This window comes from Phacochoerus africanus, chromosome 4, assembly GCF_016906955.1.
Source record: "Phacochoerus africanus isolate WHEZ1 chromosome 4, ROS_Pafr_v1, whole genome shotgun sequence".
Taxonomy (NCBI): Eukaryota; Metazoa; Chordata; class Mammalia; order Artiodactyla; family Suidae; genus Phacochoerus; species Phacochoerus africanus.
Genome location: NC_062547.1, coordinates 51,582,656 through 51,654,744, shown reverse-complemented (window position 1 = coordinate 51,654,744; position 72,089 = coordinate 51,582,656). Strand labels below are relative to the sequence as shown.

The following is a 72,089-nucleotide window of genomic DNA, read 5'->3' as shown; positions in this document are numbered from 1 at the left end:
TAAATACTATATGATATCACTGTTATGTGGAATCAAAAAAATTATAGAAATGAATTTATTTACAAAACAGAAATAGACTCACAGACTCAGAAACCAAATTTATGGTTTCCAAGGGGAAATGTGTGTGGGGAGGGATAAATTAGGACTTTGGGATTAATATATATACACTACTATGTATAAAGTAGATAACCAGTGAAGACCTACAGTATATTACTGGATGGTACAGGGAACTCTACTCAATAACTTTTAATAACCTATGATTGAAGAAACTGTTGAAAAATAATATGTATATATTTATATATATATGTATAAATGATCACTTTGCTGTACACCTGAAACTAACACATTTTAAATCAACTATATTTCAATAATAAATTAGACATTTTTTAAAAAATTAAAAAAATAAAAAGTAAATTCACAAATTTGCTAGATTTATGTATATCTTTACTTACCTGAATATTTTTGAAAATTGATTTCCTGACATCATAAGTACCTACAGTCATCTTTATATAAGGTTGTTATTATATTGAATTCAATTTAATTTTATATATTTAAATATTCTAACTTATGCAAACACACTAATTATAAATTTTCCAGTTGGTTAGACATTGGATACATGTTTGCATCAATATTTAATAAAAAACAGAAAAATAATGTAAAGGAAAAAAGAGAAAAGATAAAAATAAAATAGATTAACAATCTGGAAATTATCAGTATACTATTGAGAAATACTTAACACCAAATAATAATAAACATTATAAAAATGATAATAGGTATTAGAAGTAATTATGATAATGGCAAATTCAAAAGAAAAAATATTTTCCATGTAGACAAAAATAAAACTCATTTGCTGATAAGCAAATCATACTAAATTAGGCACCAACCTAATGATTGGACAGGAATTTCAAAAGAGTACTTTAAAGTACTCATTCATTAATATTCCTGTGGTGGCAGGGGCTATGTTTAAAGTCATATACAGGAAAGTTGCAGTTAATAAATTCACAAGGTTTACAAGAAGCAGGAAGATAGTGTATACATATCAATTCATGTACTGAAAATATCTGAATAATTGTAAAAAACAGAGTTTTATAACTATTCATGCAGTGTGGCATGCTTTTAAGTCTTCAATGGCAAGTTAACGTGTCACAGCTTCCTTGGTAGAATGTTTCTTAGGTATCCTAATTTTCCACCTGTGTAGTTCCTATATGCTATAAGCACTTGTTGATAACTGATTCTTCCTGACACAATCTAACACATCCTGTAAGGGACTACACCACTTCACACAGTTTTGGCAATATCTTGGAGGGGAGAAATTAGATTAGACTTTATTGTGGATTACAGATTTTCGAAACCTCAGGAAGGGAAACTTGATTACAATTGTATAAGGATCACCATATAAGGTTCAGGAATGGTAGAAATAGCAAGATGGGGATTTTCAGATAAGAATCAAAAGAATCTTAGGAAATAAAATGTATGTTGATTGCTTTCACTGGAAAGTTGATGAGCCTCACAAAATTCATGTTAAAAAAAATAAACACAGCAGTTCCCGTCATGGCTCCCTGGAAACAAATCTGACTAGCATCCATGAGGATGCAGGTTCAATCCCTGGCCTCACTCAGCGGGTTAAGCATCTGGCATTGCCATGAGCTGTGGTGTAGGTCAGAGCCACTTCTCAGATCCCACATTGCTGTGGCTGTGGTGTAGGCTGGCAGCTACAGCTCTGATTCGACCCCTAGCCTGGGAACTACCATATGCCCTGGGTATAGCCCTAAAAAAAGACAAAAAACAAACAAACAAACAAAACAATTACATAAGCAGAAGAATCCTGGAGAAATAAGATGGTGTGAAAGAAAACAGACCCACATTACAAATAAATTCCAGACAATAGGGGTAGTTTTTGTTCTTAATGCCAAGGCTGAATATGTGCTCAGGCAGTTTTGGTTCTCACTATCGAACTAAATGATGTTATTTTTCCAATATTTCTAAAAGGTTAACTTTAAAATAATATATCTTTTTATTCAAACTCATAATCTGTTACCATTATATCTAATAAGTTGATATTGTCATATATTTCATGTCCAACTACATTTTTCATAAATATAGTTTTGAATAAAGAATAATCGGGTATTATATTTTCCTTTTTTTGTATTTTTTTTAAGGGCTGCACCTGCGGCACTATGGAAGTTCCAGGCTAGGGGTTAAATTGGAGCTACAGCTGCCAGCCTATGCCACAGCCACAGCAATGCTGGATCTGAGCTGCAACTGTAACCTACACCACAGCTCACAGCAATGATGGATCCTTAACCCAGTGAGTGAGCCTGGGGATTGAACCTGTATCCTCATGGATACTAGTCAGTTTTGGTACCAATGAGCCACAATGGAACTCCAGGTATTATATTTTCTAAATGTAACATATGAACAAATGCCCAGTTTCTACTAAATTTTTATATAATATTGGGTCATTGCATTATTCAACTACGTGGACCAGATTTATTCTGCCTTCAAAAATGTAAGAATTAATTTCAATGATTCACGTGATACCAAAAATTGTATTCTAATTAAAAATAATTTGAATTCCCGGAAGCAAATAATGCCCTACACTTCATTTTCCTTCTACCTTCTTTGTCTCTAAATATTACTCCAGAATAGAGGCAGTCCCTGAGGAAGTCTCTTTCCACAAAGGACCAGTATAATCAACATAATATTGGCTTTGACTCCTCAAATTCTGTTCATATTGAGGTGGTGTGTAGAGGATGAGCTTGGAATGTGCCTCCTGTTTTAGGTAAAAATAATCCATTTCTTAAGGGTATTTTTGATCCTTAAAATGCTACCTAAAAAGCCATTATTTAATAAAGTATTATATACTTAACTCTCAGGCTATAAATTATTTCTGGATATTCTTTCTGAAGATTGTAATTGTAGAGACTTTTTGCAGTCAGAGACTGCAATCTTCCTTTCAGGAAGAACTTTATAGAGTCTATTTATAAATCTCACCCCTCTCTGCATACCTTTCCTGGGCTTCTCTTTAATTTTCTGTTTCATAATATTTTCAGCAACAGCAAAATAACAGTTAATGTAAGTTCGAACCCAAAAGTCAAAACTGTAATTTTAAAAATTTGACCTAAATTAAGATTGTATACAAGATTATATCCAAGTGTGTGCTTCTTTTTCCAAGCTTTTCTGAATTGGAAAATGTTTAGGTACCTAGTAACTTTCAAGTCAGTTTTGGTACTTTTTGTTGCACTTTTTCAAGTTGCTTTGTGTACATAGTTCTTTACAGCAACAACTAGAATAGGAATTACTTCCTTTACATTCATTGGTTATATTAAATCAATTATTAAAAGGGCTGCTTAAGCATTTGTATTCCTTATAGCATGGTCAAAAAAATGCACGTGTCTCAATTTTTGTTATATTCAAATGTGAGGCCATATGAGCATATATAATATATATGCTCATATGACCATATATATATATATATATATACACACACACACACACACACACACACACACAATATATATATAATTTAGTCCCACCAAAAACTGTTAAACTACAAAACTGTATGCTTTGTTGATTTCTATCTCTTCTGGCTATAACTGATGATTTGGGAGCAATTTCATTGTTACTGTTGCATATTGGTAGTGTTTTCTGATTCTCTTCATTTAATTACTCTCTTGTACATGGTAGAGTGGAAGAATCACATGTATATAAGTGGCAATTTAGAATGCTGAAAAGTAGAGCTCACCATTTTTGTTTGATGGGTAGAAATGGCTAGTTCTTTGTAGAATTGTGAAGATTCTCAAAACTCTTAAATTGCACTTTTTAAATCTGCTGCTGTCTGTGCCCTTTGTAATTATTAATCACACAATAATTTCTGAAAATCTCCTGTGTTTTTGATGTTTCTCTTGTGAGTGTGCTCTTAGATAAATAGATCAACTTCTGCCCTTTTCAACCCTCCCCAGAGAGTGAATAGTGTAATGGGTGATCACCCAGGCTTTAGAAAAGTCTTGGAAGTATCCTAACCTGCCTCCATTATTCAATTATTTTCTGACAATAGGCAAATTAACAACCCATTATGCAAATATTTCTTCCTGTAAAAAAGACATAATTCTCGCTTTCTTAGGGGAGTTTTGAATACTGATCAAGTTGATGCACATAAGGTGCTTTAAATTGTACCTAGAAAAGTATAAGTGTTTATTCAGAATCTTAAATAAATGTTTGAAAATAGTAACTCAGACTACTTTCTATGTCTATGGTTCAGACAATCTAATACATGGACTCACCAAAATTTTGTAGATCTTATTATATATCTCCAAATAAAAACTATATCTCCATTCTGAAATGTTTTGTGATATGGGAGCATGCCTTGGAAATCAAAGAGAGAGATTTGTTCATTTTTATCTGTCCAACAATTTTGTTTTATTAAATTGAAATGAAATGTTACTTTCAAACTATGGAGCCATGTAATATTCAGCTCAAAACAAGGACTCTAATGGTGTTTTCCTTCTGTCAAACCCCAGGGAGAGTATTACCATGGCCAATCTCACCATGTCTGTGACTGAATTCACCCTCATGGGATTTTCAGACATCTGGGAGCAGCAAGTCCTCCATGCTGTGCTGTTCTTACTTATCTACCTGACAGCTTTGGTGGACAACTTTCTCATTGTTCTTCTTACCACCTTGGATCAGCATCTCCACAGTCCTATGCACTTCTTCCTGAGGACACTGTCATTGTTAGATATCTGCTTCATCTCTGTCACTGTTCCCAAGGCCATCATTCAATCTTTGACCCAGAATAGTTCCATATCATTTCTTGGGTGTGTGGCACAAGTCTTTCTGGTTGTTTCCTTTGCTTGTGCAGAGTTGGCTTTGCTCACAGTGATGTCTTATGACCGTTATGTGGCCATTTGTCAGCCCCTACATTATCAGGTCATCATGAAGAAAGCACACTGTGAGCAAATGGTGTTTGCTTCATGGCTCAGTGGGATTATCTCAGGGTTCTTGAATACATCTGTGACCTTCTCATTACCATTTTGTAGGTCAAATTTTGTCCATCAGTTCTTCTGTGAGATTCCTTCATTGCTCAAACTTTCCTGCTCAGAGAAGTACCTTGCTGAGATTGGAGCCATAATTGTCACAACATCATTGGGTATCATATGTTTTATTTCAATTCTGGTTTCTTATAAGCAAATCTTCTCTACAGTTATGAGGATCCCATCAGTGAAAAGCAGGTCAAAAGCCTTCTCAACATGCATTCCTCATCTTGTGGTTGTTACTGTTTTCCTCAACACAGGGTCCATTGCCTATCTAAAACCAGTGTCAGAGTCTCCTTCTGTTTGTGATCTGATGGTGTCTGTTTTCTACACTGTGGTGCCACCAACACTTAATCCCATCATTTACAGCCTGAAGAACAAGGACATGAAAGCTGCCTTCTCTAAAATGCTGAAGAGACTATCTTCATACATAATGACAAGAAAAACCACAACAAAAACACATACTGTTCCTTCAGACAAACACGAGGCCACTTCAGTTAACAGCAATAGGCTTCCTGCTATTTAAATAAGGTAAATACTTTTACTTTCTGTATACAAAAAAATTCACATTTTTTCAATATTACTTTATAAAATTTAAAAAAAGTAACATAATATTTCCCCAAAGCAAGAGGTTTACACAAGACAAACTCTAACTGGAGAAATTTCTTTATACTTACACAAGGGAAATGTATATGCAATTCTGCAGTTTGATCTTTCATTTAGAATTATGTATTTGAGATCTATCCATGTTATGTATATTTTATGATGAACATTACAACATATCCAGCATTTTTTGGAGTTACAGATTTTTAAATAAATACTTTTCTTAGCCACCTATGCACAAATAAGTAAAACTGATTAGCATGCACTATTTTCAAGTTTATAAGATGATCTATTTATTATTCATAATTGATATACTGATTTTTCATTCCAAAGAGTAGTGGATGAAGTATATTTTTTATATACATTCAAATATTTCATATACTCAAAGTATTTTTAAGATGATTTTCCCTTTTAATGGCAAGAAAAGTAACATTAATTTGCATTATAATAGATTTCTAATTAACATGTATCTATTGATCAATCTATCTTTCTATTTATTTATCTATCAATTTATAACATTCTGTTCATTTCTTCTACACATTCATTCTATATACTATTTGCCCAGCTTTTGATTGCTTTACTTTTTAAAATATTTGTTTTCTTAATACTCCTTTGCAGTAGCCATCATTCAAAAAGCTCTCAAAACATTATTTGCTTTCATCTTTTTTATATTATATTTAGAAAATTTAGGATTTTCTAATATGGCTTATTTTAAATTATTCATATTTTCGATATGGCCTTGCTCTGCCTTCTCTTTAATATTTTATTTGTTTCAAATTTGTTATCCAATAATTTTTTTTGTCAATATTGGATCTTTTCAAATATATTGTCCTATCCCAATTTACCTCAAGTTAGCATAGACACATTTGCAATTTAATGAAATTGCAGTAAAAAAAAAACATTTCAATGAAAAAGACCATACACAGAGGAACCATGTAGCATTTCACCAAGATAGAAAAATTTAGAATTATTGTGGAAATTTGGAGAAGGATGAAGGTGAAACTTAAATGAAGCTATGTTGTGATATTCTAAAATCTAATAAAGGCTATAAAGGGGTCAACATGAGGTCTACATTACAAAGTTGACCAGAAACTCATTTCCTTATAAACAAAAAATTAAAATAGAAGTGGTTGTATTTAGACACCACTGAGTTGAAAACGAAAGCTACTTCTCTAAGTGACCAAATCCCAACAGCAAAAATGCCTGATATACAAAAATTTAGAGATCTGTTACTGGTTAGTAAGAAATAAGAAAGTTGGTATGAAATTTTACAGCCCCTGAGTGTCTTTGGAGAGAAACAATGTTTCCTGTGAACTCTTTAGTTGGCTTTAGCTTATCTGTTAACTTCCTGAGTGGTCAGGCTGATTTTCACTTCTTCAGTACTTAGGGTTTTGATTTACCTGAATTGTGGCAGTAGGAAATATTTATATATGCCAATCTTAAATGAGAAAGTGCTATGTCATCTTTTATCATTACTCTCATTCATAAAGAGCTTGTGACACTAATCTTATTACAGGTTTCTGCAGAAGTACACACAACACACAGAGCATATATACATATTCATACATAATCCTGTATACTATTGCTATTACTATTTAAAACAAAATGTTAGCCATTGAAGCAATTACTACAAAAAAAAATAAAAATAAAGTGTTATTTCACCTTCAAATTTAGCATTATTTGATATATTGTTTCTATCATAACTTGAACATACTGCTTAGAGTTGAAGTAATTAATACTAAGACAAGTAAAATTATGCCTTCTCTTACACTTTCTTTGGTGCCCTTTCTCTGTGTAGATTCAAGTTTTTGACATTTTATTTTTTCCTAAATAACTTATTTTGACATTTCCATCAAGGCAGTTATAGTGACAACAAATTCTCTCTCTCTCTCTCTTTTTTTTTGTTTGAGAAAAATCTATTTCTCCTTCACTTCTGAAAGACAATTTTATTTAATTTATTTATTTTATTATTTACAATTGCATCTATGGTATTATGGAAATTCCTGGGTTAGGGGTCAAATTGGAGCTGCAGCTATGGGCCTATACCACAGCCATGCAATGCTGGATCCGAGCTGCATCTGTGACCTACACCACAGCTTGGGGCAATACCAGATCCTGGACCCATTGATCTAGGACAGGGATTTAACTCACATCCTTATAGGCACTATGTCAGGTTCTTAACCCACTGAGCCACAAATGGAAACTCCTGAAGGATAATTTTTTAAAGTACAGAATTTGAGGTTGGTAAGCATTTCTTTCAATATTTTCAGTATTTCACTCAATGCACTTGTTGCTTTGAATGGTTTCTGAAGAACAGTCAGATATATTTCTTGTCTTTTTTTCTCTAAAAGTTAAAATTTATAGTTTGCTTCTGCTTCTTTCAAGATTTTAAAATTTGAGATTTAATTGACATATAACATTGTGTTGATTTATGGTGTAAAAATATTGACTTGATACACATATATTGCAAGATCATTACCAACATAGTGATGACTAACACCTCTATCTTATCATATAATTATCATTCTATTCCATTCTCAAGAAACTGTGAAACAATAAGGATAAAATAGTGTAAACTAAAAGGTAACATTTTCCCTGGGGTTTTCTATCATATCTTTGAATAAAAAATAAACATGAATCTAAAAAAGACTCCCCCATAAACAGGTTTTTTTTTTTTTGAAGTTTAGTAGATTTACAAAGTCACATTATCCTCAAGTGTACAATATATAAAATCAATATTTTAATGTATTATACTCTATTTAAAGTTATTATAAAATATTTGTTATACTCCCTATGTTATACATTGTGTCTTTGTATATTATTTATTTTATACAAAGTAGTTTGTAGCTCTTAATCCTCTTCCCATATCTTGTCCCCTACTCTTGTCCCCATTGGTAGCTGCTAATTTGGGCTCTGTATTTATGGTTTTTTTTATTGTTATATTCTTTTATTTGTTTTATTTTTTAGATTTTGCAGCTAAGTCAAAAAATACAATATCTGTCTCTACCTATCTGATTTACTTCACTAAGCATAAAATTCCCTAGTCCACCCATTTTTTCACAAATGGAAAATTTTCATTCATTTTTGTACTCAGTCACAAAAATAGAACAATATTCTAGTATATACATATACCAAATCTTATTTTTCTATTCACCTGTTGATGGAGACTTCTTTTTCTTCCATATCTTGGTTACTATAATACTTCTATGAACATTAGGGTGCATATATCTTTTCAAATGACTGTTTTCATTTTCTTTATATATAAACCCAGGAGTAGAATTGCTGGATCAAATAGTAATTCTATTTTTAGTTTTTTGAGGATTATCCATACTGTATTCCATAGTGGCTTTACTGGTTTATGTTCTTACAATCACTGAACTAGAGTTTCTTTTTCTCCACATCTTGGCAGAACTTATTAGGTATCTTTTTGTCACTGGCCATTCTGATAGGATTTGATTTGTATTCTAAAAAATGGGAAAAAGACAGTCTTTTCAGCAAGTACTACAGGGAAACCTGAACAGCTGCATGCAGATCAATGAAACTAGAACCCACCCTCACACCATGCACAAAAATAAACTCAAAATGGCTGAAATACTTAAGTGTTAGACAGGACACCATCAAACCCCTGGAAGAGAACATAGGGAAAACATTCTCTGACATCAACCTTATGAATATTATCTCAGTTCAGTCTTCCAAAGCAACAGAAACAAGAGCAAAAATAAACCAATGGGACCTAATCAAACTGACAAGCTTTTGCACAGCAAGGGAAACCAAAAATAAACCTAAAAGACAATTTACAGAATGGGAGAAGATAGTTTCCAATGATACAATGGACAAGGGCTTAATCTCTAGAATATACAAGCAACTTATACACCTCAACAGCAAAAAAGCCAACCACCCAATGGAAAAATGGGAAAAAATCTGAATAGACAATGCTCCAAGGAAGATGTACAGATGGTCAACAAGCACAAGAAAAAAATGTTCAACATCCCTGATTGTTAGAGAAATGCAAAAAAAAAAAAAAAACTACCAAGAGTTACCATATCAAACCAGTCAGAATGGCCATCATTAATGAGTCCACAAATAACAAATGCTGGATGGGGTGTGGAGAAAAGGGAACCCTCCTTCACTGTTGGTGGGAATGTAAACTGTTAAAGCCACTATGGAGAACAGTATGGAGACACCTTAGAAATCAATACATAGAACTACCATATAACCCAGCAATCCCAAGCTTGGGCATCTATCCAGAAAAAACTTTCCTTAAAAAAGACACATGCACTACATGTTCATTGCAGCTCTATTCACAACAGCCAAGACATGGAAGCAACCCAAATGTCTTTGGACAGATGGTTGGATTAGGAAGAAGTTGTATATATACACAATGGCATACTGCTCAGCCATAAAAAGAATGACATAATGCCATTTGCAGCAAGATGATTGGAAGTAGAGACTCCCATCCTGAGTGAAATAAGTCAGAAAGAGAAACAGAGATGCCATATGATATCACTCATATCTGGTATTTAATATACAGCACAAATGAACCTTTCCACAGAAAAGAAAATCATGGATTTTGAGAAAAGACTTGTGGTTGCTTGGAGTGGAGAGGGAGGGTATGGGAGGGATGGTCAGCTTGGGGTTAATGGTTGCAAACTATTGCACATGGAATGAATTTACAATGAGATCCTGCTGTGTGGCACTGAGGACTATGTCTAAATACTTACATCACAACACAACAATGGGAGGAAAAGTTATATATACATGTATGTGTAACTTGGTCTCCATGCTGTGACAGTGGAAAAAATTAATTAAAAAAATAAATAGGGAGTTCCCGTCGTGGTGCAGTGGTTAACGAATCCGACTAGGAACCATGAGGTTGCGGGTTCGGTCCCCTGGCCTTGCTCAGGGGGTTAACGATCCGGCGTTGCCGTGAGCTGTGGTGTAGGTTGCAGACGTGGCTCGGATCCCACATTGCTGTGGCTCTGGCATAGGCCGGTGGCTACAGCTCTGATTCAACCCCTAGCCTGGGAACCTCCGTATGCCGCGGGAGCAGCCCAAGAAATAGCAACAACAACAACAACAACAACAACAACAACAATAACAACAACAAAAAAAGACAAAAAAAATAGAATATGTAAAAATAGTGAATAATTATGTAGCATATTTGAAACTAACATATAACACAAATGAAATATTCTTCAATAAAAATAAACCCAAAAGTGACAGAGGCAAAGACCTGAAGTAGACATGCTAAATTTTTAAAATTTAATTTAAGTGTAATATAATTGATTTACAATGTTGTATTAGTTTCAGGTGTACAGCAAAGTGAATAAGTCATACAAGTAGATATATCCATTCTTTATTCCCATATAGAACAACTTCAATTTTAATCTCTTCCACATTTTTTCTTGACTTTATCATTGATACTTTAATTTATCTAAGAGTTTAAGATGATAGGTCTTTAAAAGACATAAAGATAAAGGAAAACAATAATTATCAAAGTTTCTTGAATAGTGAGTCTCTATATATCATATATATGAAAATATATTTTGTTTAATGAAAAGGCTACATACAATCTAACTCACATTTTACATATAAGAATTAAGAATCTGAGATTTGAGAATATTTTAAATATTTTTAATATTTTGATAGATTTTGCATTTAATGATAAATGGAGATTTTTACAAAGCATGAGAAGAAAACCAGAATAGTTCAAGTGAAATATTGATTAGCTTTTTTAGCTCTGTTAACTGCATGTTTCTTCAAAGTCCCAAGGAGATTTATCAAAGGAAACTTTTTCCACTCATTTAATGGGCATCATAAACAGGGATGATGTCACTTTTCTGCTTCTCTTCATACACTTAACCTGGTCACATTCCACTTGCCCATCTAGGTGATGCTCACATCTTCTTCTGATGGTGTGTTCAACCAGACAGATAGAAGTAAAAGATCAAAAGGGTAATTATTGTTCTTGACTGCTTTTTTTATAACCATTCTTCACATTATGTCCACAGATATTCTGCTTATCATTTATTTTTAGTGAGAAAAGCAAATACACTTTTCCTTTTGAAACTAAATATTTACTCTAAAACATCTAGAAGTGGTTTTTCTATGTCCAATTACTGATGGAATAAATAATATATATGATTTCTGTATTATTGCATTATATATTTCATTTTCCTGAGACTAAAATTTGCAGAAGAGTGAAAAGTTTTAATATTTAATTTTAGGGGCATTATTTCTGGCATTTAGAACACTGAGATAAATGTCTTAATCATATTTTTTTCTCTTAAAAATATCAATGAGTAACCTTGTAAGGGAGGACAATGTACCCTATAGATCTGAGGGAGAGTTACAAACTGAACTCTGGCAGAGACAAAATTCTACCTCAAGTCAGTTTATGTTAGACACTTACCACTGGAACTTAATTTTTTAAAAATCTGTTAAAAGATAAAGTAAATACCTCATAGATTCTTAGAAAAGATTAAATGGCATATCATTAAACATTTACTGGTACACTTCAAATAAAGTTTCAGTATTATTCTACCACCACTATCAATGATTCCCCAAGTTAAATAAGCACTAAGCTGTTCACACTAACCTCAAGAAATTGGATACAGAAAAGAGTAAGAAGAAACAGGGAGGCCATTTTCCTTGAGTGGTACCTTCCCTTGTCTGTCAGGTGCCCCAGGGATGTTTTTCAGTGTATAGTCACCCCCATTTATCAAAGTGCATGAGCAGTTTTCTCATTGCTTCCCAAGAACCCTTTTGCTATCCCTCCATTTACTCAGAAAATGGCTTCAAGGTCTTCAGTGTGCTGATAACTGCACTGATCTTTAATTTACTTTGAACATAAATACAGATTAAGTTGGTAGGTGTGTTTTGAGGTTTATCAGACTATTGTACATAGCTGTTTCCATCTGCCAGTGAAGGCAGTGTTTGATATAAAAATTATCTTTTTTGTATTGCATTCCAGACATGTTGGGGATATATACATTAAGGTGTAAAAATAATTTTCAGTATTGTTTATTTTTTCAGAACCCTAGAACATGGGGCATAAGCAGAATAAGTTGAATATCATAGTTTCAGAATTACTACAAGAATGTAAAATATATTGAAACTTGGAGTTCCCATTGTGGCTCAGTGGTATGAACCCCACTAGTATCCATAAGGACATAGGTATGATCCCTGGCCTCACTCAGTAGGTTAAGGGTCAAGCATTGCCATGAGCTGTGATATAGGTCATAGACATGGCTTGGATCTGGCATTGCTGTGGCTCTGGAGTAGGCCATCAGCTACAGTTCTAATTCTATCCCTAGTCTGGGAAATTCTATATGCCACAGGTGCCACCCTCCCCATAAAAAAGCCAAAAAAAGTATTTGAAACTTGGAAATTCTGAATGTCCTGAAATACATCTGTATCATAATTACTTCTAGAGACTACCTAGAAGAAGAACTAGTATTTACTTCCTGATGGTATATGATTTTGAAATTTAACATTTAATTTGTTAGAAATTGAAAAGTTACAACGGTTTATTCTCCATAAGGAAAAATGTGGAAGAAGCTATATCTAATTTTCTTCAAAAAGGACAGATATATTTTATATCTATTATTCTTTAAAAACTTATTTTGTAGCTATTTTAAAATTTAATTTTAGGTCACATTTATGTAATATTTGTCCCAGAATAGATGACTATTGAGCATAAGCAAGTTTTACTTGACTTTGATTTATCATTATGTTCTAACACAAAGGCATCCTGTATTAAATGGTTTAACAGTTTATAGGAGTCAACATCATGGTATTACTCAGTTTTCCTCTCTGCATCTCAGTTTTTATTAAAAATTAACTGCTATCTGGATTAAAACAGATGATGTCTGGTAAAATTACTAAAGCCTTATCTGCTAAACTGTAGTGACTATCTAAATCCAAGTTTCTGAAATTTAGAGTTATAAGGGAACAAATTTTAACATGGAGAAGCATGTATTAGACATAACAAAGATGAAATTTTTCCATAGAGCTCCCAGCTAGGATTAAAATAAAATATGTTTATGTTAATATGTACATATTTATATATAAATTACATATTTATTTAATATAAGTATATAAATATGTATATGCAATTTGAGACTATAAACATTATCAAGTTCAAATACTTAAATGTACGAATCGATACTGAACTTGGAAATTTGAAGTAATTAATCATAATAAAATAATAGTAACAGACATCTCTTACATAGATTCTACACCAAAATTCTGTATATATTAATTCTTAAAATGAATAGTCCATATACCTATCTTTCTGTAGCTGGTAATGTTCTAATCACTTTAATTATTTATCCATATTTAATCCTCACCACTTGATGTCAAAAAATAAAATTTTTATGTAAGGTGAATAATGGTGTAGTAGACAGAGGAAAATGCTGGTCCATGACTGTGGTCAGCTGAGATTCTGAACTCCTCACCCCAAGTCCTTCTGTTCTCTAACAGATCAGATACATATCAGGACCCTGACTCTCTACTGGGAGTGTGTGGCTTGCTTCACGCAATAATGAAACCTCATTGAGTAGCCTTATCTTACCGGAAAGAAGGTTCAAATATTTGGTACAGATTTCCCCAAAATATCTTTCAGTTACTTTTAAAATCCCTCTTACATGGAACACACATCCAGGATTTTTGAAAGTTTCCAGTTAGATTATCAAAGTAGAATGGAAAATTACCTTCAAACTTGTATAACAAAAACCCTAGAAATGTAATTTTATTTCTAGTTTTAATAATTTACTTCTTAATGTTTGTCATTATCTATACAAATTTTCTATATGTTTTCATGAATGACAAACATTAAAAAGTAAATTATGATAGTGATGAATGACATTTCATAAGGAAACCTCATGCCCTGGACTGTGGCAATTTCAGTGTAAGTTACCAAAACTTTTGACCTACAGTTGTAAATTCTTCATTCTCTGATAAGCTCAAAGCATAAATAACTAATAATCCTGATTTCTACATGCCCCTGTAACTGCGTCTGGTTATCACAATCATATTGGTGTACTCAAGACACACAAACATTCATAAATATACTCTCAGTAAATATTTATTCATTAATTTCAGGTGGAAAAGTCCCATCACTGATCATTAATCCCAGTGCTCTCCTTGGTGGTCTAGGAGAATGTTTCTAATGGAAAATGTTAACTGGGAGACAAATCACTCTGGACAATCTGGTTTCATCCTGGTGGGAATCTTCAGTCAATCAAAACATCCAACTCTACTGTGTGTGGTGATTTTTATAGTTCTCCTGATGGCTTTGATTGGGAACACTGTCTTGATTTTTCTGATACACTCTGATACCCACCTCCACACCCCCATGTACTTTTTCATCAGCCAGTTGTCTCTCATGGATGTGATGTATATTTCCGTCACTGTGCCCAAGATGCTCATAGACCAGGCCATGGGTGTGAATAAGATCTCAGCCCCTGAGTGTGCTGTGCAGATGTTCCTTTATGTGACTCTAGCAGGGTCAGAGTTTTTCTTTCTAGCTGCCATGGCCTATGACCGCTATGTAGCCATTTGCCATCCTCTCCATTACTCTGTTCTTATGAACCACAGGGTGTGTCTCCTACTGGCATCTGGCTGCTGGTTTCTGGGCTCAGTGGATGGCTTTATGCTCACACCTATCACCATGACCTTCCCCTTCTGCAGATCCCGGGAGATCCATCATTTCTTCTGTGAGGTCCCTGCTGTAATGAAGCTTTCCTGTTCAGACACCTCCCTCTATGAGACACTCATGTACCTGTGTTGTGTCCTCATGCTCCTCATCCCTGTGACAGTCATTTCAAGCTCTTATTTTTTCATTCTGCTTACCATCCACAGAATGAACTCAGCAGAGGTCAGGAAGAAGGCTTTTGCCACTTGTTCTTCCCATATGACTGTGGTCATCCTGTTTTATGGTGCTGCTGTTTACACCTACATGCTTCCCAACTCCTACCACACCCCTGAGAAAGACATGGTGGTGTCTGTCTTTTATACCATACTCACTCCAGTGCTAAACCCTTTAATCTATAGTTTCAGGAATAAGGATGTCATGGGGGCTTTGAAGAAAATGTTGAATGTGGGACCTGTCCATCAAGAAACTATAAAGTAGAAAAATATTATACTAATGTTATTTTCCTCTCTAACTATTAGAATTTTATAATCTTATGTCAATGCTATTTCTTAGACTTTTGTACCAGGATATTTCATTGCATTTCTACATATTTTTTTAGTAATTGCTTCTGTGCACTACAAAACTGGTTTCGAGTCATACTTTCTTTATTCAAAATGTGTTTTATTCTTATATTTTACTGATGGCACTTTTACAATGATAACTATACTCTTATTCTGTAGAAGAATGTTTATACTCTTAGGGAACATATTATGAAATTATTTAGAGATAAAATCCATTAAACAATATGAAATTGTCTCTAAAATGAGAGAGAGGTTGACAGCAAAATTATGAAACAAATAGGTACCATTTTAATAATAGATAAAGAGTATATGAGTGTTTTTGGACCTTCTTATTCATGCTATTTTTTTTTTTTTTTACAAATTAGCTCCAAATAAAGGTAAACCTATCATTCACCTTCCACTTTTTTTTGTTTTGTTTTGTTTTGTACTTTTTTTTTGCGGCTGTGTAAGTTACAAAATATCTCATAGAAAACATGCTAGTTGTAATGTGGCTATTTATGACTAAGACAATCCAGTAATCTGCCCATATTTATCGGAGGCTATATTATTCCACAGACCCAACCCTGAAGGTAGCTAGTAGAGGTTCATACCCCACCACATGGTAGATTTAGGGTCCATAATTATGTAAGTGACTGTGAGAAAAATATTAACCAAGGGTAGAAAGAATATTTAGAAAAGTTTCCCTGCACCAGGTACTGTCTGCTCTGATTTAAGGTATGTAATTTATTAGACAAAGAGAGGCAGGATATAGAATTTCAGATTTTATTTATTCATATTTCTAATGCTATGTTATAATCAAAATAATAGCCAGGATATTAAAATATGGAAAGTATATAGTTTTTTTCCCCAGAGAACTTGAACTAGTAGTTGCCATTGCATATTCAACTAGATGTTTTAAAAGTATATTCTTTGCTCTGATGCTCATGTGATAAGGGTACATCACATAAGGTCACAACAGTTCTACCAATACTATGTGAGTTCAGTCAAGCCAGGGGTTCCTGAGAGAAAATCCTGTACACTTTTGAATGCTGACTATATGTTACCCTTAGATAAGCACAGGGGTCTGGGTCAGGAGAAATTGCTCAGGGACAAGAAGCCTCATAACAGAAGCATAGCATGGGTAAAGTCATATGGTTGATTAAACAGTGGTAGCTCCTTCACTTTAGAGACTCAGTTCTTGCCTTTACTTGACTTAGAGTTTACAAACAGTTATGAAAAAATAAGATTTGTATTTAGAAATGTTAAATCTGTGGTCAGTGATTGGAAATGTGAAATTCTACAGGCAAGTAGTCCAGCTGAGCGAGGATGGTGAACAAACAGGTATTTATTTAAACATGCTTTCAAACCAGAAGGGATTGGAGAGAATTTATTTTTAGATAATTGGGGCCTTGTTGAAAGTGTTCCATAAAATTATAGACATGATTGTGTGTTTACCATTTTTTAAACAGCTGGTGCAATCTTTGTGAAGGATCAAATTGTTTCAAAATACAGATACCATTTTCCTTTTGAGAACACTTATTATAATGTAAAATAAAAATATTGCAGTACTTAAAAGATGTTGAAAAACCAGTTTCCTATATATATATATATATATATATATATATATATATATATATATATTTTGCAGTCAAGATGAATAAAAAAAAGTGCACTCATTAGTTTTTAAAAATAATTGAGAAGTATTATACATCACCCCTCAATTTTCTGGACTATATGATTTTTATGGTCAGTCCACCCAAGATGGCTGTTCTATTTTTCTCTGCACATCCCCTGCTCAAATAGTTCTGCCTCCCCCTATACCCTACTCACATGACTGACCTTCCAACATACATGCCCCAGACCCCAACTAGCAATTGTTTTATCAAAGAAGCTATTAGTGGTGTGCCTCTCTGTTGGTTTCTATGATAATAAATAAACAAACTATAATTCCCCCTATAACTGGTAGTTTTCCATTACCCCTGGGAGTGAAGACTGTCACCATGTCCGGCCCACCTTTCAGGCATATAAGTTCCCTCAGCCATTAAATCACTGATGTCTCTATTGCTGATGCCAAATTCTTTCTTCTTTCTTGGAGATGGGCAGGTAGAGATTTCATAGGCCTGAGGGGTATAGCCCAACAATGATTTAAAATACGTGAGGTTTATAACACCCTAGAAATGGTAAACAAAATAGTACAAAAATTTAGTATAGAACAAATTCTTCTGACTTTTTAAAGACTTCATCTCAAACAAGAAAAATATTATTCAAAATGTTTTGTAACAATGATTACCTTTTTAAATGATGTATTCAAAATAATTTCGTAGAGACTAATAATTTATAATAACTGTGCTATCAAGAAATATCTTTTATCAAATTATACATTATATCTAATACTTTTGGTCATGGGGGGATAATTGTTGTCCAACATCTCTTACAAATAGTGATAAGGAACATCTACAAATTATCTACCATCTATCTATATCTATTTAACAGAGCAATTAATTGTAAGAAACTAGATTCTTGTCTTATAAGGGCAGGACCAAGGCAAAGATATCCTCCCTAACTACTTCTGTTCAACATCTTACTGGAAAAACTAGCCATTGCAATAAGAAACAACATTTTATAATATATACATATCTATATGGGAAAAAAAGGTATAAATCGTCATATTCATAGAAGGCATAATATTCTATATAGAAAATCTGAAACAATCAATTAAAAAGTCCTGAGACTAACAAGGAATCATAGAATGTTACCAAGCAAAGGTAAAATGTTTTCCTAAACACTAGCAATATGCAATATAATATAAATATATATATATTCTTCTCCATCTTGTAGTTTTCAGAATACAGGTCTTTTGTCTCTTTCAGATGGAATGTGCTATAAATATCAATTAAGTCTATTGGGTCTAATGTGTAATTTAAGGCTTTCATTTCCTTACTGTTTTTCTGTATGGATTCTGATGTAAGTGGGGTGTTAGTGTTTCCCACTCTTATTTGGTTACTATCCACTTCTCCTTTTATTGCTGCTAATGATTGGCTTATATACTGTTGTGCTACCATGTTGGGTGCATATATACTTACAAATGTTTTATCTTCTTATTCAATTGATCCCTTGATCATTATATGAGGTCCTACTTTATCTCTTCCAATCAACTTTATTTTAAAGTTTCTTTAGTCTGTTATGAGCATTGCCACTTCAGCTTTCTTTTGATTTCCATTTACGTAGAATACCTTTTTCAATTTCCTCACTTTTAGTCTGTATGTGTCTCTAGATCTCAAACAGATTTCTTGTAGAGGGCAGATATATGGGCCTTTTTTTGATATCCATTCAGCCAGTCTATGTTTTTGGTTGGAGCATTTAATCCATTTGCATTCAATGTAATTATGGATATGTATATACATATTGCCATTTTCTTAATTGTTAGTTTAGGTCTTTTTTCCCATTTTTCATTTGTTATCTTGTGATTTGATGAATTATCTTTAGTATTGTACTTTTTTTTTTCTTTTTTATGAGTGAGTCTATTGAAGATTTTTGGTTTGCAGCTATCATTATATTTTGATAGATAAATCTACAGATGTACAAAAGTATTTGGGGTTGCTGATCCCTTAATTTCAAATGCATTTCAATGTTTTGCATTTGTGTTTCTCCTCTTCTCACACTTGTGATATTTTTTATTTCATATTTATCAATAGATGATTTCCTACTTTTATATTATGTTTAGCTTTACCAGTGAGGTTTCCCATTTGTAATTTTCTTGTTTCTAATTATGACCTTTTCTTTTCTGCCTAGAGAAGTTCCTTTAGTAGTTATTGTAGAGCTGGTTTGGAGGTGCTGAATTCTCTTAGCTTTTGCTTATATGAAAAGCTTTTGATCTCTCCATCAAATCTGAATGATAGCCTTGCTGGTAGAGTGTTCTTTGTTTCAGTTCTTCCCATTCATCATCTTAAATATATCTTGCCAATCCCTCCTAGCTTGAAGAGTTTCCACTGACTAATCAGCTGTTATCATTATGGGGATTCCTTTGTATGTCATTTCTGCTCTTTCTTTGTGGCTTTTAATATTTGTCCTTAATTTTTATCAGTTTGATTAGTATGTATCTTTCTGTGCTTCTCATTGGGTTTATCCTGTATGGGATTCTCTGTGCTTTGTCAAATTGAATAAATGTTTCCTTTCCCATATTAGGGATTTTTTTTTTTTTTGGCTATAAGCACTTCAATTGTTTTATCTGGATGTTTCTCTCTCTCCCTTCTCCTTTTGGTTGTTGGTGTATTCAATGTTGTCCCAGGGGTCTCTTATACTGTATTCAATTCTTTTTACTCTTTTTACTCTTTTCTGTGGCAGAGATTTCCACCACTCTGTCTTCTACCACACTTAGTCATTCTTCTGCCTCCATTATCTTACTATTGATTCTGTTTAGTGTATTTTTTTCATTTCAGATAATGTATTCTTCAACTTCATTTGTTTGTTCTTTAAATATTCTAATTCTGTTAACCTTTCATGCAGCTTCTTGATCTGTGTCTCCATTCATTATCTGAGGTCTTGGATCATACTATCATTCCTCTGAATTCTTTTACAGGCATATTGCCTATCTCCTCTCCATTTAGTTCTTTTTGTGCATTTTTATATGTTTATACTTTTGAAACATTTTTTTTGTCTAACTGAATGTTTATGGTCTCCTTTAAATTGACTAACTAAATGTTTAGTCTCCTTTAAACTGGCTGTAATGCTGTAGTTCACTTGCTTTTGGTGTCTGATACCAGACAGGTGAAGCTGATCCAAGGGTTTGTACATGTTTCCTTGTGGGAGAGACAAGTCCCTGTCCATTGGTGTGTGGAGCTGAGAAAAAAGACTTGCCTTTGAGCCATTGTGGCTCAGTGGGTTAAGAACCTGACTAGTATCTATGAAGATGTGTGTTTGATCCCAGGCTTCACTCAGTAGGTTAAAGATATGGCATTGCCACAATCTGTGGCATAGGTCACAGATGCTGCATGGATATGGCATTGCTGTGGCTGTGGTGTAGCCTGGCAGCTGAAGCTCCAATTTGACCACTAACCTAGAAACTTCCATATGCTGCAGATGTGGCCATGAAAAAATAGACTTGTACTCTGAAAATTATAAGATATTGATGAATGAAGTCAAAGATGACACAATCAGAAGTAAAGATGTACCATACTCTTAGATTGGAAGAATTCATATTGTCAAAATGATTATACTACCAAAGAAATCTACAAATTCAATGCAATCCCTATCAAGTTACCAATGGCATTCTTCATTGAACTAGAGTAAAATATTTTAAATTTGTATGGAAGCACAAAAGGCCCCAAATAGCCAAAGCAATATTGAAAATTAAAACCTAAAATGGAAGAATTAGGCTCCCTGACTTCACACTATACTGCAAAGCTACAGTGATCAAAACAGTATAGTATTTGCACACACAAAAAAAACAGACATATAGATCAGTGAAGTGGGATATAAAGCCCAGAAATAAACCCAAGGACCTGTGGTCATCTAATCTATGAAAAGCAAAACATACGGTAAAGAAAAGACAGTCTCTTCAATAAGTGGTGCTGGGAAAACTGGACAATTACATATAAAATAATGAAATTAGAACATTCTCTAAAATCATACACAAAAATAAACTCAAAATGGATTAAAGAACTAAAGGTAAGGCCAGATACTGTAAAACTCCTAGAGGAAAGCACAGGCAGAATGCTCTTTGACATAAATCATAGCAATATCCTGTTTGATCCAGCTCCTAAATAATAAAAACAAAAGTAAATCAATAAGACTTAATTAAATTTAAAAGATTTTACACAGAAAATGAAAGCAAAGCAAAGCAAAACAAAACAAACAAACAAACATAAATGAAAAAACAACCCATCAGGTGGGAGAAAATCTTTGAAAATTAAGCACTTGACAAGGGATTAATCTCCAAAGTATACAAATATCTCATACAACTTTATTTCAAATAAACAAAATCCCAATCAAAAAACCGTCAGATTTAAATATACATTTCTCCAAATACAGACAGATGGCCAAAAAGGACATGAAAGATGTTTAATATTACTAATTATTGGAGAAATGGAAATAAAAGCCTCAAAGAAATATCACCTCATACCAGTCATAAAGGCCATCATTAAAATGCTACAAATAATAAATGATGAAGCAGGTGTGGAGAAAAGGGAAACCTACACAACTGGTGGGAATGTAATTTGGTACAACCATCATGCAGGACAGTATGGCAGTTCCTTAAAATACTAAATATAAAACTACCACATGATCCAGTTGTCCCACTCCTGGGTATATATCCTGAGAAATTAAAAAAAAAAAATATATATATATATATATATGCACCTCAATATTCATTGAAGCACTAGTTATAATAGCCAAAACAGAGAAGTGGATAAAGAAGAAATGATACATATAGACAACGGAATACTATTCAACCATAAAAAGAATAAATAATGCCCCTTGCAGTAACATGGATGAACTCAGGATTATCATACTAAGTGAAGTCAGACGAAGATAAATATATGATATCACTTGTATGTGGAATCTAATAAAATTATACAAAAGAACTTATTTATAAAACAAAAACTAACTTACAGATTTTAAAACTAATTTTTTGGTTATCATAGGTGAAACTATTGGGGGAAGGGAAGAACTGGGAGGGTGGGAATAACATACACACACTACTGTATAAAACATGATTAAAGAGAACCTACTGTATAGCACAGGATAATATACTCAATAGTTTGTAATAACCTATACTGGAAAAAAAAGAATGAGTATATTTATATTTGTGACTAGTTTATTTTGCTTTGCAACTGAAACTAATACAACATTATAAGTGGACTACACGCCAATAAAATAAAATTTAAAAATAACATACAGATTGTTTTGTTATATATAATCTTCATATAAAAATTATTTTTCTATACTCTACCAAAAAACTAAAAACTAAATAAAAAATAAAGTAAATAAGGTTTTAAAATAGCAATACAAAGAATAAAATACTTAGGCATAAATTTTACCAAACAGGTGAAAGAGTTATACAATGAAGACTGTAAAATATCGATAAAAGTCATGGAAGGGAACACTAAACAGAAAAAATATCTCATGCTATGAATGAAAAGAATTGATATTGATGGAATATTTCTGGCACCCTAAGTGATCTGCAATCCAAAGCAATTCTTATGAAAAAAACCAATGGCATTTTTAAAGACATTTTTAAATACCTTAAAATTCAGAAACTTAAACATCCCAGATAGCTAAGCAATCTTGAGCAAGGAGAACAAGGTTAGAGGCAATAGACTTCCTTCCTAATTTCAAATTGTATGACAAAGTAGTAATAATAAAGACATTGCTATTATGGCATAAAAAAGAATAATATGTAAAATAAATAGAATAATATTCCAGAAACTAAACTTTCACCTATAGAGTGCAATAGTTTTTGACAAAATTGCCAATAATGAACTATGAGCAAAGGGTAATGTTTTTTCAATTAATGTTCTTTGAAAAAATATACAAAAGCACAGAAATTAAGTAGAACCCCTTTTTATACCATTTATAAAAACATAACAATTTTTATGGCTTAAAGACTTAAATAACAACAACAAAAAACCTTAAACCATAAAACTCCTGGATTTGAACAGAGGAAAACTTCTTGACATTGGTCATGGCAATAATTTTTTGTGGGTTTGATACTAAAAGCACAGAAAACAAAATCCAATATAAATAATTGTGACTTTCGAAACATTAGAATGTTCTGTATAGTAAAGGAAACAACTTAACAAAATGAAAGGGAATTTATGGAATGGGAGAAAATATTGGTAAACCTATATCAGATAAAAGGTAAATATGCCATATGTGTGTATACACACTTATATATAAACTCATATATATTGTATATATAGTTAATGTAAAAATTAATAGAGAACTCAATAGACATTTTCCAAAGATATATAAATGGGCAATAGGTACATGAAAAAACACTCAACATAACCAATTATAATTGAAATGAAAATAAAAACTGCAATCAGATATCACCTTGCATCTGTTGGATGTTGTGAACTCTTGTTGGGAATATAATTCTCTAAATCCAATAAGGAAAAGACTATGGCAGTTGTTCAAAAAATTAAAAATAGAACCACCATATGATCTATCAATCCTACTTCTCATTATGTTTCCAAGTAAATAAAAACATGGTAACAAAGAGCTATCTGCACTCCCATGTTTACTGCAGCATTAGTCACAATAGCCAAAATATGGGGGAAAATATATTGATCAACAGATAAATGGATAAAAAATGTGAGATGTAAATACAGAGATAGATGACAGAATATTTATTATTCAGCCATGAGAAAGAAGGAAGTCCTGCTGTTTGCAACATTTGGATGGAACTTGAAGGCATTATGTTAAATGTTGTAAGTCAGAGAATGAAATACAAATACTGTGTGATATCACCTATGCACAGGATCTAAAAAAGCCAAACTTGTAAAGAACCTAGAGTACAATGGTAGTTAGCAGGGGCTTGGAGTGGGAGTAATAGAGAACAGTTGTTCAAAGCAAAGTAATTTCCACTTGGAGGAAAAATAAATTCTGAAGATCTAACTCACAGCATTGTGATTATAGTTGTAAGTTATGTATTATACACTTGAAAGTTGTTAAGAGAGTAGAAGATCTTATTCTCACCTCAAAATATGGTCACATAATCATAATTATATGATATGATGGAGGTGTTAAGTAAAGCTACATTGTTAATCATTTTGCAATCTAGATGTTATCAAATCGACATGTACTTTAAGCTCATACATGTTACACTATGTTGATTATAGTTTAAAATATTGTACAGTGTACTTGAAAGGTGGTATGAAAATAAAACTTTAATGTTTTCAACAACAACAATAAAAATAACAAAATAGTAATTATGTGAATTGTAGGATATGTTAATAACTGACCTTAATGTGGTAAATACTTTGTAATATATACCATCACATTGAACATCTTAAACTTACGCAATATTATAAGTAAATTATACCTCAGTGAAACTGGAGAACAATTTTTAAATAAAAGTATTGGGGAAAATTGGAAAAAATAAATGTAACATTAAACTAACTTAGATTACACATGAAGAACAAAAGAAAGTGTATAAATAGTAATCTAATTAAGAATGATCAAGGTAATGATGTGAAGGATATGATCTCAATATTAGTTTGAACCATAGTACTGAGTACTATTTGTCTTTGACAAATCAGTTAAACTAGGAGTTTCAAAATCTGTGTCAGTGAAAGACTAAAAAATAATATTTGAAAACTTTTCTTAAACTTCAAAAGATAAAAAATATAATTTACAATATATGAAAATGTATTTTTAGAATGAAAAAGCTGCTTAAAAACAAAGTCATATACTTCCACACCAAAAAATATATTAGTGATGTTGAAATGTGTGATCATTGATAATATTGGTTAAGATTTTAATGCAAATTGGTTAAGATTAAAAATAAAAGTTTATTTTAAAAATGCAAGGACAAAAAAAACCCCAGAAAAGCACTTCTTTAGTTCTCTTAATTATGTTCCTTGTTATAGTCTCAGAGGAGTTTGTCAATAGAAAACTTTCATCCACTCACTTAGGGGACATAGCCAAACCAGGGGTGATATCACTCTTCTATTCCTCTCTGTACACTTAACCTGGACACAACAGCATTAGCCCTGCTGGATGAGGCTAGTAACATCATCTGATGTTGAGTTGAAGGAAACAAGTATACAGAAGTGCAAGAGCAAAAGGGTAATGATTGTTCTTGACTTTTTCTTCTGCTTCGGACACACTCTATTAGTTGTTAAAAGTATTGTCTTTTTTTAACCTATCTATTTTTAAGGAGAAAAGACAAAGTGCTTTTTATTTTGAATCTCTTTATAGAATATGTATTTACTACAGTATACTAGGAAGTGGGTTTTGTTTTTAAATTATTTGTAGAGAAAATAATACATATTCTCCCTATATTAGTAATGGGTATATTTGTTTTTCTGATACTGAAATTTTACAGAGGGAGAGTTATTAATTTAATTTTAAATAGAGATGATATCTGAGGGTTAAAAATGCCATGAATAAATATTTCAATCATATTTATGTTTTCCTAATGACCTTTCACTCAAATTGTCTACTATGGCGGAAAGATGGTAACCCCTGGAAATGGGATTCAGAGTCACAGCCCATGGGTTCAACTCCTTAAGACAGGCATTCTCATACAGTTTAGTTGGAAGGTCTAAGCACATATCCTGAGAACCTGACTTTTTAAAACATTTAGTGGAGAAAATAAGGTGGATAGGTAGGCCCACAGGCTCTTGGGAAAGGTCATACCTAGTAAAGCATTAGAACAATTCCTCGGATGTTGTCAGCTTCAAATAAATGTTGAATATTATCCACCACCACCACCAAGAAATTCTCAATTTAGGGAATATCCATGAGGATGCAGGTTTAATCCCTGGCCTCGGATCCGACATTGCTGTGGCTGCTATGTAGCCCTGCAGCTGCAGCTCTGATTTTACCCCTAGTCTGGGAAATTCTGTATGCCACAGATGTGGTCACAAAAAGAATAAAAACAAATCTCTTGATTTAATATTCTTTACATGAAACAAAGAATTAGATTAGAAAAGAGTCAAATTGAACAGAGTTGTCAGTTGTCATACTGACAATGTTCCCTTATTTGTCTCCTCTTTTGGGTGAGATCAAATGCCTCATTTACCAAAGTGCAGCAGAGATTTGTCCAGTGCCCACCAAGTGCCCTCCAGCTCTTTTTCCATTAACCAGTAAACAACTTCAAGGTCTTCTCATGTCTTGGTTAATTCTCTGGTCCTTACTTCATTTTAACCACAAATATAGACTTGGTCAACACATGAGTTCTGAAATTTATAGAACTGATTTTCACCTTTGCACAAAGCCAAATTCCATCTGTTAGTGAGAGTAGAATTTGATAGAAGTTATATTTTTGAATGCAATACACCCTAAATTTTTTGGACATTTGTATTAAGAAATCAAAATCTTTTCAATGTTATCTGCTTTAGCACTCTGGAACCTAGAACAGTTAATAAGTTGAATTTCATAATTAAACTTTGGTTTTAGTCAAAAATGTGTTTGAAGCCTTGACATTATTCCTGAAATATTCCTGCATCATAACCAGTTCTAAAAATCTTTCAGGAAAAGAGTCTTCCTCCTTGTTGGCAACAGCTTTTGAAATCTAAGGTTTTACATAGCACAAATCAAGTAGTTGAAAAGGTTTACTATTTGTAAAAGAAAATATAGAAGATATTACTGATTCTCTAGGAAATGTCAGATATATTTTTCATCTATTTCCATTTATTTTGTAGCTATTTTAAAATTATACTTTAAATCACATTTGTATATTTTTCCCTGAATAGATTGACTGAATTTCCTTAAATCTAATCAAGTTTAATTTGTCTTTGAATCATCTTCAGTGTCTAAATCAGAGGCTGACTGTAAGCAGCAAGGTAGAGGAGGAAACAGCTAATTAGAGTCAGAAATATCACTGTCCTTCAGTTTCCCCTCTTTTACCTCAGTCTCCATGAATAATTAATTAATATGTATATTAAAGCAGATAACACTTGGGAAGAAAACAACCAAAGCCTCATCTGATAAATGGCAATGATCCTCTAAATCCTATTTCTTGGTTCCTGAGATTTACAGCAAATTGTAGAAGCTTTAAGAAAATGAATATCAACTTAAAAAACACGAACTAGAAAAACAATAGATTTCTACATAAAACTCTGATTAAACATGATTAAAATAAGAAATATGTTATATATTTATCCATCTTTGCATTTATATATATTTATTTAAAATTTGTATACTTTTATATGAGACAACTGTATGTGTGTACACACATATTATAAGTGCTTGTATAATACATATGTCTGTGTGCATATATATATACATAAAATGCATTCACATGTAAGGTGTCCAAGAGTAGAGAAATTACCAAATTAATTAAAGGTATACTGAATATGGCAAATTGATGTAATATATCTTATCAGTCAAAAATAGTAACAACCATTTCTTAAACACATTCGGCACAATTATTGCTGTAGTTAACTCTTTAAACTAGAAGTATACATTATTTGTTTATTCATCTGTAACTGTAATATTCTAAGAACTTTCATTATTTTACCTAATTTAACACTAACCATACCTGAGATAAAACATTATTTTTATCTTCTTTTTATGTAGCATGAACAGAGGAATAGTGGGTAGAGGATAAACTGGTCTCATAGCAGCAGTCCAGCCTCAGAGACAGGGCGTCTCACACATTGCACCTAGAATATGTAAGGAGTCATTGGTGAGGACAATATCTCTTCCCAGAGATCGTGCAGCTCAGTTCACAAAACCACAGTGCCTTACAGTATCACCAAATCTTATAAGCAAAATGGGTTCAAAAGTTTTTTATAGATTTTCCTTGTTTTATATTTCAGTTACTTTTAATTTATTTATTTATTTATTTATTTATTTATTTATTTATTTTTTAGCCGCCCTGTGGCATATGGTGTTTCCTGGCCAGGAATTAGATCCAAGCTCCTCGGACTGCTGCAAGGCCAGATTCTTAACACACTGTGCCAGCCAAGGGGTTTAAAGTGCTTAACTTGTGTCCCAGTACTCCCAAGACCACACAGATCCCCTTGCACCATAGTGGGAATTTCTAAGGTACTTTTTAAATCTTTCATATATGCAATAGAACCCAAAGAATTTTTAAGATCCCAGTTGGATTCTTAGACAAGAGACAGTGAAATTCCAAGTTCCATAACAAAAATTCTATAAGAGTGTGATACCCTTTGAATTTTTAAAAATTTTTATTATTTTTATTCACATATTATGTTGTACCTTATGTTTTTGAAATAGTGTATCTGAGATATTTTGATTTAATGGCAAAGAGAGTTGCTGCATCCTTCTTACTTCTTGCCTGCTATAGGGAAGAATTATGCCTATAATATGTTATCACATTGTATGTGCTTGAAATCAAGCAGAAAATTTCTTTAGTCTAGCACTTTTTCTTTATAAAATAAATTAAATTTTTAAAAATATAATGAAATTAAATTAAATTTAGTACCTTATTATTTATGTAACTATTTTTTATTTTTAAAATTTTATTGAAGTATAGCTTCAAAATTAAATTTACAATGTAATAATTTCTGCTGTAAAACAAAGTGATTCAGTTGTACATATACACATATCTATTATCTTTCATATTATTTTCTGTTAAAGATTATTACAGAAAATTCAACTTTTATGTTTGCATAGGCCCACAACTATGCAAATTTCTATTTTTCTCCATGAAGGACATTATATCATCAGATAATCTCATGACCTCCAACTGTGGTGACCCCACTATAAGTTACTAATTCTTTTTAACCACATTGTGATGTATTAGTTTTCAGGTAATTAATTTGTAGACTTATAGGTAATTTAAAATCTCCATATATACAAGACCATGGGATTTTCTCTTGTTAACATAATTGGTCTGGTACAGAGACACACAGACATACATACCCACAGACACCCATTCTCAGTAAACATTCATTTCAGTGTGTAGCTTCCTATGAGTGATCCATTAACTTCAAAGCTCTCCTTGGTGATTGATTTAGGTAAAACCTCATGGAGGATACCACATGGATGACCAACCATACTGAAAGTACAGATTTTGTCCTGATAGGAATCTTCAGTCAATCAAAACACCCTGCTCTCCTTTGTGTGGTTATTTTTGTCATTTTCCTAATGGCCTTGTCTGGAAATATCATCCTGATTCTTCTGATACACTCTGATACCCACCTCCACACCCCCATGTACTTTTTCATCAGCCAGTTGTCTCTCATGGACATGATGTACATTTCTGTTACTGTGCCCAAGATGCTCATGGACCAGGTCATGGGTGTGGATAAGATCTCACTCCCTGAATGTGGTATGCAGATGTTCCTCTATGTGACTCTAGCAGGTTCAGAGTTTTTCCTTCTAGCCTCCATGGCCTATGACCGCTATGTAGCCATTTGTCATCCTCTTCATTACCCTGTCCTCATGAACCACAGGGTGTGTCTCCTCCTGGCATTTGGCTGCTGGTTTCTGGGCTCAGTGGATGGATTCTTGTTTACTCCCATCACCATGACCTTCCCCTTCTGCAGATCCCGGGAAATCCATCATTTCTTCTGTGAGGTCCCTGCTGTATTGAAGCTCTCCTGCTCAGACACCTCCCTCTATGAGATTTTCATGTACCTGTGCTGTGTTCTCATGCTTCTCATTCCTGTGATAATCATTTCTGTGTCTTACTACTTTATCCTCCTCACCATCCATAAGATGAACTCAGCAGAGGGCCGGAAAAAGGCCTTTGCCACTTGTTCTTCCCATATGACTGTGGTAATTCTCTTTTATGGGGCTGCCATTTACACTTACATGCTTCCCAGCTTTTACCACACCCCTGAGAAGGACATGATGGTATCTGTCTTTTATACAATACTCACTCCTGTGCTAAACCCTTTAATCTACAGTCTAAGGAATAAGGATGTTATGGGGGCTTTGAAGAAAACGTTGAATGTGGGAGTGGTCTGTCAAGAAACTATAAAGTAAGAGATGGGTGTTAAAGATCCAGTATCCAGTATCCAGTGTCATTGGCCATCTGTATATCTTCCTTGGAGAAATGTATATTCAGGTCTTTTCCCCATTTTTCAATTAGTTTGTTGGCTTTTTTGAATCTTCTGAACATTTTGGAATGTAGTTTTTTTGGATATAGATCTGCATGCGATGTTTATATATTTTGGAAATTATTTCTTTTTTTTTCTTTTTGTCTTTTTTCCACTTCTTGGGCCACTCCCATGGCATATGAAGGTTCCCGGGCTAGGGGTCTAATTAGAGCTGTAGCTGCTGGCCCGAGCCAGAGCCAGAGCAACGTGGGATCCGAGCTACATCTGTGACCTGCACCACAACTCACGGCAACACCGGATCGTTAACCCACTGAGCAAGGGCATGGATCAAACCCTCAGCCTCATGGTTCCTAGTCGGATTTGTTAACCACTGTGCCATGACGGGAACTCCTCTTGTTGCTTGTTTTGTTTGCAAATATTTTCACCCATTTTGTGGGTTGTCTTTTTTATGGTTTACTTTACTGTGCTAAAGCTTTTAAATTTAATTAGATCCTATTGTTTATTTTTTATTTTTTATTTTTTTGTCTTTTTGCCATTTCTTGGGCTGCTGCCATGGCATGTGGAGGTTTCCAGGCTAGGGGTCTAATCAGAGCTGTAGCCGCAGGCCTGCACCAGAGCCACAGCAACGTGGGATCCTAGCCGCGTCTGTGACCTACACCCCAGCTCACGGCAACGCCGGATCCTTAACCCACTGAGCAAGGCTAGGGGTCTAACCCACAACCTCACGGTTCCTAGTCAGATTCATTAACCACTGTACCGCAACAGGAACTCCCTATTGTTTATTTTATTTTCATTACTCTAGGAGGTGAAGCCAAAACCCTATTGCTACAGTTTATGTCATAGACTGTTCTACCTCTGTTTTCTTCTAAGAATTTCATTGTACCCTGCCTTACATTTAAGTCTTTAATCAGTTTGGGGTTTATTTTTGTGTCTGGTGTTAGAAAATATTCTAATATCATTCCTTTACATGTAGCTGTCTAGTTTTCCCAGCACCACTTATTGAAATACCACAGTCTTTTTTCCATTGTATATTCTTGCTTCCTCTGCATTAGATTAATTGACCATAGGTGCATGGGTTTATCTCTAGACTTTACACTGTTCCATTGATCTATATTTCTGTTTTTGTGCCAGTATCATACTTTTTTTTTTCTTTTTTGGCTGCATCCATGACATTTGGAAGCTCCTGGATGAAGGGTCAAGTCTGAGCTGCAGCTGTGAGTCATGCCACAATGGCAGCAACACTGGGTCCTTAAACCAGTGTGCCAGTAGGGGATCAAAACCACATCTCTGCAGTGACCCAAGCTGCTGCAGTTGGATCCTTAGCCCACTGAGCCATAGTGTGAACTCCAGCACCATATTATTATGATTACTCTACCTTTGTAGTATAGCCTGAAATCAGGAAGCAATTCTTCCAGCCTCCATCTTGTTTTTTGTTTGTTTGTTTTTCTTCTCTAGATTTCTTTGGCTTTGGGGGATCTTTTGCGTTTCCATATAAATGTACAATATTTTTGTACTAGTTCTGTGGAAAAAGTAATTTAATAGGGATTTTATTGAATCTGTGGATTGCTTTGTGCAGTATAGTCATTTTGATGACATTTTTCTTCCAGTCCTATAACATGATATATCTTTCCAGCTGTTTGTCTCTCACTATTCTTTTCTTTTTCTTTTATTAAGGTCAAATGTGTGGCATTTGGAAGTTTCCAGGCTAGGGGTCAAATTGGAGCTGTAGCTGCTGGCCCACACCATAGAAGTAGCAACAAGGGATCCAAGCTACATCTGCAAACTACACTGCAGCTTGCATCAATGCTGGATCCTTAACCCACTGAGTGAGGCCAGGGTATGAACCCACACCTTCATGGATACTAGCTGGGTTCTTAACCCTCTGAGCCACAACAAGAACTCCTGTTTGTGTCTTTTTGATGTGATGGTAAATGGGATTTTTCCTTGGGATTCCAGTGATTTCTCAGTATTAATTTTGTATCCTGCATTTTTACCAAATTCATAGATGAGCTCTAGTAGTTTTCTGATAGCATCTTTAGGATTTTCTATGTATAGTAACACGTCATGTTCAAACAGTGACAGTTTTACTTCTTTTCCAGCTTGGATTCCTTTTGTTTCTTTTTCTTCTCTGATTGCCATAGCTAGGGAAACAAAAGCTGTGTTGAATACAAGTAATGAGCATGGACATCCTTTTCTTGTTCCTGATACAAGTAGAAATGCTTTCAGATTTGCACCACTGAGAATGATGTTAGCTGTGAGTTTGTCATATATAGTTTTCATTATGTTGAGGTAGGTTTTCTCTATACCCACTTTCTGGAAACTTTTTATTAGAAATGGGTGTTGAATTTTGTCAACAGGTTTTTCTGCTTCTATTGAGATTATCATATGGTTGTTATTCTTCAGTTTGTTAATATGGTGTATCACAGTGATTGATCTGCAGATACTAAAAATCCTTGCATCCTCATGATATATCCTACTTGATAATGATGTATAATCCTTTCAATGTATTGTTGGATTCATTTTACTAGTATTTTTTTTTTGAGAATTTGTGCATCCATGTTCATCAGATATTGGCCTATGATTTTCTTTTCTTTCAGGTTTTTGGCTGGTTTTGGTATCAAGGTGAGAGTGGACTCACAGAATGAGCTTGGGAGTGTTCCTTCCTCTGCAATTTTTTTTGGAAGAGCTTCAAAAGAATAAGTGTGAGCTCATGTAAATCTTTGGTAAAATTAGCCTGTGAAGCCATCTGGCCCTAGACTTTTATTTTTTGGAAGTTTGTCCATTCAAATTTTCTATTTCTTCCTGGTTCAGTCTTAGAAGATTGTACCTTTCTAAGAATTTGTCCATTTCTTCTGAGCTGTCCATTTTATTGGCATACAGTTTCCTGTGGTAGTCTCTTAGGATCCTATGTATTTCTATGGTATCAGTTGTAACTTCTTCATTTCTAATTACAGCGTCCTGAGCACTCTTTTTTGTTGTTGTTTCCTTGAAGAGTCTGGCTAAAGGTTTATAAATTTTGCTTATCCTTTAAAAGAATAATATCCATTTCTTTTATTTCTATTCTAATCTTTATGGTTTCTTTCCTTTTACTAACTTTGTTTTTTGTTTGTTCTTCTTTCTCTCATTGCTTCAGGTGTAAGGTTAATTTGTTTGTTTGAGATTTTTCTTGTTTCTCAGGTAAGATTGTATTCCTATAAACTTCCCTCTTAGAACTGCTTTTACTATATCCCATAGGTTTTGGGTTGTTGTGTTTTCATTGTATTTTGTCCCTAAGTGTGTGTGTGTGTGTGTGTGTGTGTGTGTATTTCCACTTTGATTTATTCAGTGATCTATTGGTTGTATAATAGTGTATTGTTTAGAATCCATGTGTTTGTGTTTTTTACAATATTTTCTTGTAATTGATTTCTAATCTCATAGCATTGTTGCTGGAAAAGATGCTTCATATGATTTAAATTATCTTAAATTTACTGAGGTTTGATTTGTGGCTCAGCATGTGATCTGTCTTGGTGAATGTTTCATGTCCACTTGAGAAGAAAATGTATTCTGCTGCTTTCATATCGGATGCTCTATAAATATCAATTAAGTCCATCTACTCTAATGTGTCATTTAAGATCTGTATTTCCTTATTGATTTTCCATCTGGGTGAGCATGTTGTAAGCAGGGTGTTAAAAATCCCCCATTCTTATTGTGTTAATGTGCATTTCTCCCTTTATATTCTGTTCTGTGACAGTGATTTCCACCACTCAATCTTCCAGGTCACTTATTCATTCTTTGGTTATTTTTTCTATAAATTTGTCCTAGTGTATTTTTCATTTCAGTACTGTATTGTTCATTTCTGTTTGTTCTTTATATCTTCTAGCTCTTTAAAAAAAAAAACATTTATTGTATCTTCTTTTCTGTGCCTTCATTATTTTCTGAGATCTTGTGTCATTTTTACTATCATTACTCTGAATTCTTTTCCAGATAGACTGCCTGTCTCTTCTTCATTTAGCTGTTCTTGTGGGGTTTTATCTTGATCCTTCTTCTGAAATATATTTCTCTGTCATCTCATTTTGTCTAACTTTTTTGGTGGTCTCCTTCATGTAGAATTCAGGATTGTATTTCCTCTTGCTTCTTGTGTCCAATCCCTGGAGGGTGAGTTTAGTGTAGGGGCTTGTGAAGACTTCCTAATGGGAGGGACTGGTGCCTACCCACTGAAGGAGGAAGCTGGGTCTTGTGCCAGGGATGTATTTATGCTCTGAGCTCAGTTACAACTTTTGGCAGCCTGTGTGCTGATGGGTGAGGATGTGTTCCTATCCTGCTGGTTGTATGGCTTGAGGTGTACTAGCACTGGAATCTGCAGTCTGTTCCATGGGTTCAGGTCTTGGTGACAACGTGGAGACTTCCATGAGAACTCACATCAGTCAATGTTCCCTGGGGCCCCCAACACTGGTATACCTACCCCTTCTGTGAGCCACAGCTGACCATCCAAAACTGATAGGTAGGTCTGGCCCAGGATCCTATGAAATTACAGGATTGTGCTATGTCCCAGTTCATGTGAATCCTTCTGTGCACCCTCTATGAGCGGAATATCTGTTTTCTCCTGTGGTGACTGGAGCCTGTACTGGGTATTAACTGGGGGCTTTTCTTTGCTCTCTGTCTGTCACTTGTCTGTCAGGGCCAGGTTTTCTCCCTAATTGTTGGAATACAGGGCCACAGATCTGTTTCTAAGCTGTTTTTCTTATCTGCAGTGCAAGGTAAGTGGGCTTGGAGCACTCTAACTAGGGGAGGATCCACTGTGTATTCCTCCACTTGAGATGTTGCCCTTTGAATATTCTCTCTTGTGTCATTTTTCACCCATTACACAGGCTCATAAAGTACACTGTTTTCAGCACTGTCCTAGGTCATACCTCAATTATGGGAATGATGGAAATTCGCCCTGGTGTTTCTCAGGCATTGTTTTCACAAGACCACCAGTGTAAATCCACTGAAGTCCAGTTCTAGGAGTGAAGTAGTTGTGCACACAGACTCACTGTAGGAGCCAGCAAGGCAGCACAGACTCTGGCCTGGTCTGGCCTGGCCAACAAAGTCCACAATTGTAAAAGCCAGACAAATCTCAGCCATTGGAATACTCATTGTCTGCCAGTACTGAGTTTACAAAGCTGGAAGCAGATGTGTAAATCTGAAATCATACAGCTACAAGGAAAGATTTCAGCTCTTATTCCTTAGTCACACATCCTCTGGGGCTCAACTATGGTTTCATCTCCACCTCTGTGTGTGGGAAACCTATAGGAATCTGCTCCCTAGGTAGCTGAAACACAAAGGAAGGTGCAGGTGTGGCAGCCAGGGTACATAATAAGCCCACTCTGGCTGGAAGGAGTCTGGGCCAAGGCCAGGAGTGCAAATCAGTCCAGGAGGAAGGGAGCACAGTGGCAGTCAGGGTATGGTCACCCACTCAGGTGGGAGCCACCCTCAACCTATGGAGTCAGAGGGCAGTGTGTGGGGAAAGAGGGTGTAATGACAACCCACCCATCATACACCACTCAAAGATGGCACTTGGACTATATGGCAGCCTGAGCTGCTTCCAGGAACATTTCCCAATGTGTTATTCCACTCTTCCATTCCCTCAGACCATCTCAATATTGCCATCATAAGTCCTCTCCCCAGTTCTTCTCTCCAAACCCCATAGCCCAGCATCAAGCCCCATCCACACCAGCAGACATGTTTCTCAGGCTGGGGTGCATAGGGTGGTGGCACAGGCCACATTTGTAGGTCTCACTCTTTCCTGACTGGTACAGACCATTTATTTTGCTTTCCTCAGAGTCTCTAAAGCTCCTTTTCTGTCCCAGCTATCTCCTGCCAGTGGAGGAGTTTCCCTGGGTGCAGGAACATCTCTCCTTCAGCTCCCTTCCAGGGGTGGAGGTCCCATTCACCTTCCTCTCTTTTTTCTTTTGTCCTACCTGGTTCTGTGGAGAACTTTCTTGTCCTTTCAGATAGTTCATGTCTTCTGATAGTGTTCAGTAGATATTTTGTGTTAATTTTTTTCATTTGTGGGTGTATTGCTGATGTATTTGTGGGAAGACATGTGCTCCATGTCCTTCTAGTCTGCCATTTTGGAAACACCCCCCATTGCATTGTTCTTTAGTAATTCTTAAGCTCTCATTATCCAATTACAAGTTTGTATCTTTGATTCCATAGTTTGTTGTCTACCTGACCTGTTTCATCTTATACATTCCTTAATTTAATTCCTTGTTATTTATGTTGTTCCTTTTCCAAAAGTGAGATTTCAACATATGCATCTATTTTCCTGAGTTGTACAGATTTTCATGGTGTCAGTCATTTTCTTTTTGGTTTGTCATTTATTATTTTGTTAGGAAGGCCTCGTCCATCCTAATACTATAAATATTATTTTATATATTTTTTTAAGATTTAAAAAAGTTACATACAGATCTTTTATCTGCATGGACTATTTTAATATATTGTGATATAGACTTATTTGATTTTATTTTATGTCACTGTTCCTCAGGGTCTTTATTTTTTAAGTGATTTTTATTTTTTCCATTATAGCTGGTTTACAATGTTCTGTCAGTTTTCTACTATACAACAAGGTGACCCAAGGTGTACATGTATACATTCCTTTTTTCTCTCATTGCCCTCCATCATGCTCCATCATAAGTGACTAGATATAGTTCCTAGTGCTATACAGCAGGATCTCATTGCTTATCTATTCCAAAGGCAATGGTTTTCATCTATCAACACCAAATTCCCTGTCCATCCCATTCCCTCTCCCTCTCCCTTGGTAACCATAAGTCTGTTCTGCAAGTCCATGATTTTCTTTTCTGTGGAAAGGCTCCTTTGTGCCATATATTAGATTCCAGATATAAGTGATATCATATGATATTTGTCTTTCTCTTTATGGCTTATTTCACTTAGTGTGAGAGTCTCCACTTCCATTGATGTTGCTGAAAATGGCATTTTGTTTTGTTTTGTTTTCTATGGCCGAGTAGTATTCCATTGTGTATATATACCACATCTCTTAATCCATTCATATTTTGATGGACATTTAGGTTGTTTCCAAGTCTTGGCTATTGTGAATAGTGCTGAAATGAACATGAGTGCATGCATCTACTTCAGGAATTTTTTGTCTGGATATATGCCCAACAGTGGGATTGCTGGGTTATATGGCAGTTATATATATAGTTCTTTGAGGTACTCCCATGTTGCTTTCCATAGTTGCTCTACAAATTTACATTCCTACCAACAGTGTGGGGGGTTTCTCTTTTCTCCATACCCTCTCCAGATTTATTGTTTGTGGACTTATTAATGATGGCCATTCTGAGTTATTTTATTTTATTTTATTTTTGCCTTTTTGTCTTTTTTGGGACCGCACCCATGGCATATGGAGGTTTCCAGGCTAGGGGTCTAATCAGATCTGTAGCCACTGGCCTACACCACAGCAACAGCAATGCCAGATTCAAGCCACATCTGCAACCGACACCATGGTGCATTTCAATGCTGGATCCTCAACCAACTGAGAGAGGCCAGAGATCAAACCTGCAACCACATGGTTCCTAGTTGGATTCATTTCCACCATACCACACTGGGAACTCCTGAATAATTTTATATTTAAAAGACTTTTATCTCATTACTCAATAATTTAATCAATTCCTTTCCACATAACACACACACACAGACACACACACATACATTCAGGTATCCCCACAAAATACTGTGGCATGCAAGGCATCCAGAATTGACTGAACTACCTTATGGGGAACTTCATAGCCAGCAGTGCATTGGTGAGCCCATGTCAGTGTTAACATGGCATCTTCAAACTCCAAATAGCAGCTTTGTTGCCTCAGCAAAAACCAAGTAAGGGGGAGTACAGACCCTGTTTTTTCAACACAGATAACTTGAAGAATAGCTCTGATAAAGAAGAAGAAAACAGAGAGTGGTAGTCAAAAAATCAATTGAAGCTAGTGTTCTAAGCATGATGGAGGAATCTATGTTATCCACTCAGGCCATTAAGAATGAGATCCCACAGGGATATATATCCAGTCTCTTGTGATAGGTCATGATTCAAAATAATATAAGAAGGGGGATGTGTCATTTTGCTGTACAGCAGGCAGAAATTGGTGCAACACTGTAAATCAACTCTAATAAAAATATAGCAAAGAAAGATGAATACTGAAAATTAATTATTATATCTGGAAATGTTGATGTCTTTGTGGGCTTTAAGGAGTGGTCTCAGAGGAGGAATGGGGATAACAGTCTGATTAGAATGAATTCAAGAGAAAATAGGAAGAGAGGAATTGAAGAAGAAATGACCTCATTCAAAAAGTTTATTAGAGTCAAGGATTGTCAGAGATGTTTCATGAACCAGATATAGCCCCACTGAGAATAAGCCGAACTATAGCTATTTTCAAAGATGTTTTCAAGTCCTGTGGGGAGTTTTTTCAGGAAAAACTTCAGGTGCTGTAAGAAATAAGATTCTAAATCCAGTGACTATTAGATTTTCTTTACCTGGAGCCTCCTTTCCTGCTCCACTTCAAGGTCACATTGACCTTCCACCATCACAATTTATCCAGTGTCAACCTTACAGTCTTCCTCAAATTTCTGGAATATACTGACATCATTCTCTCTGGGTCTCCTGCTTTCTCTTTGACTTGGAGTACCTCTCCTGCCAGTTATTCCATTTACACCTGTATTTGTCAAAGATGTCTCCTGTCCCTCAATGTCAGCTTCACACCCCTTACGTAGAGAGCTCTTCCATCCTCCCAGTATCCTTCTGGCCAGAGCCCTCATCTAAAGACTCTCCTTCCAGGTTCCTTGACCAAAACTTTGTGCATCTTCTTATCTGCAAGTAAGGCACTACAGGGCGGAGGTCATGTGGATAATTTTTTTCACCTTTGACCCCCTGCAACTTGCTTGCTTAACTTCAGTGTTTATTGAATGGAAGAAGGGATTGCTTTCCAGTACAAAATGGTTTCCTTAAAATATACCTCACTGTTATGTTAAGTCCACATCAATCTTGATATTCTGAGAGTAAGGTAGGCAAAATCGTACCATCAAAGACAAGTCTTTACTGCCCTCTCATTACAGATGGACCTATGGAGGCCATTTGTCTGAGCTGAGCTGGGGCAGAATGTGTCCTCTGTCTCTGGGTCTTTTCAGAGTGTTCAGTAAGCTCAAACTGTTGAAATATCCTGGCCTCATCAGTGTCTCTGCCTTGTCTGCTCCTGTCCTCTGCAGTCAAGCCCCTATTGACCACAAGGGAGCCCTCCACCTGGACATCAACTTCATTGGGCAGCCTGATGACAATATTCACTTTCCTTGGGTCATTCCCTTTCCCTAGTGCTCCTTGTTCCTGTAGAAAAAATCCCCTTCAGGCCTGTGGTTACCAATCTGGGAGTTCTGAGGCCAGTGTAGGCACCTGAGCATCCTCAGCATCCATACAGTATGACTTTACTAAATCTTAGAGAAGGTATTTATCCTTTTATCCAGACACCCCTCCTGCAGGGCAGAATGAGAGTAGGTCCCAGGCCCACCAGAACTGGAAGAAGAGCTACCTCAGGGCTTGAGGGGGACCCCTGTGATAGGTCAATGCCATCACCTAGTGACTGAGGGGCTAACTTCTGCCACTGCTCCAGGCAAAGCTCTGACTCTGGAACCTCTTATGCAGCCTGCCTCTCTAGAGAAAAATGCTTCAGAGCAAATTCATTTTTTCTAGTTCTACATCTCTTCTTTTCTGATTTTCAACTTTTCAGTGGTTTCAAAAAAGTTATTTTCCGTAATTCATTACTAAATCAACAATGTCCTTGGATTTAAAACTGCTACCTTCTTGATCAGGTGTTATTGTTTATTCTCTGGGTCACATTAGCAAATTATTTGATGTCTCTTATTCTCAAATCCCAGATGAAAAATCTCTTCTCTGAGATTCAGTTTCTTTAACTGTAAAAATGAGAGCATGTTCTTAACATATAGATTTGTTCTAGGAGTTTAATTTGATAAAGCACATGAAAAAAACTTTGGGATCATTTAAAAACTGTGGAAGCAGTGTCAGTGTCCACTTACAAGAGAGCTGAAAATATCTTTCCTGTACTCTCTTCTAAAGTTTGTGTTGAGGAATGCACCTGTCTTTATAAGAAGTCATCATCATCCTCATTTCAACCCCCTCCTTAAAGGAAACTAAATTGAGACACAGAAAGTTGAAGTAACTTTCCTGAGACTGCACTCTCAACCTGTCCTTAGAAAGTTCCAGAATCAGAGGAGCCATTGGGCAGCAAGATTTTGTCTTTCTGTCTCCACATGTATCACCAGTACTATGGTTTTGGATATGTCCTTATCCTCCAGCCCCTGTACCTCTCCTTCTTTCCTCATCACTCTCCATCAAGTCAACTACCCAGTATGACTGCAAAGGGAGAAATAAGCCAGGTAATTTGAAATTCTGTTGAAGTCATTAATCACATCTGTGAACACTTCCCCCAATAAATCTTAAAAGAAATTACCATCAATACTCAACATCTTTCACTAAATGTGCTTTTATTTCAGCTCTAGATTTAAGAAGGTAAAAGCATATCTTACTCTTCTTTTTCTCCAATAGTTTTGGTTTATTTTAATTATTGAATAAAACTGAATGAAATAAATGAATCACACAACTAGATAAAAGAGATCTGCATTCTCTAACTTTGAGGGATATGAACAGTGAAACCTTAGGAAAGTTGATGTGATTTTTCTTGAGTCTTCTCACACATCCAAAATGAAAGAGAATTTGGGTTCTCTGCAAGATAAAAAGTGTGCTAAGTACCGGGTTCAGTGACTGCTCTTTCTTATGCCTCATTATTTCACTAATGTATGTGACCCATTTCAGAAAATGTAGGATTTGAAGGAGTAGATCCAAGTCTTTTAAAATTAAATTAACCCAGGGAGAGTTTACTTAAAGGTAAATAAACTTAAATCACATTTAGAAAACAATTATAGGAAATTCCCTTGGGGTGCAGCATGTTAAGGATCTGGCATTGCTTGTTACGCAGGCCTCAACTGCAGCACAGTTTCTATATCTGGGCCAGAGACTTTCCAGAAATTTTGGTGAGTCCCTCCCACCTCAAAAAATAGAAAAACAATTACAACAATTATATTTGTTAGAATTATTGGCTTTTTTCATTAATATCATATCCTATTGGACACTTGAATAAGATATTTAGTCTTTTTACTTGAAATTTCACTTAATTTAAGTATTACTAATAATGATTTCTCATATATAAAAATCACACAATTATTATTTTTATTTTTTCTTTTTATTGTCAATGTGAATAATTTAGCATTAAACATATTTCAAAAGACTTTTAAATTTATTGTGCTGTATCACTACCTTATTATTTCCATATTATCCTTTTTCTTTTGCATGTTTTTACCATATATGAATCATAAAAGTACCACAAGATCAAGACTAAATATTTTTTTAAAAAATATGAAAAACAAGTTTTACTATAAAATACACTAATCTATTTCTCTTTCTTTAATATTATTTTTCTGCCTTTTATTATTCCAGATGTTATTTGACTTTTTATTTTTACTACTACTAATGTTAGTTACCATATAGTAATATATGAGAAATTATTTATTGCATTCTGTATCTCACATTTTATATAAGATTTTCTAAACCATGAAGAACATGTAAAATAATTTTAAATATCTCCCTAAAAGCCCAAATTATATGTGATATGGTTAATTTTTGTGGTTTTCATATTTTTACACACATAACCTGAAGGTTGTTTTGAAAAAAAATTACCTTCTAATGGATCTTAAGGAGGCATCTAAAATATTTCCTGCTAAATTAAATAGTATCAACCTGTAAAATTTATACCAAATACAACATTATTTATTTTATTTGTTCTCAACTTAGCATTTTGGAAATTTTCAAGTCTACAGAAAAAAATATAATATTTTGAATATCCACTAAAATGGAAGAGAAGAAACAAAATTGTCACTATTTGCTGATAGCATTATATTTTATATAGGAAACCCTAACGTCTCCAGCAAAAATTATTAGAGCTAAAAAATTAATTCAGCAAACTTGCAGGATACAATTTTAATATGTAGAAATCTCTTTTCTATACACCAATAATGAACAGTCAGGAAGAGAAAGTAAAGAAAAAAATCTCATTTAAAAATTCCATTGAAAAAATGTAAAATACTCAGGAATAAACTTAACCAATGAGGAAAAAAAAAAAAAAACCTGTTCTCTAAGAACTATAAGACAATGATAAAGGGAATTGAAGATGATACAAAGAAATGAAAATATATTCCATGTTATTGGATTGAAAGAATTAATACTGTTAAAACGGCCATACTGCCCAAAGCAATCTATAAATGCAGATTCAATTCTATCTCTATCAAAATGCTAATGGAATTTTTCAGAGAAATAGAATAAATAAACTTAAAATTCATATAGAACCACAAAAGATCCCAAACTGTTAAACAATCTTAAAAAAAGAACAAAGATAGATGTATCACCATCCTATACTTCAGACTGAACCACAAATCTACAGTCATCAAAACAGCATGGTACTGGCACATAAACAGAGGCATAGGTAAATGGAACAGAATAGAGACATCAGAAATAAACCCACACATCTCTGGTCAATTAATCTACAACAAAGGAGGCAAGATAGTTCAGGAAAAACTTGACAGCTACATGTAAAAGAATGAAATGAGAACATTTTCACACACCACATACAACAATAAACTCAAAATGGATTAAAGGCCTAAATGTATTCGCTGAAAACATTAAACTACTAGAAGAGAACTTAGACAAAACACTCTGACATAAACTGTAGCAACATTTTTAATCTACTTCCTAAAGCAAAATAAATAAAAAAACTAAACAAATGAGACCTAATAAAGCTTAAAACATTTTTGCACAGCAAAAGAAACAATTAACAAAACTGAAAACGACAGTCTACAGAATGGGAGAAAACTTTTTACAAATGACATGACCCACAAGAATTTAATATAGAAAATATATAAACAGCTCATAAAACTTAATATCAAAAAACAACCCAATCAAAAAAATGGGCAGGAAAAAAAAAGGATTTCCTTTCCTTCTTGGCTCAGTGAGTTAAGGATCTGCCATCGCTACTACAGTGGCTTGGGTTGTCGCTGTGGGGCAGGTTCAATCTCTGGCATGCCATGGGCATAGCCAAAAAAAAAAGAAAAAAGAGATGAACTGAATATACATTTTTTTCAAAGAAGACGTAAAAATCATACAAATGGCCAACACGCACATGAAAAGATGCTCAACATCGCCATTTATTAGAGAAATGAAAATCAAAACAACAATGAGCCATACCTCATATATCAGAATGGTTATCATCAAAGAGACAAATGTTGGGGAGTATGTGACAAATGTTGAAGAGTTATGTGAAGAAAAGGATATCCTTGAACACTGCTCGTGAGAATGTATATGGAAAACTATATGAAGCTTCCTCAAAAAATGAAATAATGAAACAGCCACTATGGAAAACTCTATGAAGCTCCCTCAAGAAATGAAAAGATGGAACTACTATATGTTCTAGTAATTCCATTCCTGGGTATATATATATGAAAAAGTGAAAAAAACTTATTCAAAAGGATACATGCACTCCAATGTTCATAACAGCACTACTTACAAGAGCCAAAGTATAGAAGCAACCTAAGTCCATCTGCAGATACATGGATAAAGAAGATGTGATCTATATATATGAAATAATACTCTTCAGTCTAAAAAGAATGAAATGCTGTCATTTGAAGCAACATCAATGGGTCTAGAGAATATTATACTTTATAAGTCAGAGAAGACAAATATTATGTGATATCTTTTATATATGGAATCAAAAAAAATACAAATGACTAATATCGCAAAACAGAAACAGATTCAAAGATATAGAAAACAAACTCTTACCAGAGGGAAGAAGGAAGTAGAGAAGTACAAGTTTGGGGTATGAAATTAAGAGATGCAAACTCTTATGTATAAAATAGATAAGCATAGGGAATTTTGTAACAGAGGGAATTTTAGTCATTATATCACAACAATGTTTAATGGAGTATAATCCATAAAAATACTGAATCACTGTGCTGTATATCTGAAACTAATACAATATTGTAAACAACTATACTTGAATAAATTAAAAAGCAAATCAAAACATTAAGATATGTGATTTATTAAAATAGCAATTTTTTAAATATTAAAATAATGAAACAACATTTTTGCCTTAAAAAAAATACCAAAATGTAAGTAACTTGAATACCTGTTGTGGCTCAGTGGGTTAAGAACCCAAAATAGGAGTTCCCGTCAGCAGAAATGAATCTGGATTAGTATCCATGAGGAAACAGGTTCCACCTTTCAGTGGGTTAAGGATCCGGTATTACTGTGAGCTGTGGTGTAGGTCACAGACCTGGCTTGGATCTGGTGTGGCTGTGGCATAGGCCTGCAGCTGTAGCTCCAATTTGACCTCTAGCCTGGGAAACTTCATATGCCATGGGTGCACCCCTAAAAAAAAAAAAAAGAACTTGAAGTAGTGTCCATGAGGATGAGGGTTTGAACCTTGGTCTTACTCAATGGGTTAAGGATCCAGCATTGCAGCAACCGCAGTGTAGACCACAGATATGGCTTGGATACAGTGTTGCCATGGCTGTAGCATAGGCCAGCAACTGCAGGTCTGATTCAATAGGCCACAGGTACGGCCTTAAAAGAAAAAAAAAGAACAGAGAAAAACAAAGAAAAAAATGTGTAAGAAACTAATTTTAGGAGGCAAGGGAAATAGAATGTTGGGAGGAAGCATTTATTAATTTCTTTATTATTCATAAGAAGCATTGACATAATTTGAAATTGAGGTAGCAGAATTGATACAGCAGGTAATATGGCATAATTTTCAAACATAATACTATGAGAAGAAAAAAATCTGTGAATGATTGATAATAGCATGTTTGAAGAATGGGATTAGGGGTTGAATGATTGCTGATGGGCTGAACTCAATTAATGGAGTAAAATGGGGAAAAATTATTCAGATTAGGCTATTTTAAATGGAAAGTCAAGAAACCAGGCTCATAGATTAGTAGTGATGCATTAAACAAAGAATGTGTCAAAGCAGAGTGCATAAACATTTACTATGGGTTCAACACAGGAGCAGGCTATTAACAGAGAGCAGCAGAAAATCTTCTGAGTGAATTTACATCTTGGATAACAATGAATTAATGCTATTTAGGGAACTGAGATCATGCTACAGTTAAATAGAAAAAAAAATGTTCCAATATCTCCTAACCGCCTCTCCCTTGATAAGCTTTGTTGACGCAGTTGTCTGAGGTTTAAAGATTTCATTCCAGGAAGTAGACACTGATAGAAACATTCTTTCCTAAGGGAAAAAAGAACCCAAACATTGTATTGGTAATAATATAAACTAATGATAATAATAACTCTTCACTTACTAATATAATCTTCATCACAAACCTATTAGTTTTAATTTGCTATAGAGATTTTATATTTTGATTGCTAGTATGTCAGTGGTTACTTATATAATACCTAGCACATAATACATACTTAAATTTGTTTGTTGGATGTTTTGTCTGTTCACATCAGTAATTTCAATTTTTCATACAAAATAATGATACTTCACTATATAATACACAACTGACATTTCCTTACTTTCTTCCCATGGTCATAGGAAGAGTTAATCCCATAATTCATAGTTCAGTGTCCTCAGAGAGAAACGGGATATCTGAAAATGGCAAATGATAGGTTTTATATATACAGTATAGCATTATCAAGAAATGCTACAGTAGCTTCTTATCAATATCTGCAATCACCTTAAATGTAATTCCTTATTCTAATAGCTTACATACACCCTGGAGTTTCCATCATGGCTCAGTAGTAATGGACCTGACAAGTATCCATATGAGGTGGGTTTGACCCCTGGCTTCATTCAGTGGGTTAAGAATCTGGTATTGCAGTGAGCAGTGGTGTATGTCAGAGAAGCAGCTCTAATCTGGCTTCAATGTGGCTTGGTGTAGGCCAGCAACTACAGCTCCAATTTGACCCTCAGCTTGGAAACCCAAATGACACCGGTACAGATATAAACACACACACACAAAATTACCACTCATACACATATACACACATATACACCAACTGAGCTAAATTCATGTTGTGATGATGATGATGGTGGAATTGATACATCTATTTTAGTTGTTTTACATAAATTCTAGCACATAAATATACATACATGCACATATGCATACGTATATATCAGAATTAGAAGAAAAGCTCTAAGGGTAGTAAAATAGACACTCTCTCATACAGTACTACTGAGTGTTATAAAATTCATCTTGGGGTTTATTGGAAAATATGGATTTCTATCTTTTGATTTAGCAACTCCACTTATTGAAAATTCTTCTAAAGAAGTAAATTTGATCACAACCATTTTTGTGTAATTATCCATTGCACTGGTATTCTTAACTGCCAAAATATGAAATTAACCTGGGGAATTAGTTAAAATTCTCTTTATAATAATTTACCATGAGATAATTCATATCAGACTGAAATTTGCAGCAGTGATTGATGTATAATAAAATTAAAGAATAAAATACATTTACTAAATATAGCCTACATTCCATCCATATTCCTTAGCATTTACATGAAAACATAACACTGGCTCTTTGTTGTAATGAATAAGTGATGTTATTCTTTTTTTTCTTTTTACTTTCCATGATTATCAATTTTCCCATTTCAGGAAGTCACAGGAAGTTTACATTCCAGACCTTAGAGTCTGAAGTTCCCAGAAAAAATAACATGAGCATAATTGAAAGTTCCAATAGACTGTCAACCAATTGGACTGTCAACATTATATATTAAAGTTATAAAGGAGTCCTTATATTTTTCAAAAATTTTAATGAATTTTTGCTTTAAAAAATAAAGCAAAGGCTTATTAGTTTTCAAACAAAAGTTGCATTCTTAACTTGTAACCTAGGATGAAGCCCTTCCCATTAACTTGATACCTGAAGGTTTGGTAACAATCATTTCCATAAATTGTATTTTTACATCAGTTGCCCTGTCAATAGTTTCATTAAAAACCTTCTTGATCAATTTTATTATGAATCTGGCCTGTGCTTTTACCAGTGATTGCACAAGTTGTTTTGGTATCATTTAGTTAATCGATGGTGTTTTATCAGGAATTTGCTTCATGGAATAAAAAACTGAAAGAATTAGAACTCATGATTGTTAATGAAGTGATAAAATAAATGACCACATAATAGTATTCTCTTTCTTTACTTTGGCAATTTTCCCGCTATTACTAATTTGCTTTCTAGGGAATAAAATACATAAGGAGGCTTGTGATGAAACATTCAGAAAACACTTGTTTTCAAGCTGATAATTAAAAAAAAAAAAAAAACTGGAAAGAAGTACATTCTTTGTCTTCCATTTAGACAATTTGAGTAAAGTTTTCAGTATTAACCAGAACCAGTTTAATTGATACCCCCTCTGGATTCTTTCTAAGAAATTTCCTCCTTGAGAAATCTCAGAATGGTTATGATGTCATTCTAGGTTATTTAACCTCTCCTCTCTTTGCTTCTCTGCTGCCCTGTGCCGCAACGTGTTTGTGGCATTGAAGTGTGAAATCCATGACTTCAAATCTATAGTCTTCTTTAAATACTTCTAACTAATAATATACTTTTTGATGATTTGTACTTCTCAATCTGGATCTCCTACCATCTTTTCAAAGAAGGAAAGAAGTGGATATGGAGAAAGAAAAGAGGAAAACTGCGGAGGTTTCATTTTCTTTTAGTTTCTATGGTTTTGTCTTTTACAAAGTTGTACATAGCCCACATTGCCTATAGCTAGTATTCCTCTCTCTAGATATAGTATACCTGTAAGTCATATACTGCCACCATTTCCATTCTCAGGGTAAGAAAGTCATTTGGCTCTCTTGGATAATATACATGAGTATCAAGAGGAATGGATAAGGAAGATTACTGATTTGTGAAAATTTAGATATTTTCTGCATGCTCATTTACCACAAGCTTGCTCTCTTATTAGAGTGAAGCACAGAGACTTAGATAGTAAAAATAATTAAATTGAATAGAATAGGAAATTAGAAATGTTGATTAAGTGTAAGGAAACAGGACATTTTACCTAAAAAAGATTGGGTTGGAAATGGATGAAACAGAACCCAGAAGTGCAGAGGCCAATAATTTTGACTGACCTGAATAAAGCCAAAACTCTGGGAAAATATCTAGTATTTCAAATCTAAAAAAAAAGGCTACTATTTGAGGTATTTCTGAGCACTGTCAAATTATTCATTTAGCACATGCAAAGACATTTTTTCAAGTAAAAATAAAATATTTACAGTTAAGCAGAGTAGATTGAGAAGTTGGGCATAAATAATCATATAAACACTTGGGAGAAGACTTCAAATTTTCTGTTGCTTCTGTTGTTTCAACTACAAAATATCCATTTACTTTTCAAAAACAAATATCATTTCCTTTCACAAAAGATAATCAAATGGTAAACCATCCTGCTAGCATTGAAATGGAACCAGGTACTATTTCATTAACTGATGTTATTTATTGCATTTTATGAACCATACCAAGCAGAAATATATAGAAGATGGAAGCAGTCTTCACTAATTGTTCTAGATGCCTATTGGTCAAATTTTGTTAGGCTGTGTTGAAAGTACATGCATAATGCATGCTTTGATGTTAGAAGGGAAGAAAAATGACCAACACCATTCATTATTTTTCCTATTCATGTCATTTCTTTCTTTCTTTTCCAGAGACCAGTTTTGTTCTGACTTAAGTCTTCAATTTAACCTTTGATTCAGTGAGATGATAGAGAATGTGAAAGCAAATATTCACATAATTTATGCCTTCATGTACAAATTGTAATGGGAAAATATTAAGTATAAGAATTATTAAATTCTAGGAGTAATATATTGATATATAGGCCACCTCATATATGCAAAACTGTCCTAATGGCCACAGATATAAAAACTATTTAGGGTATTACTCTGGCCTCCAATAGTTCACACTGTAGTTGAGAAGACAGAAATACACAATGAATGAAAACACCAGAAAGACTTCCAGGAGTTGTGGAAACAAGTTGAAGACATGTCATGGGCGTTAGTGGGGAGCACTGTTCTTCATCATCAGAAATTTAAGAGTATCTCAAAAAGATAGAAGATGTTAGGGAACTCTGACCATCATAGTCTATCTTATTTGGAAAGGCATAAAATACAAAGTTCATAGTATGCTATAAGTAAAATAAACCAGATTCTAGGATGCTCGAATAAAGTGTCTTTCTGACTCTTCAATCTTCATTCAATTCAGCACATTCTCTGGTTGCTGTGTTACCTTGAGCCTGATTTCTGTCCTTAGTATTACTGATCCTTAACAATGAAAAACTCACTAAATCAACTGTGGGTGATTAATTTTTGCCTTATATATTTTTATAAAGGATAGTAAGTTTTTACTCAAAAATACATTATGCACATATTTAACTCATAAGGCAACTAACAAAGAATGCATTCAAGGCAAAAGGACTAACATTTAATTTTGCCAACTTAATGTTGATAATTTAGATAATTTTCACTATCAAAATTAATGGTTAATTTATTGTCTGTACCTATATGCACATTTTCATATTATATATTTCCTTAGACTAAATTAATAAAAGTAGTGTTTAGGAGTTCCTGTCATGGCTCAGCAGTTAACAAATCGAGTAGGAATCATGAGGTTGCATGTTCGATCCCTGGCCTCACTCAGTGGGTTAAGGATCCAACGTTGCTGTGAGCTGTAGTGTAGGTTGCAGATGCAGCTTGGATCTGGCATTGCTGTGGCTCTGGCATAGGCTGGTGGCTTCAGCTCTGACTAGAGCCCTGGCCTGGGAACCTCCATATGCCTCTGATGCGGCCTTAGAAAAAGACAAAACAAAAAAATAGTGTTTAGATATTTTTAGAAAAAAAATAACATTTTAAAGCCTACTTCCTCACATGTAAAGCCTAAATATTACTGTCATTCTTTAAACATTTTTTCTGATTACAGAAAATGTGTTTATTTGTTAAAGAGCTTCAAAACCTATATTAAAAGTTTTATTTTAGTAATGTATTTATTTTATTTAAGTTCTTGAGTCAAACTCTTTTTGTAAGTTTAAAAGAGAGGTTTCACTACTTTTCTCTAAATTGCAATTTTGTTATATATGTAGGGGCAGCAAAACTTTACTTCTGTCAATGTTAGGTTTTTCAGCTAGGGCCTTTTACAAAGGACAGATTAATAAAAGAAAAACAGTATATTAATACATGAAGCTCGCAATACATGTGAGAAAAAGTAACTCAAAGCAATTGATGGCTTAGAATTGTGGCATACAGCATCTTCAGCAAAGAAAAATAGATTTGTAGAGAAATGATAAGACAAATGGAAGCAGCCTGATACTTCCATGAGTGGCAAACTGTGAGAAGGTAAATATAAGGGGGGGAACTAATGGAATAACATTTGTAGACTCCTCTGGTACTTTCTTTGGGCTGATAAGAATATGTCTCCAGAAGGACAATTTATATCCTGCCTTTAGGCAGAATAGGGTAGGGGGGCTTTTTAACTGCCTTCAGTTCAAAATAACTTTTAGGTCAAAGCAGCATTTTTCAGGTGTCATATTTCTGTTTTCTTTCATCTTCTTATACCCATTGTGAATTCCATCTTTCCTTTTTGAAAATTCTTATGTGCTATGGTTTGTGTGTATATGTGTGTGTGTTTTGAAGGAGTTAGGGATGTTTATTTCTAAATACTCTTTTCTATTTGTTAAATCTCTGTATTTTACATTGGTCCCACAGAGGTTGAAGTAATGTGAATTTTTAACATTGTTCCTCCGAGAAAAATTAACACATGCTCATTCTATCAGATCAAATTTAGATTCATTTTGCCAAGTTTCTTCAGAAAAATTCCAATTGGGTTTTTAATTAAAATTGCATTTTATTAGTTTTACACTTGTCTGCAAGTTTAGTACATTACCCACCATTTCATCATTTCTGTTAATATTATGTACACATATTTTGCTAACTTTTTTTGATATATGAACACATTTTAACATGGAATTAGTTCATATTATGCTGCAGTAATACCAGAGAGGGTCCTTTAAGGAAAGTATGAATGTGAGCTGATAACAGGGGCCACAGAAGCCTGGGATGAAGTAGGAAATGTGCTTCAGGCAGGGGAAGATGCTGAGTTATGCATTTTTCTGGGAGGCAAGTGCCAGGAATTTGCAGAGCACCAGAGAGCAGAGGGTAGAGGATCCCAAGCCATTGAGGATCAGGCAACCACATTTAGGACTTCTGCCTTTAGCTCACAAACAATGCAGGGACTTGAAGGGTTTTGAGAAAGAGGAGGAGGTTTGCATGAATGGGTTTACAGATACATTATTCTTAATGTACTGTTGGATTAAATAAAATATTACTTTGGGTAGTATCGATCTACATTTATAAGTGGAATTGGTTTATAATTGTAAGGGTTTGTGTTTTGGTAGTTATACAGGTTTATAAAATAAATGTGGATTATGCCTATATCTTTCTACACATGCAATAATTTTGAAAGTATCTGTTCTCAGAAGATTTTCATAGAATGCTTTCTAAACTAGGAATTTGAGGGGCACATAGTTAAGTATAATCTTTTAAAATGTTTCCAAATTCTGTGGGTCTTGTTAAATATTTTTCTTAGGAATTTAATTATATATGCATTATATTTATTTATAGTTACACATTCATGTTATGTATATAGATACACATACACAATACATACTTTAAAATAATCTTCATTAAAATCCCCACTATGTTAATATAATGTTGAAATAGCATCCTATACTATAATGTTTACTACTCTCTCATATCTGTGGTAACATCATTTTTCTTATTCTTTTTTTTTATTTTTTATTTTCCCACTGTACAGCAAGGGGGTCAGGTTATCCTTACATGTATACATTACAATTACATTTTCCCCCCACCCTTTCTTCTGTTGCAACATGAGTATCTAGACAAAGTTCTCAATGCTATTCAGCAGGATCTCCTTGTAAATCTATTCTAAGTTGTGTCTGATAAGCCCAAGCTCCCGATCCCTCCCACTCCCTCCCCCTCCCCCTCCCATCAGGCAGCCACAAGTCTCTTCTCCAAGTCCATGATTTTCTTTTCTAAGGAGATGTTCATTTGTGCTGGATATTAGATTCCGGTTATAAGTGATATCATATGGTATTTATCTTTGTCTTTCTGGCTCATTTCACTCAGTATGAGATTCTCTAGCTCCATCCATGTTGCTGCAAATGGCATTATGTCACTCTTTTTTATGGCTGAGTAGTATTCCATTGTGTATATATACCACCTCTTCCGAATCCAATCATCTGTCGATGGACATTTGGGTTGTTTCCATGTCTTGGCTATTGTGAATAGTGCTGCAATGAACATGCGAGTGCACGTGTCTCTTTTAAGTAGAGTTTTGTCCAGATAGATGCCCAAGAGTGGGATTGCGGGGTCATATGGAAGTTCTATGTATAGCTTTCTAAGGTATCTCCAAACTGTTCTCCATAGTGGCTGTACCAGTTTACATTCCCACCAACAGTGTAGGAGGGTTCCCTTTTCTCCACAGCCCCTCCAGCACTTGTGATTTGTGGATTTATGAATGATGGCCATTCTGACTGGTGTGAGGTGGTATCTCATGGTAGTTTGGATTTGCATTTCTCTTATAGTCAGCGATGTTGAGCATTTTTTCATGTGTTTGTTGGCCATCTGTATATCTTCTTTGGAGAAATGTCTATTCAGGTCCTTTGCCCATTTTTCCATTGATTGATTGGCTTTTTTGCTGTTGGGTTGTATAAGTTGTTTATATATTCTAGAGATTAAGCCCTTGTCGGTTGCATCCTTTGAAAGTATTTTCTCCCATTCTGAAAGTTGTCTTTTTGGTTTCTTTTGGGTTTCCTTTGCTGTGCAAAAGCTTTTCAGTTTGATGAGGTCCCACGGGTTTATTTTTGCTCTAATTTCTATTGCATTGGGAGACTGACCTGAGAAAATATTCATGATGTTGATGTCAGAGAGTGTTTTGCCTATGTTTTCTTCTAGGAGTTTGATGGTGTCCTGTCGTATATTGAAGTCTTTCAGCCATTTGGAGTTTATTTTTGTGCATGGTGTGAGGGTGTGTTCTCGTTTCATTGCTTTGCATGCATCTGTCCTTGTTTCCCAGCAATGCTTGCTCAATAGACTTTCGTTTCCCCATTGTATGCTCTTGCCTCCCTTGTCAAAGACTAATTGACCATAGGTGTCAGGGTTGATTTCTGGATTCTCTATTCTGTTCCATGGGTCTGTCTGTCTGTTTTGATACCAGTACCACACTGTTTTGATGACTGTGGCTTTGTAGTATTTCTTGAAGTCTGGGAGAGTGATGCCTCCTGCTTGGTTTTTGTTTCTCAGGATTGCTTTGGCGATTCTGGGTCTTTTGTGGTTCCATATAAATGTTTGGATTGTTTGTTATACTTGCTGTGAAAAATGTCCTGGGTAATTTCATAGGGATTGCATTGAATCTGTAGATTGCTTTGTGTAGTATGGCCATTTTTACAATATTGATTTTCCCAATCCAGGAACATTTTTCTTATTCTTAATGATGTTTTGTGTCTTTCTACCCCTCCCCCAGCTATCATTACCATAGCTAGAGTTGGTCTATTTGTTCCAATTTCAAAGAATCATCTCTTTATATACATATATATATACTTAAAACATATATTCTCTCTTCTTGTTTAAATTTATTTTGGGTTCAATTTTTATTTACACTATATATTTTTATATAAAAATGTGTTATTGAATGCTGTCATATTTTGTCCAAGTACTCTTGGATTAGGTCCTATTGGCTTCCATAAATAGTGATAAATAAATGCATGTTTAAATGTTAAACAAATGGTTACAAGTTGTCATCTGCATCTCAGTTCTATAGATATTTAGAAAATACTTTTGACCTCTTTATCTTGGCCTACAAATCTTAAAAATCTGACCTCAGACACTTTACTATCAGCCTTTTTCACAATCCTCTTTATGACCTCTCCTGAACATAACAGACTCCTTTCTCTTTTAGGGAACTTAAATTTACTATTCATTCTGCAGGAAGAACTTCCCTCAAATCTTCATATAGCTGCTCATTTGTCATCCTTCATTATCCATGTTAAACTTTTTCTCATAGCATTTCTTATTATCCAGAACCATTATCTTTTATTTGTTTGCTCTCTTTCTCCCACAACTAGATACGTAAGTCATATGAGACATTTATTTTGTTTGCAATAGTATTCCTAGAGCCTAGAACACTGTACAGGTGGTTCTCCAAAAATGAAAATTGATTTGTGAATTATTTCTAAATCTACACATGAGTGAAGGAACAAATAAGGATGATCCATTAATGAATGGTAAGATGGAAATGCTGTGATCAGATTCATTATAGTTCATTATAATTTTCAGCTGTATCTAGAAACTAATGGTTATTTCAATTAGGATCAGACTTATAAGTTTTAAAGCTGTCACAAAAGTTCCCAATTCAAAGAAACATCTTACTGAATTTTATGTTTGTTGGAACTGATTCAATCATTTTCCAGTTGTATACAAATTTCAAATAAATGGTGCCAACTCCAGGAGAAGATCCTCTCTGTAGCCCAGATGTTCTAAATAGTAATTAAATTCCCTTAAACCAACCATTAATTTTCAAATTACCATTCATTTTCATACAATGGACTCTAATATCAGAATCATTCTTCAATAAGAAATAGCTAATAAAGAAGAAATTGCAAATGCAATCCTCTCATGATCAAAAAAAATCGATATTAGTATATAAATAATTTTAACTCAATCATGCATATACAGCTATTTTAGCTGTTCATTTTTATCTACTCCAGTTTTAATTAACCTCGTGTTTCTTTCCTTATGCTTCCAGGTACAACTCAGAACAATGGATGGAGATAATAAGACCTTTTCCAGTGATTTCACCCTCACAGGGCTCTTCACTAACAATAAAGCCTCTGGATTCCTTTTCAGTGTCATTTGTGCCATCTTCTTCATGGCCATGATAGCTAATGGGGTCATGATCTTCCTGATCCACATAGACCCTCACCTCCATACCCCCATGTATTTCTTGCTCAGCCACCTGTCCTTCATTGACATGATGTTCATCTCCACCATTGTTCCCAAGATGCTGGTTGATTATCTTGTGGGCAAGGGGACCATCTCCTTCTTTGCCTGTACAGCCCAGTACTTTCTCTATATGGGCTTTGTAGGGGCTGAATTTTTCCTGCTGGGACTCATGGCCTATGACCGATATGTGGCTATCTGCACCCCACTCCGCTATCCTGTGGTCATGAGCCATCGGGTCTGTTGGATAATATTAACCACCTCTTGGTTTGGTGGTGCTTTAGACAGCTTCCTCCTTACTCCTATAACCATGAGTCTACCATTTTGTGCTTCACACAAAATCAATCACTTCTTTTGTGAGGCACCCACCATGCTGAGGTTGGCCTGTGGTGACAAAGCTGTATACGAAACCGTGATGTACATTTGCTGTGTCATGATGCTGCTAATCCCCTTTTCTGTTGTAATTGCTTCCTATGCCCGGCTTCTCATCATAGTTCACCAGATGAAATCAGCAGAAGGGAAGAAGAAGGCCTTTGCCACGTGCTCTTCACACATGATGGTGGTGATGTTGTTCTATGGGGCTGCTCTGTACACATATATGCTTCCCCAATCTTACCACACCCCAGTCAAAGACAAGGTCTTCTCTGCCTTTTACACTATCCTCACTCCCTTGTTAAACCCTCTTATCTACAGCCTGAGAAACAGAGATGTGAGCGGGGCCTTAAAGAGGGCTTTGGCCAGATGTCAAAGGACCCATGGTGTGACAAGAGAAGAATTCTGACAGTCTGAGTCTTCTATGCCTACTCAGGGATATATGAGGTTATGCCATTTATAATATAGATAGAAAATGCTTGCAGTCCCAGTTATGTCAAAACATGCATTAACAGTACTTGTAACAAGAATGTGAAGCCACTGTTACATTCATGCATGAATAATGCCAGAGTGCTATAAATGTCACCAAAGCAAACTTGGGTCCATTTGCCCAACATGAAACAAAGACTATCTACTGACACCAGGTTGTGGTGAAGCAAAATACAGCATTTGTTGCAGACATCACACAAGGAGAATGGGAAGCTAGTGCTCAAAATAGAACTCCCTGATGGCTTCCAGGTAAGGGTTTTAAAATGCAACATTAAGGGTGAGGATCACAGGGTACATGATCAGTTCATGGGTATTCTTCTGATTCATTTGTGGTGAGGTAACCAGGTGATATTTTAATCTTAATCACCAGTCTTCTGGTTCCAATCAGTTTAGTCTCTATGTGCTTGTGGTTAGCATGTAGTTACAACTCTCCACCAGGGTGAGGGTATTAGTTTCTGAAGAACCACTCAAACACTTAGCATGTACTTGAGAAATAATTAAAACTGGGATTCTGTTTTATTGTTTTAATTAAACTATCATTACTTGTCTTGCTTGACTGCTTTACCTTTGTTTCTGCATTCCCTCATTTCTCTAAGTAATAACTACTTGAGTCTGCTCTTTAAAAAGGGAAATGCCTCGAAGACTAAAACATTTTTCTAGGGAGGCTGGCAAGATGGTGGAAGAGTAAGAGGTCATGCTCACCCTCTCCCCAAAACACATCAAAAAAACACATCTACATGTAAAACGATTCACACAGAACATCAACTGAATGCTGGCAGAAGAACTTAAACCTCCAAAAAGGGCAAGAAATTCTTGGCAGAACTGTGTAGAACAAAAGAAAAAAATAGAGAGAGAAAAGGAATCAGGACGTGTCTAACACTCCCTTGAGGGAGTTGTGAAAAAGAAATGGAACTTACACCCTGGGAAGACACTTAACCAATGGAAAGATCAGCTGAGTCAGAGGGAACTCCAAGAAGCTGAGAAAAGTACAACAGCAGTTCTGAGATCCAAATAGCAAAGTAAGATATGCACAGACCATCTGAACCACTGGCACAGACACCACAGACTGAGATGCTTGGTGGGATCTGGGTGCTGAAACTTAGGCTCCAGAGGTCAGTCCTGGGGAGCAGGCTGGGGTTCCTGATGTGGAGACAACCTAAAGGACTAAGGAGCAGTGTGCTGCTGAAGAGGGGGTGGTACACTAAGGGCTGGGGAGTAGAAAGCCATGGCAGAGGGAACCTATGAGAAGGTCCAGACCTGCAGGAGAGGCTTCTACTTGAGTCTTCAGGAGAGGCTACTACTTTTTGGGAAGGGCAGAGGAGGAGGGGCAGGCTGCCATAAAAAAATTCCTTGGGTCCCAGTGTGTGCACTTGCCCACTGGATCTCAGAGAGCTGAGCACTCCTTCCCAGTGCCTGTGTCCCACCCATGCATATATGGCCCTGCTGGCACCCTTGCATGCTCCTGGTGCCTACACCCAGCCTGCACAGATGCTGCCCCACCTGCATGGGTCTGGCCCTGCCAGCACCCTCACACGCTCCTGATGCCACACCCTGCCCTCATGGAGCCACCCCCCCCAGACCACCCTGTACTGTGCCAAATTACCATTTGGCTTCCCCAAATTTGCAGAAAAAGAAAAACACAAGCATGATGAAGAAGCTCAGAAATCATTCCCAGTTAAAGCAACAGAAGAATTCACCTAAAGCAATCAACAATGAAACAGACCTCTGCAGTCTGAAAGACTTTGAGTTCAAAAGGGAGATAGGGAAAATACTGAAGGAATTAAGAAAAGATATGAACAGTAATGCAGGTTCCCTCTGAAGGGAGTTAAAAAATATAAGGAGGAGCCAAGAAAAACTATAAAATTCATTTGCAGTGATACAAACTGAGCTAAAGGCAATAAAAACCAGAATGAATGATGCTTAGGAACGAATTAGTCACATGGAAGATAGAATAATGGAAATCACCCAAACAGGACAGCAGACACAAAACCAAATGAAAAAACATGAAAGCAATATAAGAGACCTATGGGATAATATAAAGCAGGCCAATCTACACATAATAGGAATTCCAGAAGAAGAAAAAGATAAGGTGATTGGAAGTATATTTGAAGAAATTATGGCTGAAAACTTTCCAAATCTAAAGGATACTGATATCAAGATACAGGAAGTACAAAGGGAACTAAACAAATTGAACCCAAACAGGCCCACATCAAGACATATTATAATAAAAATGGCAAAAGTTAAAGATAAAGAGAGGATTCTAAAGGCAGCAAGAGAAAGGCAAAGTGTTAATTATAAGGGAATCCCAATAAGGCTATCAGCTGATTTCTCTACAGAAACACTACAGGCCACAAAGGAGTGGCAAGATAAATTTAAAGCACAGGAAGGAAAAAAATATGCAACCTAGAATACTCTATCCAGCAAGAATATCATTTAATATAGAAGGGGAAATAAAGAATATCGCCAACAAGCAAAACTGAAAGAATACAACAAGATGAAACCCATTCTAAAAGAAATACTGAAAAGCTTTCTCTAAATTAAAAAAAATACATCAAAACCATGCAATGTGGGTAAGGGAAGTATGAAAAAATAGATTATTTTATTTTAATCTTAATAATGTGTTTGAGCCTATATGATTATCAGGCTAAAGTAAGCAGATATAGGAATGTGTTAACATATGTAAAAAACAGGGCAAACCACGAATCAAAACCAAATATTACATTCACAAAAAAATGAAAAATACTCAAGCAGAAAATAAACGGAGACCATCCAACCAAAACAAGAAAAGAAGAAAAGAGAAAGATAGCATCAAGTGGAAAACAAGGCTTAAAATGTCAATAAATAAATATCTATCAATAATCACCTTAAATGTCAATGGACTGAATGTACCAATCAAAAGACACAAAGTGGCAGACTGGATAAAAAGCAAAATCCTTCAATCTGCTGCCTACAAGAAACTCACCTTAGGACCATAGACGCATAGATTGAAAGTGAGGGGTGGGAAAAAATATTTCATGACAATGGACATGACAGGAAAGCAGGAGTTGCAATATTCATATCAGAAGAAATAGACTTTAAAATGAAGGCCATAAAGAAAGACAAAGAAGGGCACTATTTAATGGTTAAAAGAGCCATTCAAGAACAGGATATTACTATCATCAACATATATATACGAAAACCCAGATACCTACAACAAATATTAGCAAAATTGATGGGAATAAGATCATAGTAGGAGACATTAACACCCCACTCACATACATGGACAGATCTTCTAGACAGAACATTAATAAAGCAACAGAGATCCTGAATGACACAATAGAAAAGTTAGACTTAATCAACATTTTCAGGACATTGCATTCAAAAAAATCAGAATACACAATCTCCTCAAATGCATATGGAACATTCTTAAGAATTAACAACATATTGGGGCACAAAGCTAAACTCAACACATTTTAGAGTATATAAATGATTTCAAGTATCTTCTATGACCACAATGATATGAAACCAGAAATCAACCAAAGGGAAAGAAATGAGAAAAAACCTACTACATGGAGACTAAACAACATGCTACTGAAAAACCAATGGGTCAATGAAGAAATCAAGAAGGAAATTAAAAAATACCTTGAGACAAATGATAATGAAGACAAAACCACTCAAAATCTATGTGATGCTGCAAAAGCAGTGAACAGAGGGAAGTTCATAGCAATACAGGCCTTCCTCAAAAATGAAGAAAAATCTAAAATTGTCAAAATAACCCACCAAAAATGAAGAAAAATCTAAAATTTTCAACATAACCCACCACATAAATGAATTAGAAAAAGAACAAACAAAACCTAAAGTCACCAGAAGGAAGGAAATCATAAAGATCAAAGAGGAAATCAATAAAATAGAAATTCAAAAAACAATAGACAAACTCAATCAAACCAAGAGCTGGTTCTTTGAAAAGGTAAACAAAAGTGACAAACATCTGGCTAGACTCCAAGAAGAGGAGAGAATAAACCCAAATAAACAAAATAAGACTTGAAAAAGGAGAAATCACAACAGATAATACAGAAATACAAAAAAACATATGAGAATACTATCAACAATTATATACCAACAAATCTTCAACCTAGAAGAAATGGACAACTTTCTTGAGACTTACAGCCTGCCAAAACTGAATCAAGAAGAAATAGATCAAGTGAACAGACTTATCACTAGAAATGAAATTGAATATGTCATAAAAACACTCCCTACATATAAAAGCCCATCACCATATGGCTTCACAGGAGAATTCTACCATACACACAAAGTGGAACTTATACACACCCTCCTTAAACTCTTTCAAAACTTGAAGAAGAAGGAACACTCCCAAAGACATTCCATGAGGCCAACATCACCTCAATTCCAAAATCAGACAAAGATACCACTAAAAAAAAAAACTATAGGCCAATATCTTTGATGAATATAGACATGAAAATTCTCAACAAAAGTTTAGCTAACTGAATCCAACAATAAGTCAAAAATATTGTACATCATGACCAGATGGGATTCATCCTAGGTTCACAAGGATGGTTCAATGTACACAAATCAATCAACATCATACACCACATTAACAAAAGTCAAAAACTGCATGATTATCTCAATAGATGCAGAAAAAGCATTTGACAAAGTCCAACATCCCTTCTTGATAAAAACTCTTACCAAAGTGGGTATAGAGGGAACATTCCTTAACATAATTAAAGCCATTTATGTCAAACACACAGCAGATATAATACTCAATGGAAAAAAGATGAAAGCCTTCCCACCAAAATCTGGAACAAGAAAGGGATGCCCACTTTCACCACTGCTATTCAACATAGTTTTGGAAGTTCAAGCCACAGCAATCAGACAAACAAGAGAAATTAAAGGCATCCAAATAGGGAGAGAAGAGATAAAACTGTCACTGTGTGAAGATGACATGATACCATATACAGAAAACCCCAAAGACTCAAGCCAAACTACTTGAACTGATCAACAAATTCAGCAAAGTAGCAGGATATAAGATTAACATTCAGAAATCAGTCACATTTCTGTATACTAACAATGAAATATTAGAAAAGGAACACAGAAATATAATACCTTTTAAAATTGCACCCCAAAAAATCAAATACCTGGGAATTCTCCTGACCAAGGAGGTAAAGGACTTATATGCTGATGACTATAAAACATTAATCAAAGAAATTAAAGATGTAAAAAATGGAAAGATATTCCATGCTCCTGGGATGGAAAAATTAATATTGTAAAAATGGCCATACTATCCAAAACAATCTATAGATTCAATGCAATCCGTATCAAATTACACATGACATTTTTCACAGACCAAGAACAAACAATCCAAAAATTTATATGGAAACACAAAAGACCCAGAATTGCCAAAGTAGTGCTGAGGACCAAAACAAAGCAGGAGGCGTAACTCTTCCAGACTTCAGGCACTATTATTAAGCCACAGTCATCAAGACAGTATGGTAGTGGTACCAAAACAGACATACAGATAAATGGAACAGAATACAGAACCCGGAAATAAAACCAGACACCTATGGTCAAGTAATCTTTGTCAAAGGAGGCAAGAACATAAAATGGAAAATGACAGTCATTTCAAAAAGTATTGCTGGGAAATCTGGACAGCTGCATGAAAATCAACGAAACTAGAACGCACCCTAACACCATGCACAAAAATAAACACAAAATGGCTTAAAGACTTAAATATAAGACAAGACACCATCAAACTCTTATAAGAGACATAGGTAAAACATTCTCTGACATCAACCTTACAAATGTTTTCTCAGGTCAGTCTCCCAAAGCAACAGAAATAAAAACAAAAATAAACCAATGGGACCTAATCAAACTGACAAGATTTGCACAACAAAAGAAACTAAAAAGACAACTTACGGTATCAGAGAAAATAGTTTCAAATGATGCAATGGACAAAGGCTTAATCTCTGGAATATACAGCAACTTATACAACTCAATAGTAAAAAAGCCAACAATGGAAAAATGGGAAAAGACCTGAATAGACGTTTTTCCAAGGAAGATGTACAGATGGCCAACAAGCACATGAAAAAATGCTCAACATCCCTGATTATTAGAGAAATGCAAATCAAAACTACCAGGAGATACCACCTCACAATAGTCAGAATGGTCATAATTAATAAGTATACAAATAACAGATGCTGGAGGGGGTGCAGAGAAAAGGGATACCTTCTGCACTGTTAGTGGGAATGTAAGCTGGTACAACCATTATGGAGAACAGTATGGAGGTACCTAAGAAATCTATACATAGAACTTCCATATGACCCTGCAATCCCACTCTTGGGCATATATCCAGACAAAACTTTCCTTAAAAAAGACACATGCACCCGCATGTTCATTGCATTATTTACAATAGCCAAAATATGGAAACAAACCAAATGTCCATTGTCAGATGATTGGATTAGGTAAAAGTGGTATATATACACAATGGAATACTACTCGGCCATAAAAAAAGAACATCATAATACCATTTGCAACAACATGGATGAAACTAGAGACTCTCATACTGTGTGAAGTAAGTCAGAAAGAGAGACAAATACTATTTGATATCATTTATATGTGGAATCTATTATATGGCACAAATGATCCTTTCTGCAGAAGAGAAAATCATGGACTTGGAGAATAGATTTATGGTAGCCAAGAGAGAGGGGGAGGGAGTGGGGTAGATTGGGAGCTTGGTGTTAATGGATTCAGACTATTGCCTTTGGAATGGATAGGAAATAAATCCTGCTGTGTAGCCTTGGGAAATCTGTCTAGTCACTTATGATGGAGCATGATAATGTGAGAAAATAGAATGTGTACATTTATGTGTATCTGGGTCACCATGCTGTACAGCAGAAAAAAAAAATGTATTGGGGAAATAATTTTAAAAATAAAATAAATAATATAAAATACAATACAATAAAAAAAAAAAACCTTTTTCTACAAACAAGAGATGGAACACATAGAGAGACTTTTGCACCCAGGAAGCTCCACCAGTTCCTGCTTGTGTTTATAAACACCACTGGTGTTTATTTCTTTATTATTCTAATGTATTAAAAATTCTAAATCATTCTCTCATACTGAGTCTCTGATTATAATTTACATACATAAATGCTCCAAAATGACTGGTTAATATTGCATACTCTACCCACCCTCAGTTGCTTCATAAGAATGGTAACTTTGATTACATTAATTTAGATCTATTGATGGAAATTATGAAAGGGTTAGGTGTGCAGACATTTGAAAGAAACTTAAAATTTCAGAGGGCATACTTACAAAAATTCACATCAAGACTTAGAAAACCCAAATATTCCTTCTTTGAATAACAATTGAAAACATTCCTCTTTACTTAAATTTGGAGCTGTAAAAAAAAATCATATGTTTTTGCAGAAGTGCAAAGACTATTCTTCTACTGGGAAAAGGTTCTATGATGTATGTTTGTTATGTGACAGATAACCATTACATCAGGAGACACAGTGAGGCAGGTGAGAAAGGAGTTCTCTATACCATACTTCTAATCACACTGACACATATGCTGAGTGGTTCATAAAATCTTTAAGAGAATGGTTTAAAAAAAATCACCTTGGAACACTGTGTTGAATTCAGTAGTTAATCAGGAAAGTGGACCTGCCCCTGTATATTTCAGTAGGGTCATCAGTTGCAAATAAGATGTAGCCTTTCATCTCCTTCAATTTTGTCAGATTGTTTTGGACAGCACCATGTTCCAGGTGTAGAAGAGAGCATTTCCAACCCAGAGGATGGCGAGGCACAGGAAAACAATAAATCAGAAGAAGTGGGGAGTGACTCTGAGAACCAAGAATAAATTTGGGCTCCACTTTTAAAGACCTTGTGAAATTCTTTCCATCCTATGTGTGACTGAGGCAGTTTCCTCTTTTGTGATATTTGAATTAATCTAATGTTTTTCTTATAAGATTTTAAAGGTCAAATATAATAAATGATATAAACATCAGTCATTATTCCAGCTTTTTTTTAATAAAGGTAATTGTTTTCCATGTTCATAATATTTATGCTGGTTTTTAAAAATTCCTCCATTTATTTTTTTCTCTCTATTCCTAACACATATAAGCATGTTGTCTTATTAATTATACAAAGGTACGGAGGATTGATAATGGATAAAAATAATGTCCCAAATGCATGGATTAAAAGTAAATTGTATTTTGAAAATCATGAAGAAAATAAATAATGCAAACTTTTAAAATACAGTAATTAAAACAACGAGATAGCACTGCACATCTGTTAGAAGATTACAATTCAAAATAAAGAAAATAACAAATGCTAGTGAAATACAGGATCCCTCATTTATTGCTTTTAGAGATGCAAAATGATGTAACTACTCTGGAAGACAGTTTGGCTTTTCATACAAAACTAAACACAATCTTACCATATAGTCTAGCAATTGTGCTTCTCAGGATTTATCCTTACTGATTTTTTTTACGCAAAAATTTCTACGTGGATATTTAGAGTAGCTTTCTCTCATAATCACCAATAATCAGTAGATGAACAGATAAATAAACTGATCCATCCATACAAGGGAATATCATTCAACAATAAAGAGAAATGAGTTACCAACCCAAGAAATAAAGGAAGAATCTTCAAGATATAGTACTAAGTGAAAAAAAAGTCTGAAAAGGCTACATAGCGTATAATTCCAACTATATAATATTCTGAGAAAGGCAAAATATAGGAGAAATAAAAAGGTCAGTAATATTCAGGGATTGGAGAAAGAAGGTCCCAATAGGTGGAACACAAAGGAATGTTAGGGTAGTGAAGCTATTCTGTATGATAGTGTAATGGGAGTTACGTGGCATTATGCATTTGTCAAAACTCATAGAACATAAAGAGGGAACCCTAGTGTAAACAATGGACTTCAGTTAATAATAATGTATGAAAATCTGTTCATTGATTATAACAAATGTACAATACTAATACAAGGTATTAAAAACAGGAGAAAGAGGCACTATATGGTAACTCTACTCTCTGCTAAATTTTATGTAAACTGAACAATTTATTAATTTAGAAAACACATAACACTCTGATACTGTATTTCACTCAAGAAATCATTAGAAAATGTTCAAAAGAATTGTGGCATTTGTAGAAATCAAGTGGGGATCAGGAGTTAAACAATAAAAGCTTGTTAATTTCATTTGCTTTGTTTTTGAGATTTGGCTATGTGTATTTTGGGGTGGGGTGAGAATTAAGGCTAGTAGTTTTTGGAAAGGAAATTTAATTTCACATTTTGGGTGCATGGTAGTAATTCCTTGGTTCTACACATTTCAAGTCAGTATTTCTTTCCTGGATGTATTACTAGGTACTGGTAACGCACAATCTGAACATGGAGGGCGAAGTAAGAAGTCTGTATTTCTCTGTGCTCTTTATCCTCCCCCACATCAGGATAAACTGGTCTTTCAATAGATGGATGCTACTGAAAGGTAAGGCCCACAGTAGAGTGAGTGGAATGCTTTTCTTCTCAGTGGGTTTTTATAATTCATTACAGGTTCCATACACTGAAATGGTTGTATGGTTTAGTCAGAAAGAGTTGTGCGGAGATAGCGGAAAATGTTGAAGTCCTTTGATGGAAAGTAAAGAAAATCCCTCTACTCGTGAGCCACATGGCCATGCCTTCAGGGAAATCAGGTTTAATATTAGTGCCAGACCCCATGGTAAACATCTTAGGACCTTTCTGTAGTAGAAATCAGAAAGCCAAATATGTGACATTTCACAGAATTTGTAATGACCAGAAGAGTGATCAATATGGCTCTTAGAGCTGCCAGATCCTTACTGTCATTTACATGACTATGATACCTTGGCTTCAGTATCTCCATAAGTGAAATATGAATATCCCACAGATTCCCATTAAAAAGATCATTGCTGGATCCCTTAGAAAAAAATAAATAAAAATAAATATTTACCAAAAACTTGAGTAGTACACAGGCCCTTTCATCAATTTGAGAAAGAATATGACCAGTCTTAAATTAGGTTTATATTCTTTATTTTTATATAACAGATATGGTTGCAGGTAAACTTTAACAATGTTTTTTTCTCTCTTTTCTTCCTTCCTTCCTTCCCTTACTTCTTCCTTCCTTCCTTCCTTCCTTCCTTTCTTTCTTTCTTTTTCTTTCTTCTTCTTCTTTTTCTTCTTTCTTTCTTTCTTTCTTTCTCTCTTCTTTTTTCTTTCTTTCTTCCTTCTCTCTTTCTTGGTCTGCTCCTGTGGCATATGGAAGTTCCTTGGCCAAGGGTCAAATTGGATCTGCAGCTGCAGGCCTACACCACAGCCACAGCAACACCAGATCTGAGCTACAACTCTGACCTGCCTCAGCTTGCAGCAACATTGGATCCTTAATCCACTGAGTGAGGCCAGGGACCAAACCTAAATCTTCACTTACACTATGTCTGGTTCTTAACCCACTGAGCTACAAGGGAAACTCCTTGGTTTATATTCTGATGTTTAGAATGTAATGAACACATTCTGTGCTTTAAAAAATGTCATTGGACTTCCCGTCGTGCTCAGTGATTAACGAATCCGACTAGGAACCACGAGGTTGCGGGTTTGATTCCTGGCCTCGCTCAGTGGGTTAAGGATCTGGCATTGTGGTGAGCTGTGGTGTAGGTCACAGACACAGCTGGGACCGTTGCTGTGGCTCTGGCATAGTCCAGTGGCTACAGCTCCTATTGGACCCCTCCTGGGAACTTCCATATGCTGCAGGTGCAGCCCTAGAAAATACAAAAAGCCAAACAAAAGAAAAAATGTGGTTGAATGTAGTAGAAAGAGTGAATTTCAGCATAAATGTGTGTTCCCATGAAGTCAACAGTTCCACCTATGAAGCATAGGACCACACATAAGAAGGAGTGTAGGTGAATTGGGAACTGGGTAGGGGAGGGAGCCTACCGATGGCCTGACAAGTGGTGAGCACTCCGTAATGAAGCCCAAAGAAAATGTGGGGACTCTTCACATAGGAGGAAATTTCAAGTGATGGAATTATCATAACATGAGATCTTGCTAATGATTGACCAACGGATTTATGGCACATAATTTCAGCAGTTGCCAGTGGCTTTCTGAATCAATGTGTCAAGAATTTTTCAAGGGAGTTCCCATCTTGCTCAGTGGGATACTAGTTTTCTCTCTCTCTTTTGATACTGGATCAATTCCGACTAGTATCCATGAGGACCTAGGTTCATCCCTGGCCTTGCTCAGTGGGTTAAGGATCCAGAGTTGGTGTGAGCTTCAGGGTAGGTCACAGACATGGCTTGGATCCTGCATTGCCATGGCAGTGGTGTAGCCCTGCAGCTACAGCTCCAATTGGACCTCTGGCCTGGGAACTTCCATATGCCTCAGGTGCAGCATTAAAAAGCCTAACTTTTTCAAGATAAAGTCCACACTTGAGTTTGTAGGATTAGTCATACAATTCCATAGCCAAGACTTCTGGGCATGAGTTCCAGGATATAAGGTGCCAGACAGAACTGCCTTGTGTTGAGATTTCTGATCTTATTTAAAATGGTCATTGCAGAAGTGAGCAAAAATCACAGAAAGCTGTATTGGCTTATACAGCCTACTGTAAACAGCAGCATTGGCACAAAATTAGGGCTCCTCCTTCAAACCAGTTTATCTACTGAACCACTCTTCACTAATAAGCATGTTTCACTTTATTGCAAAAATATGAAGTAATAACGTGGTCTCTGAGACCCAGGAAGACCCCCCGACACACACACATACACACACCCCACACATACTGCTTATAAAGATTGTTACCAAGGGAAAAAAATTCAGTAATCATTACTGAAAGAAAAATTACATGATAAACAACTATAGGAGTATAATTTTTAATTTTTTATTAAAGTATACTTGATTTAATTTTTATCATGATGGAGTTTATCTGACTAAATCTAAGAAAAGATTCAGACCTAATAATGAATTAATATATGTTTATTATGAGAATCTCAAAAATACGGAAAAGCCCATTTTCACCATGTATGGTTGACATAGTTTGGGAAATTCTAAATAAAAACAAATTTAAAAATAAATCTCTATGTTTTAGAATAAAGTAAATTATATGTTTTTTTGTACACTTGATGACTATACAAAATAAACATGACATGATTCTTTCCAAAAATTTTTACTAATTAGAAATTAGATTACAAGATAAAAAGAAATTAATATTTTAAAGCCAGCAGCCCTCCACTTGGACAGAAATGAAAATTGACAAATACAAAAAAATGTGCATAAACCCTAACAAAATAGGTAGGTATAAATCTAATAAGTATAAATCTGATGAGATATATAATGAAATATATAATGAATATTATAAAATATATTGAATATGAATATTTATTGATTAATATATATTGAATATTTAATATATATAATATAATATATATAATATAATATAATAATATATATAATAAGTAATAAGATATATTGAATATGAATTATAAAATATATGAATATTATAAAATATTATAAATAAAAATATAATGAAAACACGTAGAAATATGCAGAACACACATGAATATCCACATACCACACACAAATTACAATCTTAACAAAGCTAACTGAATACCTAACCAAATCAAAGGGCTTTGTATGCTCCTAAATGAGAAGTGTAATTTTCTAAAGATGTTAATGCTCTTTGAATCAATTCTAACAAGAACTATAAAACACTTTAGTATTATTCTTTTGAAACATAACAAATAGTTCTAAAATTGCTTTTTTTTCCCTGAGCAAATGGGCAAATATTTATAAAACCTTTTGGAAAAAGAATAGGAAAGATTATTTCTTTCACAAACAAAAATGCAGTAACACATTAAAATCTTCCAAATGGAATGGGGTATGTTTTAAGAATTAGGACAATAGAATACCCTAGATAGGGTCTCTGAAAAATGTAAAAATATATGAAAAAAATTGATATTGAAATCCATTGGATAAAGGAATAATTTGACAATCTTTAGGGTCATTGGGATAATTAGGATAATTAGGATAATGAAATTATTCAGAGAGAATACAATAAATCACTGCTTCAAAATCACATCCCCAAATCCTAGACTTTAAAGAGTTAGATGTAAAAACATGCTAAATGAAAATTAAATATTAAAATTGTTTCCTGTATTATAAACTATTAGGAAAAAATTCTAAAATTATACAGGGGAAAACAATTTAGAAGTAATATGGATATGCACTTTGCTTCAATAACTAAAAAAGAAACCATGTATAATCCAAAAATTAATAAAAATTAAAAAAAAACAAGCAATTGCAAACACTACTTGAGGTATACATGATAGACACACATTCATACTTTAAAACTAAGAGGAAGTTAAAAAAATATTCCAAATAAGTAAGGGCAAATGAAATGGGCGGATAATTTAGAGGAAGAAACAACAACAATATATTCAGGAAGTTTCAACTTTACTAGAAAAAATATATGTTAAAATTAGTCATCTTAGGACAGAATCAACCAAAGTTGTAAAATGAGTTTGTGTTTCTTCCTTGTTTATATTTATATGTAGAGAAAGTGCTGTAATAATGCATCGGTGAAATGGGAACTATCGGGCAATTGGACAGTAAACTGATAATTTAATTAATTATTTATTTTTTCTCAAAATCAGAGGTGTAGCCACTGGCCTATGCCACAGCCACAGCAATGCCAGATCGGAGCCACATCTGTGACTTATTCCACAGCTCATGGCAACACCGGATCCTTAACCCACTGAATGAGGCCAGGGATCAAACCTGTGTCCTTATGAATGCTAGTCAGATTTGTTTCCACTGAGACACGACGGGAACTCCTAAACCTACATATTTTTAGAAGTGCAATTTAAAGTTAAAATTAAAAGTTAAAGATAATTATACAAATTGACAAAACAATTTTAATGAAGAAAACAAAACGAGCACAAAATTGCGTGCACTGTTGATGTGAAGCCCTGTGGAAAACAGTATGGAGATTCTCAAAAAAAAAAACCTATAAGTAGAACTATATGGCCCAGCAAACAGACTCCTGAGCAAGTGTATTAAAAAAAAAAAAAGCACTAATTCAAAAAGTTTCATGCACCTCAATGTTCATAGCAGCATTGTTTACAATTGCCAAGATATGGAATATGGAAGCAATTTAAGTGTTCTCAGATGAATGGATTAAGATGAATCCATAATGGGATACTACTGAGCCATAAAAAATAGTAGGTTTTGCCTTTTGCAGTAATATGGGTGGTTTTGGAGGGTATTATACTCAATACTTAGAATAATTATTATTAGACTTGATGAAATGTTAAAATAAGTAAGAGAAATTGGGCTACCTTCTAATAATTTTTAATAGCTTTTCAGTTTAGCACCCATGCTGCTTAAGGAAATTCTGATGAATGCTCAGGAAATCAAGGCCTTGCACTTTGGAGATCAGAAGTGGAAACGCTTTTCTCAAAGCCCTTGTGACTTCAGGATTCATGTTCTTCCACTCCATAATAGACTATTCATTATCTATGCAAAAGCTGTCTCATTAAAATCTGCTAAGATCCACAGGAAGAGATCTGGTCTTTGCAAGAATATTTCACTTCATGGCCTTCTCAGAAAACTATTTAAACTCCTTCTTCTCACTCTGAGCACCTGTTACTCCAGGGAACCCAAAAGGAGAATTCAGAGACAACTCAGTATTCTTTGATGGTCGGCAACTTTTTTTCCGCCTTTTTATTTTTTCACTTGCCCCTCATTGCTTTCTGAAATTTCTTGGGAAGATAGGAAGCAAATGTTAACACACTTTTCTAGAAAGCTGGGGAATTTGTGCTGGCAATGAAAAATATATTTCAAGGATATTTAAAATTATGTCCTTTGTCAATATTATATTATAAATATTTCTTAATAACTTGCTACATATCTCTTTCTAAGCTAATTCCATCATCAATGCAAAGGATACATCTTGTTTGTAATTCAGTAAATTCGAATTCATAAGCCTAATTTAAAAATCTCTGTGTTTTGGATCTTTATGCATAACATGCAGAAAACACCTGGGCACACAGAGAGACCAGATTTTGAAAGCCTTCCAGTTATGGATACTTATGACTATGAATCACTTTGTGATTTTTCTTCTCAGTGTAAACTGGAGAAAAAATTAAATCCACTAAAATCAAACATCTTCTTTTTCTAGTAACATACCCACTTTGCTTCTGAAAAGTCGGTGTTGGTTTCATAACTTTTTTATTTACTTAAAGTTCTGATAGTTTGCTGGGTTTTGTTTTTAGCAAGTTTGTATGACTACCTTGACCTTTGAAGAACCTACTTTACCCTGAATGACTATCTGGAGAGGATTCAGTGCTGAGTAAGTCTCAAAGATGATCTTTACTTGGAACATAGTTAGTAATATTAGATATTTGGGTGATTTTTTATAAGTGATGTATATTCTATTCCTTTATGTACACTAAGAGACATACGTAACAAAGTGCTTTTAATATTTGCATTAAGAGTCCATGGATCTTGAGAAATATGAGGTGATAGGGTTAAACAAGGAGCAATATAAGAA

General features: G+C 34.7%; 4 protein-coding genes across 5 annotated transcripts; all 4 read left to right on the top strand.

Moving 5' to 3' along the window:
- Window positions 1-4,533: 4,533 nt before the first annotated feature.
- LOC125124518 (olfactory receptor 14A16-like) lies at window positions 4,534-5,559 on the top strand. Its single transcript, XM_047774613.1, has one exon. The coding sequence runs from the start codon at window positions 4,534-4,536 to the stop codon at window positions 5,557-5,559; it is 1,026 nt and encodes a 341-aa protein (XP_047630569.1).
- A 9,249-nt stretch (window positions 5,560-14,808) lies between these two features.
- Window positions 14,809-15,771, top strand: LOC125124141 (olfactory receptor 2T29-like). The gene has a single exon (XM_047774297.1). It carries the CDS (start codon window positions 14,809-14,811, stop codon window positions 15,769-15,771), a length of 963 nt encoding a protein of 320 aa, XP_047630253.1.
- Window positions 15,772-25,356: 9,585 nt separating this feature from the next.
- LOC125124140 (olfactory receptor 2T4-like) lies at window positions 25,357-30,461 on the top strand. Of its 2 annotated transcripts, XM_047774296.1 has the most exons (2): window positions 25,357-25,395; window positions 29,505-30,461. In XM_047774296.1, the coding sequence occupies exons 1-2, from the start codon at window positions 25,357-25,359 to the stop codon at window positions 30,459-30,461; spliced, it is 996 nt and encodes a 331-aa protein (XP_047630252.1). The 2 variants fall into 2 exon arrangements, with proteins under 2 accessions (XP_047630252.1, XP_047630251.1); XM_047774295.1 differs by lacking the exon at window positions 25,357-25,395 and having other exon boundaries at window positions 29,499-30,461.
- A 25,040-nt stretch (window positions 30,462-55,501) lies between these two features.
- Window positions 55,502-56,461, top strand: LOC125124517 (olfactory receptor 2T6-like). Its single transcript, XM_047774612.1, has one exon. The coding sequence runs from the start codon at window positions 55,502-55,504 to the stop codon at window positions 56,459-56,461; it is 960 nt and encodes a 319-aa protein (XP_047630568.1).
- The last annotated feature ends 15,628 nt before the right edge of the window (window positions 56,462-72,089 follow it).

Bases quoted from the DNA above. Each gene is read 5' to 3' on its own strand.
- LOC125124517 (XM_047774612.1), top strand. From the start codon at position 55,502: ATGGATGGAGATAATAAGACCTTTTCCAGTGATTTCACCCTCACAGGG.
- LOC125124141 (XM_047774297.1), top strand. From the start codon at position 14,809: ATGGAAAATGTTAACTGGGAGACAAATCACTCTGGACAATCTGGTTTC.
- LOC125124518 (XM_047774613.1), top strand. From the start codon at position 4,534: ATGGCCAATCTCACCATGTCTGTGACTGAATTCACCCTCATGGGATTT.
- LOC125124140 (XM_047774296.1), top strand. From the start codon at position 25,357: ATGCAAGGACAAAAAAAACCCCAGAAAAGCACTTCTTTA. The intron at 25,396-29,504 runs GTTCTCTTAATT...AACCTCATGGAG, and splicing joins CCCAGAAAAGCACTTCTTTA to GATACCACATGGATGACCAA.